Raw genomic sequence first — 72,089 nt, 5'->3', positions numbered from 1 at the left:
CTTATAGATGGCGCTGACTGTCACTCCTACTTCTAAATTCACATATAAACTCAAAAAAGTGGATGGAGGGAAGGCCGCTGTGGTAGCTCAGTGAATAGACCATCGAACGCGTTATTTGAAGGTCGTAGGTTCGATTTCTGCCCACGGCTTGTTATTTTTTCATCCACTTTTCTTTCTTCCTATTTACATTCCATTGGTTCTAATAACTTCCCCTGTACGTTCCTTGGCATGACTGTCTGTTAGATCTCATTAATATTGTGTTAAAACACGAAAAAACGAGCCCTTAGGTTTACACTTCTTTCCCCTATTTCATTGAGCTAGGGTCTCGTACTGGCAGACTTGGTGTGTTTAGGTTGTATGAGAGGGACAATTAATCAGCTGCCCGATCATAATAAGTTCACGTGCTACGTGACGCCAAACATGTGCATAAATGTGTTTTCAAATTCGTCGTTTGGCTTATAGATGGCGCTGACTGTCACTCCTACTTCTAAATTCACATATAAACTCATAAAAGTGGATGGAGGGAAGGCAGCTGTGGTAGATCAGTGGTTAGAGCATCGAACGCGTTATTTGAAGGTCGTAGGTTCGATTCCGCCCACGGCTGGTTATTTTTTCATCCACTTTTCTTTCTTCTTATTTACATTCCATTGGTTCAAATAACTTCCCCTGTACATTCCTTGGCATTACTGTCTGTTAGATCTCATTATTATTGTGTTAAAACACGCAAAAACGAGCCCTTATGTATACACTTCTTTCCCTTATTTCATTGAACGACGGTCTCGTACTGGCAGACTTGGTATCTTTGGGTTGTATAAGAGGGACAATAAATCAGCTGCCCGCTCATAATAAGTTCACGTGCTACGTGACGCCAAACATGCGCCTAAGAGTGTTTTCACCATTGTCGTTTTGCTTATAGATGGTGCTGACTGTCACTCCTTCTTCTGAATTCACATATAAACTCAGATAATTGGATTGAGGGAAGGCCGCTGTGGTAGCTCAGTGGTTAGAGCATGGAACGTGTTATTTGAAGGTCGTAGGTTCGACTCCTGCCCACGGCTGGTTATTTTTTCATCCACTTTTCTTTCTTCTTATTTACATTCCATTGGTTCTAATAACTTCCCCTGTACATTTCTTGGCATTACTGTCTGTTAGATCTCAATAATATTGTGTTAAATACGAAAAAACAAAGCCCTAGGTATACACTTCTTTCCCTTATTTCATTGAATGAGGGTCTCGTACTCGCAGAATTCGTGTGTTTAGGTTGTATAAGAGGGACAATAAATCAGCTGCCCGCTCACAATGAGTTCTCGTGCTACGTGACGCCAAACATGCGCATAAGAGTGTTTTCACATTCGTCGTTTGGCTTATAGATGGCGCTGACTGTCACTCCTACTTCCAAATTCACATATAAACTCAAAAAAGTGGATGGAGGGAAGGCCGCTGTGGTAGCTCAGTGGTTAGACCATCGAACGCGTTATTTGATGGTCGTAGGTTCGATTTCTGCCCACGGCTGGTTATTTTTTCATCCTCTTTTCTTTCTTCTTATTTACATTCTATTGGTTCTAGTAACTTCCCCTGTACATTCCTTGACATGACTGTCTTTTAGATCTCATTAATATTGTGTTAAACGTGGAAAAACCAGCCCTTAGGTATACACTTCTTTCCTCTATTTCATTGAGCTAGGGTCTCGTACTGGCAGACTTGGTGTGTTTAGGTTGTATAAGAGGAACAATTAATCAGCTGCCCGCTCATAATAAGTTCACGTGCTATGTGATGCCAAACATATGCATAAGTGTGTTTTCACATTCGTCGTTTGGCTTATAGATGGAACTGACTGTCACTCCTTTTTCGAAATTCACATATAAACTCATAAAAGTGGGTGGAGGGAAGGCAGCTCTGGTAGATCAGTGGTTAGAGCATCGAACGCGTTATTCGAAGGTCGTAGGTTCGATTCCTGCCCACGGCCGGTTATTTTTTCATCCACTTTTCTTTCTTCTTATTTACATTCCATTGGTTCTAATAACTTCCCCTGTACATTCCTTGGCATTACTGTCTGTTAGATCTCATTAATATTGTGTTAAAACACGGAAAAACGAGCCCTTAGGTATACACTTCTTTCCCTTATTTCATTGAACGAGTGTCACGTACCGGCAGAATTGGTGTGTTTAGGTTGTATAAAAGGGACAATTAGTCAGCGGCCCGCTCATAATAAGTTCACGTGCTACGTGACGCCAAACATGCGCATAAGAGTGTTTTCACATTCGTCGTTTGGCTTATAGATGGCGCTGACTGTCACTTCTTCTTCTAAGTTCACATATAAACTCAAAAAAGTGGATGGAAGGAAGGCCGCTGTGGTAGCTCAGTGGTTAAAGCATCGAACGCGTTATTTGAAGGTCGTATGTTCGATTCCTGCCCACGGCTCGTTACTCCTTCATCCACTTTTCTTTCTTCTTATTTACATCCCATTGGTTCTAATAACTTCCCCTGTACATTCCTTGGCATTACTGTCTGTTAGATCTCATTATTATTGTGTTAAAACACGCAAAAACGAGCCCTTAGGTATACACTTCTTTCCCTTATTTCATTGAACGACGGTCTCGTACTGGCAGACTTGGTGTGTTTAGGTTGTATAAGAGGGACAATTATTCAGCTGCTCGCTCATAATAAGTTCACGTGCTACGTGACGCCAAACATGCGCATAACAGTGTTTTCACATTCGTCGTTTGGCTTATAGATGGCGCTGACTGTCACTCCTTCTTCTAAGTTCACATATAAAGTCAAAAAAGTGGATGGAGGGAAGGCCGCTGTGGTAGATCAGTGGTTAGAGCATCGAACGCGTTATTAGAAGGTCGTAGGTTCGATTCCTGCCCACGGCTGGTTATTTTTTCATCCACTTTTCTTTCTTCTTACTTACATTCCATTGGTTCAAATAACTTCCCCTGTAAATTCCTTGGCATTACTGTCTGTTAGATCTCATTATTATTGTGTTAAAACACGGAAAAACAAAGCCCCTAGGTATACACTTCTTTCCCTTATTTCATTGAATGAGGGTCTCATACTCGCAGAATTGGTGTGTTTAGGTTGTATAAGAGGGACAATTATTCAGCTGCCCGCTCACAATAAGTTCACGTGCTACGTGACGCCAAACATGCGCATAAGAGTGTTTTCACATGTGTCGTTTGGCTTATAGATGGCGCTGACTGTCACTCCTTCTTCTAAGTTCACATATAAACTCAAAAAAGTGGATGGAGGGAAGGCCGCTGTGGTAGCTCAGTGGTTAGAGCATCGAACGTGTTATTTGAAGGTCGTAGGTTCGATTCCTGCCCACGGCTGGTTATTTTTTCATCCACTTTTCTTTCTTCTTATTTACATTCCATTGGTTCTAATAACTTCCCCTGTACATTCCTTGGCATTACTGTCTGTTAGATCTCATTATTATTGTGTTAAAGTACGGAAAAACGAGCGCTTAGGTATACACTTTTTTCCCTTATTTCATTGAGCTAGGGTCTCGTACTGGCAGACTTGGTGTGTTTAGGTTGTATGAGAGGGACAATTATTCAGCTGCCCGCTCATAATAAGTTCACGTGCTACGTGATGCCAAACATGTGCATAAGTGTGTTTTCACAATCGTTGTTTTGCTTATAGATGGTGCTGACTGTCACTCCTTCTTCTTAATTCACATATAAACTAAAAAAAGTGGATGGAGGGAAGGCCACTGTGGTAGCTCAGTGGTTAGAGCATCGAACGTGTTATTTGAAGGTCGTAGGTTTGATTCCTGCCCACGGCTGGTTATTTTTTCATCCACTTTTCATTCTTCTTATTTACATTCCATTGGTTCTAATAACTTCCCCTGTACATTCCTTGGCATTACTGTCTGTTAGATCTCATTAATATTGTGTTAAAACACGCAAAAACGAGCCCTTAGGTATACACTTCTTTCCCTTATTTCATTGAACGAGGGTCTCGTACTGGCAGACTTGGTGTCTTTGGGTTGTATAAGAGGGACAATAAATCAGCTGCCCGCTCATAATAAGTTCACGTGCTACGTGACGCCAAACATGCGCATAAGAGTGTTTTCACCATCGTCGTTTTGCTTATAGATGGTGCTGACTGTCACTCCTACTTCTAAATTCACATATAAACTCAAAAAAGTGGATGGAGGGAAGGCCGCTGTGGTAGATCAGTGGTTAGAGCATCGAACGCGTTATTCGAAGGTCGTAGGTTCGATTCCTGCCCACGGCTGGTTATTTTTTCATCCACTTTTCTTTCTTCTTATTTACATTCCATTGATTCTAATAACTTCCCCTGTACATTCCTTGGCATTACTGTCTGTTAGATCTCAATATAATTGTGGTAAAACATGGAAAAACAAAGCCCCTAGGTATACACTTCTTTCCCTTATTTCATTGAATGATGGTCTCGTACTCGCAGAATTGGTGTGTTTAGGTTGTATAAAAGGGACAATTAATCAGCTGCCCGCTCACAATAAGTTCACGTGCTACGTGACGCCAAACATGCGCATAAGAGTGTTTTCACATTCGTCGTTTGGCTTATAGATGGCGCTGACTGTCACTCCTACTTCTAAATTCACATATAAACTCAAAAAAGTGGATGGAGGGAAGGCCGCTGTGGTAGCTCAGTGAATAGACCATCGAACGCGTTATTTGAAGGTCGTAGGTTCGATTTCTGCCCACGGCTTGTTATTTTTTCATCCACTTTTCTTTCTTCCTATTTACATTCCATTGGTTCTAATAACTTCCCCTGTACGTTCCTTGGCATGACTGTCTGTTAGATCTCATTAATATTGTGTTAAAACACGAAAAAACGAGCCCTTAGGTTTACACTTCTTTCCCCTATTTCATTGAGCTAGGGTCTCGTACTGGCAGACTTGGTGTGTTTAGGTTGTATGAGAGGGACAATTAATCAGCTGCCCGATCATAATAAGTTCACGTGCTACGTGACGCCAAACATGTGCATAAATGTGTTTTCACATTCGTCGTTTGGCTTATAGATGGCGCTGACTGTCACTCCTACTTCTAAATTCACATATAAACTCATAAAAGTGGATGGAGGGAAGGCAGCTGTGGTAGATCAGTGGTTAGAGCATCGAACGCGTTATTTGAAGGTCGTAGGTTCGATTCCGCCCACGGCTGGTTATTTTTTCATCCACTTTTCTTTCTTCTTATTTACATTCCATTGGTTCAAATAACTTCCCCTGTACATTCCTTGGCATTACTGTCTGTTAGATCTCATTATTATTGTGTTAAAACACGCAAAAACGAGCCCTTATGTATACACTTCTTTCCCTTATTTCATTGAACGACGGTCTCGTACTGGCAGACTTGGTATCTTTGGGTTGTATAAGAGGGACAATAAATCAGCTGCCCGCTCATAATAAGTTCACGTGCTACGTGACGCCAAACATGCGCCTAAGAGTGTTTTCACCATTGTCGTTTTGCTTATAGATGGTGCTGACTGTCACTCCTTCTTCTGAATTCACATATAAACTCAGATAATTGGATTGAGGGAAGGCCGCTGTGGTAGCTCAGTGGTTAGAGCATGGAACGTGTTATTTGAAGGTCGTAGGTTCGACTCCTGCCCACGGCTGGTTATTTTTTCATCCACTTTTCTTTCTTCTTATTTACATTCCATTGGTTCTAATAACTTCCCCTGTACATTTCTTGGCATTACTGTCTGTTAGATCTCAATAATATTGTGTTAAATACGAAAAAACAAAGCCCTAGGTATACACTTCTTTCCCTTATTTCATTGAATGAGGGTCTCGTACTCGCAGAATTCGTGTGTTTAGGTTGTATAAGAGGGACAATAAATCAGCTGCCCGCTCACAATGAGTTCACGTGCTACGTGACGCCAAACATGCGCATAAGAGTGTTTTCACATTCGTCGTTTGGCTTATAGATGGCGCTGACTGTCACTCCTACTTCCAAATTCACATATAAACTCAAAAAAGTGGATGGAGGGAAGGCCGCTGTGGTAGCTCAGTGGTTAGACCATCGAACGCGTTATTTGATGGTCGTAGGTTCGATTTCTGCCCACGGCTGGTTATTTTTTCATCCTCTTTTCTTTCTTCTTATTTACATTCTATTGGTTCTAGTAACTTCCCCTGTACATTCCTTGACATGACTGTCTTTTAGATCTCATTAATATTGTGTTAAACGTGGAAAAACCAGCCCTTAGGTATACACTTCTTTCCTCTATTTCATTGAGCTAGGGTCTCGTACTGGCAGACTTGGTGTGTTTAGGTTGTATAAGAGGAACAATTAATCAGCTGCCCGCTCATAATAAGTTCACGTGCTATGTGATGCCAAACATATGCATAAGTGTGTTTTCACATTCGTCGTTTGGCTTATAGATGGAACTGACTGTCACTCCTTTTTCGAAATTCACATATAAACTCATAAAAGTGGGTGGAGGGAAGGCAGCTCTGGTAGATCAGTGGTTAGAGCATCGAACGCGTTATTCGAAGGTCGTAGGTTCGATTCCTGCCCACGGCCGGTTATTTTTTCATCCACTTTTCTTTCTTCTTATTTACATTCCATTGGTTCTAATAACTTCCCCTGTACATTCCTTGGCATTACTGTCTGTTAGATCTCATTAATATTGTGTTAAAACACGGAAAAACGAGCCCTTAGGTATACACTTCTTTCCCTTATTTCATTGAACGAGTGTCACGTACCGGCAGAATTGGTGTGTTTAGGTTGTATAAAAGGGACAATTAGTCAGCGGCCCGCTCATAATAAGTTCACGTGCTACGTGACGCCAAACATGCGCATAAGAGTGTTTTCACATTCGTCGTTTGGCTTATAGATGGCGCTGACTGTCACTTCTTCTTCTAAGTTCACATATAAACTCAAAAAAGTGGATGGAAGGAAGGCCGCTGTGGTAGCTCAGTGGTTAAAGCATCGAACGCGTTATTTGAAGGTCGTATGTTCGATTCCTGCCCACGGCTCGTTACTCCTTCATCCACTTTTCTTTCTTCTTATTTACATCCCATTGGTTCTAATAACTTCCCCTGTACATTCCTTGGCATTACTGTCTGTTAGATCTCATTATTATTGTGTTAAAACACGCAAAAACGAGCCCTTAGGTATACACTTCTTTCCCTTATTTCATTGAACGACGGTCTCGTACTGGCAGACTTGGTGTGTTTAGGTTGTATAAGAGGGACAATTATTCAGCTGCTCGCTCATAATAAGTTCACGTGCTACGTGACGCCAAACATGCGCATAACAGTGTTTTCACATTCGTCGTTTGGCTTATAGATGGCGCTGACTGTCACTCCTTCTTCTAAGTTCACATATAAAGTCAAAAAAGTGGATGGAGGGAAGGCCGCTGTGGTAGATCAGTGGTTAGAGCATCGAACGCGTTATTAGAAGGTCGTAGGTTCGATTCCTGCCCACGGCTGGTTATTTTTTCATCCACTTTTCTTTCTTCTTACTTACATTCCATTGGTTCAAATAACTTCCCCTGTAAATTCCTTGGCATTACTGTCTGTTAGATCTCATTATTATTGTGTTAAAACACGGAAAAACAAAGCCCCTAGGTATACACTTCTTTCCCTTATTTCATTGAATGAGGGTCTCATACTCGCAGAATTGGTGTGTTTAGGTTGTATAAGAGGGACAATTATTCAGCTGCCCGCTCACAATAAGTTCACGTGCTACGTGACGCCAAACATGCGCATAAGAGTGTTTTCACATGTGTCGTTTGGCTTATAGATGGCGCTGACTGTCACTCCTTCTTCTAAGTTCACATATAAACTCAAAAAAGTGGACTGAGGGAAGGCCGCTGTGGTAGCTCAGTGGTTAGAGCATCGAACGTGTTATTTGAAGGTCGTAGGTTCGATTCCTGCCCACGGCTGGTTATTTTTTCATCCACTTTTCTTTCTTCTTATTTACATTCCATTGGTTCTAATAACTTCCCCTGTACATTCCTTGGCATTACTGTCTGTTAGATCTCATTATTATTGTGTTAAAGTACGGAAAAACGAGCGCTTAGGTATACACTTTTTTCCCTTATTTCATTGAGCTAGGGTCTCGTACTGGCAGACTTGGTGTGTTTAGGTTGTATGAGAGGGACAATTATTCAGCTGCCCGCTCATAATAAGTTCACGTGCTACGTGATGCCAAACATGTGCATAAGTGTGTTTTCACAATCGTTGTTTTGCTTATAGATGGTGCTGACTGTCACTCCTTCTTCTTAATTCACATATAAACTAAAAAAAGTGGATGGAGGGAAGGCCACTGTGGTAGCTCAGTGGTTAGAGCATCGAACGTGTTATTTGAAGGTCGTAGGTTTGATTCCTGCCCACGGCTGGTTATTTTTTCATCCACTTTTCATTCTTCTTATTTACATTCCATTGGTTCTAATAACTTCCCCTGTACATTCCTTGGCATTACTGTCTGTTAGATCTCATTAATATTGTGTTAAAACACGCAAAAACGAGCCCTTAGGTATACACTTCTTTCCCTTATTTCATTGAACGAGGGTCTCGTACTGGCAGACTTGGTGTCTTTGGGTTGTATAAGAGGGACAATAAATCAGCTGCCCGCTCATAATAAGTTCACGTGCTACGTGACGCCAAACATGCGCATAAGAGTGTTTTCACCATCGTCGTTTTGCTTATAGATGGTGCTGACTGTCACTCCTACTTCTAAATTCACATATAAACTCAAAAAAGTGGATGGAGGGAAGGCCGCTGTGGTAGATCAGTGGTTAGAGCATCGAACGCGTTATTCGAAGGTCGTAGGTTCGATTCCTGCCCACGGCTGGTTATTTTTTCATCCACTTTTCTTTCTTCTTATTTACATTCCATTGATTCTAATAACTTCCCCTGTACATTCCTTGGCATTACTGTCTGTTAGATCTCAATATAATTGTGGTAAAACATGGAAAAACAAAGCCCCTAGGTATACACTTCTTTCCCTTATTTCATTGAATGATGGTCTCGTACTCGCAGAATTGGTGTGTTTAGGTTGTATAAAAGGGACAATTAATCAGCTGCCCGCTCACAATAAGTTCACGTGCTACGTGACGCCAAACATGCGCATAAGAGTGTTTTCACATTCGTCGTTTGGCTTATAGATGGCGCTGACTGTCACTCCTACTTCTAAATTCACATATAAACTCAAAAAAGTGGATGGAGGGAAGGCCGCTGTGGTAGCTCAGTGAATAGACCATCGAACGCGTTATTTGAAGGTCGTAGGTTCGATTTCTGCCCACGGCTTGTTATTTTTTCATCCACTTTTCTTTCTTCCTATTTACATTCCATTGGTTCTAATAACTTCCCCTGTACGTTCCTTGGCATGACTGTCTGTTAGATCTCATTAATATTGTGTTAAAACACGAAAAAACGAGCCCTTAGGTTTACACTTCTTTCCCCTATTTCATTGAGCTAGGGTCTCGTACTGGCAGACTTGGTGTGTTTAGGTTGTATGAGAGGGACAATTAATCAGCTGCCCGATCATAATAAGTTCACGTGCTACGTGACGCCAAACATGTGCATAAATGTGTTTTCACATTCGTCGTTTGGCTTATAGATGGCGCTGACTGTCACTCCTACTTCTAAATTCACATATAAACTCATAAAAGTGGATGGAGGGAAGGCAGCTGTGGTAGATCAGTGGTTAGAGCATCGAACGCGTTATTTGAAGGTCGTAGGTTCGATTCCGCCCACGGCTGGTTATTTTTTCATCCACTTTTCTTTCTTCTTATTTACATTCCATTGGTTCAAATAACTTCCCCTGTACATTCCTTGGCATTACTGTCTGTTAGATCTCATTATTATTGTGTTAAAACACGCAAAAACGAGCCCTTATGTATACACTTCTTTCCCTTATTTCATTGAACGACGGTCTCGTACTGGCAGACTTGGTATCTTTGGGTTGTATAAGAGGGACAATAAATCAGCTGCCCGCTCATAATAAGTTCACGTGCTACGTGACGCCAAACATGCGCCTAAGAGTGTTTTCACCATTGTCGTTTTGCTTATAGATGGTGCTGACTGTCACTCCTTCTTCTGAATTCACATATAAACTCAGATAATTGGATTGAGGGAAGGCCGCTGTGGTAGCTCAGTGGTTAGAGCATGGAACGTGTTATTTGAAGGTCGTAGGTTCGACTCCTGCCCACGGCTGGTTATTTTTTCATCCACTTTTCTTTCTTCTTATTTACATTCCATTGGTTCTAATAACTTCCCCTGTACATTTCTTGGCATTACTGTCTGTTAGATCTCAATAATATTGTGTTAAATACGAAAAAACAAAGCCCTAGGTATACACTTCTTTCCCTTATTTCATTGAATGAGGGTCTCGTACTCGCAGAATTCGTGTGTTTAGGTTGTATAAGAGGGACAATAAATCAGCTGCCCGCTCACAATGAGTTCACGTGCTACGTGACGCCAAACATGCGCATAAGAGTGTTTTCACATTCGTCGTTTGGCTTATAGATGGCGCTGACTGTCACTCCTACTTCCAAATTCACATATAAACTCAAAAAAGTGGATGGAGGGAAGGCCGCTGTGGTAGCTCAGTGGTTAGACCATCGAACGCGTTATTTGATGGTCGTAGGTTCGATTTCTGCCCACGGCTGGTTATTTTTTCATCCTCTTTTCTTTCTTCTTATTTACATTCTATTGGTTCTAGTAACTTCCCCTGTACATTCCTTGACATGACTGTCTTTTAGATCTCATTAATATTGTGTTAAACGTGGAAAAACCAGCCCTTAGGTATACACTTCTTTCCTCTATTTCATTGAGCTAGGGTCTCGTACTGGCAGACTTGGTGTGTTTAGGTTGTATAAGAGGAACAATTAATCAGCTGCCCGCTCATAATAAGTTCACGTGCTATGTGATGCCAAACATATGCATAAGTGTGTTTTCACATTCGTCGTTTGGCTTATAGATGGAACTGACTGTCACTCCTTTTTCGAAATTCACATATAAACTCATAAAAGTGGGTGGAGGGAAGGCAGCTCTGGTAGATCAGTGGTTAGAGCATCGAACGCGTTATTCGAAGGTCGTAGGTTCGATTCCTGCCCACGGCCGGTTATTTTTTCATCCACTTTTCTTTCTTCTTATTTACATTCCATTGGTTCTAATAACTTCCCCTGTACATTCCTTGGCATTACTGTCTGTTAGATCTCATTAATATTGTGTTAAAACACGGAAAAACGAGCCCTTAGGTATACACTTCTTTCCCTTATTTCATTGAACGAGTGTCACGTACCGGCAGAATTGGTGTGTTTAGGTTGTATAAAAGGGACAATTAGTCAGCGGCCCGCTCATAATAAGTTCACGTGCTACGTGACGCCAAACATGCGCATAAGAGTGTTTTCACATTCGTCGTTTGGCTTATAGATGGCGCTGACTGTCACTTCTTCTTCTAAGTTCACATATAAACTCAAAAAAGTGGATGGAAGGAAGGCCGCTGTGGTAGCTCAGTGGTTAAAGCATCGAACGCGTTATTTGAAGGTCGTATGTTCGATTCCTGCCCACGGCTCGTTACTCCTTCATCCACTTTTCTTTCTTCTTATTTACATCCCATTGGTTCTAATAACTTCCCCTGTACATTCCTTGGCATTACTGTCTGTTAGATCTCATTATTATTGTGTTAAAACACGCAAAAACGAGCCCTTAGGTATACACTTCTTTCCCTTATTTCATTGAACGACGGTCTCGTACTGGCAGACTTGGTGTGTTTAGGTTGTATAAGAGGGACAATTATTCAGCTGCTCGCTCATAATAAGTTCACGTGCTACGTGACGCCAAACATGCGCATAACAGTGTTTTCACATTCGTCGTTTGGCTTATAGATGGCGCTGACTGTCACTCCTTCTTCTAAGTTCACATATAAAGTCAAAAAAGTGGATGGAGCGAAGGCCGCTGTGGTAGATCAGTGGTTAGAGCATCGAACGCGTTATTAGAAGGTCGTAGGTTCGATTCCTGCCCACGGCTGGTTATTTTTTCATCCACTTTTCTTTCTTCTTACTTACATTCCATTGGTTCAAATAACTTCCCCTGTAAATTCCTTGGCATTACTGTCTGTTAGATCTCATTATTATTGTGTTAAAACACGGAAAAACAAAGCCCCTAGGTATACACTTCTTTCCCTTATTTCATTGAATGAGGGTCTCATACTCGCAGAATTGGTGTGTTTAGGTTGTATAAGAGGGACAATTATTCAGCTGCCCGCTCACAATAAGTTCACGTGCTACGTGACGCCAAACATGCGCATAAGAGTGTTTTCACATGTGTCGTTTGGCTTATAGATGGCGCTGACTGTCACTCCTTCTTCTAAGTTCACATATAAACTCAAAAAAGTGGATGGAGGGAAGGCCGCTGTGGTAGCTCAGTGGTTAGAGCATCGAACGTGTTATTTGAAGGTCGTAGGTTCGATTCCTGCCCACGGCTGGTTATTTTTTCATCCACTTTTCTTTCTTCTTATTTACATTCCATTGGTTCTAATAACTTCCCCTGTACATTCCTTGGCATTACTGTCTGTTAGATCTCATTATTATTGTGTTAAAGTACGGAAAAACGAGCGCTTAGGTATACACTTTTTTCCCTTATTTCATTGAGCTAGGGTCTCGTACTGGCAGACTTGGTGTGTTTAGGTTGTATGAGAGGGACAATTATTCAGCTACCCGCTCATAATAAGTTCACGTGCTACGTGATGCCAAACATGTGCATAAGTGTGTTTTCACAATCGTTGTTTTGCTTATAGATGGTGCTGACTGTCACTCCTTCTTCTTAATTCACATATAAACTAAAAAAAGTGGATGGAGGGAAGGCCACTGTGGTAGCTCAGTGGTTAGAGCATCGAACGTGTTATTTGAAGGTCGTAGGTTTGATTCCTGCCCACGGCTGGTTATTTTTTCATCCACTTTTCATTCTTCTTATTTACATTCCATTGGTTCTAATAACTTCCCCTGTACATTCCTTGGCATTACTGTCTGTTAGATCTCATTAATATTGTGTTAAAACACGCAAAAACGAGCCCTTAGGTATACACTTCTTTCCCTTATTTCATTGAACGAGGGTCTCGTACTGGCAGACTTGGTGTCTTTGGGTTGTATAAGAGGGACAATAAATCAGCTGCCCGCTCATAATAAGTTCACGTGCTACGTGACGCCAAACATGGGCATAAGAGTGTTTTCACCATCGTCGTTTTGCTTATAGATGGTGCTGACTGTCACTCCTTCTTCTGAATTCACATATAAACTCAGAAAAGTGGATGGAGGGAAGGCCGCTGTGGTAGCTCAGTGGTTAGAGCATCGAACGTGTTATTTGAAGGTCGTAGGTTCGATTCCTGCCCACGGCTGGTTATTTTTTGATCCACTTTTCTTTCTTCTTATTTACATTCCATTGGTTCTAATAACTTCCCCTGTACATTCCTTGGCATTACTGTCTGTTAGATCTCATTATTATTGTGTTAAAACACGGAAAAACGAGCGCTTAGGTATACACTTTTTTCCCTTATTTCATTGAACGAGGGTCTCGTACTGGCAGACTTGGTGTCTTTAGGTTGTATAAGAGGGACAATTAATCAGCTGCCCGCTCATAATAAGTTCACGTGCTACGTGACGCCAAACATGCGCATAAGAGTGTTTTCACAATCGTTGTTTTGCTCTTAGATGGTGCTGATTGTCACTCCTTCTTCTGAATTCACATATAAACTCAAAAAAGTGGATGGAAGGAAGGCCGTTGTGGTAGCTCAGTGGTTAAAGCATCGAACGCGTTATTCGAAGGTCGTAGGTTCGATTCCTGCCCACGTCTGGTTATTTTTTCATCCACTTTTCTTTCTTCTTATTTACATTCCATTGGTTCTAACAACTTCTCCTGCACATTCCTTGGCATTACTGTCTGTTAGATCTCAATAATATTGTGTTAAAACAAGGAAAACGAGCCCTTAGGTATACACTTTTTTCCCTTATTTCATTGAACGAGGGTCTCGTACTGGCAGACGTGTTGTGTTTAGGTTGTATAAGAGGGACAATTAATCAGCTGCCCGCACACAATATGTTCACGTGCTACGTGACGCCAAACATGCGCATAGGAGTGTTTTCACATTTGTCATTTGGCTTATAGATGGCGCTGACTGTCACTCCTTCTTCTAAGTTCACATATAAACTCAAAAAAGTGGATGGATGGAAGGCCGCTGTGGTAGCTCAGTGGTTAGAGCATCGAACGCGTTATTTAAAGGTCGTATGTTCGATTCCTGCCCACGGCTCTTTACTCTTTCATCCACTTTTCTTTCTTCTTATTTACATTCCATTGGTTCTAATAACTTCCCCTGTACATTCCTTGGCATTACTGTCTGTTAGATCTCATTATATTGTGTTAAAACACGCAAAAACGAGCCCTTAGGTATACACTTCTTTCCCCTATTACAATGAACGAGGGTCTCGTACTGGCAGACTTGGTGTGCTTAGGTTGTAGAGGAGGGACAATTAATCAGCTGCTCGCTCATTATAAGTTCACGTGCTACGTGACGCCAAACATGCGCATAGGAGTGTTTTCACATTCGTCGTTTGGCTTATAGATGGCGCTGACTGCCACTCCTTCTTCTAAGTTCACATATAAACTCAAAAAAGTGGATGGAGGGAAGGCAGCTGTGGTAGATCAGTGGTTAGAGCATCGAACGCGTTATTCGAAGGTCGTAGGTTCGATTCCTGCCCACGGCTGGTTATTTTTTCATCCACTTTTCTTTCTTCTTATTTACATTCCATTGATTCTAATAACTTCCCCTGTACATTCCTTGGCATTACTGTCTGTTAGATCTCAATATAATTGTGGTAAAACATGGAAAAACAAAGCCCCTAGGTATACACTTCTTTCCCTTATTTCATTGAATGATGGTCTCGTACTCGCAGAATTGGTGTGTTTAGGTTGTATAAAAGGGACAATTAATCAGCTGCCCGCTCACAATAAGTTCACGTGCTACGTGACGCCAAACATGCGCATAAGAGTGTTTTCACATTCGTCGTTTGGCTTATAGATGGCGCTGACTGTCACTCCTACTTCTAAATTCACATATAAACTCAAAAAAGTGGATGGAGGGAAGGCCGCTGTGGTAGCTCAGTGATTAGACCATCGAACGCGTTATTTGAAGGTCGTAGGTTCGATTTCTGCCCACGGCTTGTTATTTTTTCATCCACTTTTCTTTCTTCCTATTTACATTCCATTGGTTCTAATAACTTCCCCTGTACGTTCCTTGGCATGACTGTCTGTTAGATCTCATTAATATTGTGTTAAAACACGAAAAAACGAGCCCTTAGGTTTACACTTCTTTCCCCTATTTCATTGAGCTAGGGTCTCGTACTGGCAGACTTGGTGTGTTTAGGTTGTATGAGAGGGACAATTAATCAGCTGCCCGATCATAATAAGTTCACGTGCTACGTGACGCCAAACATGTGCATAAATGTGTTTTCACATTCGTCGTTTGGCTTATAGATGGCGCTGACTGTCACTCCTACTTCTAAATTCACATATAAACTCATAAAAGTGGATGGAGGGAAGGCAGCTGTGGTAGATCAGTGGTTAGAGCATCGAACGCGTTATTTGAAGGTCGTAGGTTCGATTCCGCCCACGGCTGGTTATTTTTTCATCCACTTTTCTTTCTTCTTATTTACATTCCATTGGTTCAAATAACTTCCCCTGTACATTCCTTGGCATTACTGTCTGTTAGATCTCATTATTATTGTGTTAAAACACGCAAAAACGAGCCCTTATGTATACACTTCTTTCCCTTATTTCATTGAACGACGGTCTCGTACTGGCAGACTTGGTATCTTTGGGTTGTATAAGAGGGACAATAAATCAGCTGCCCGCTCATAATAAGTTCACGTGCTACGTGACGCCAAACATGCGCCTAAGAGTGTTTTCACCATTGTCGTTTTGCTTATAGATGGTGCTGACTGTCACTCCTTCTTCTGAATTCACATATAAACTCAGATAATTGGATTGAGGGAAGGCCGCTGTGGTAGCTCAGTGGTTAGAGCATGGAACGTGTTATTTGAAGGTCGTAGGTTCGACTCCTGCCCACGGCTGGTTATTTTTTCATCCACTTTTCTTTCTTCTTATTTACATTCCATTGGTTCTAATAACTTCCCCTGTACATTTCTTGGCATTACTGTCTGTTAGATCTCAATAATATTGTGTTAAATACGAAAAAACAAAGCCCTAGGTATACACTTCTTTCCCTTATTTCATTGAATGAGGGTCTCGTACTCGCAGAATTCGTGTGTTTAGGTTGTATAAGAGGGACAATAAATCAGCTGCCCGCTCACAATGAGTTCACGTGCTACGTGACGCCAAACATGCGCATAAGAGTGTTTTCACATTCGTCGTTTGGCTTATAGATGGCGCTGACTGTCACTCCTACTTCCAAATTCACATATAAACTCAAAAAAGTGGATGGAGGGAAGGCCGCTGTGGTAGCTCAGTGGTTAGACCATCGAACGCGTTATTTGAAGGTCGTAGGTTCGATTTCTGCCCACGGCTGGTTATTTTTTCATCCTCTTTTCTTTCTTCTTATTTACATTCTATTGGTTCTAGTAACTTCCCCTGTACATTCCTTGACATGACTGTCTTTTAGATCTCATTAATATTGTGTTAAACGTGGAAAAACCAGCCCTTAGGTATACACTTCTTTCCTCTATTTCATTGAGCTAGGGTCTCGTACTGGCAGACTTGGTGTGTTTAGGTTGTATAAGAGGAACAATTAATCAGCTGCCCGCTCATAATAAGTTCACGTGCTACGTGATGCCAAACATATGCATAAGTGTGTTTTCACATTCGTCGTTTGGCTTATAGATGGAACTGACTGTCACTCCTATTTCTAAATTCACATATAAACTCATAAAAGTGGGTGGAGGGAAGGCAGCTCTGGTAGATCAGTGGTTAGAGCATCGAACGCGTTATTCGAAGGTCGTAGGTTCGATTCCTGCCCACGGCCGGTTATTTTTTCATCCACTTTTCTTTCTTCTTATTTACATTCCATTGGTTCTAATAACTTCCCCTGTACATTCCTTGGCATTACTGTCTGTTAGATCTCATTAATATTGTGTTAAAACACGGAAAAACGAGCCCTTAGGTATACACTTCTTTCCCTTATTTCATTGAACGAGTGTCACGTACCGGCAGAATTGGTGTGTTTAGGTTGTATAAAAGGGACAATTAGTCAGCGGCCCGCTCATAATAAGTTCACGTGCTACGTGATGCCAAACATATGCATAAGTGTGTTTTCACATTCGTCGTTTGGCTTATAGATGGAACTGACTGTCACTCCTATTTCTAAATTCACATATAAACTCATAAAAGTGGGTGGAGGGAAGGCAGCTCTGGTAGATCAGTGGTTAGAGCATCGAACGCGTTATTCGAAGGTCGTAGGTTCGATTCCTGCCCACGGCTGGTTATTTTTTCATCCACTTTTCTTTCTTCTTATTTACATTCCATTGATTCTAATAACTTCCCCTGTACATTCCTTGGCATTACTGTCTGTTAGATCTCAATATAATTGTGGTAAAACATGGAAAAACAAAGCCCCTAGGTATACACTTCTTTCCCTTATTTCATTGAATGATGGTCTCGTACTCGCAGAATTGGTGTGTTTAGGTTGTATAAAAGGGACAATTAATCAGCTGCCCGCTCACAATAAGTTCACGTGCTACGTGACGCCAAACATGCGCATAAGAGTGTTTTCACATTCGTCGTTTGGCTTATAGATGGCGCTGACTGTCACTCCTACTTCTAAATTCACATATAAACTCAAAAAAGTGGATGGAGGGAAGGCCGCTGTGGTAGCTCAGTGATTAGACCATCGAACGCGTTATTTGAAGGTCGTAGGTTCGATTTCTGCCCACGGCTTGTTATTTTTTCATCCACTTTTCTTTCTTCCTATTTACATTCCATTGGTTCTAATAACTTCCCCTGTACGTTCCTTGGCATGACTGTCTGTTAGATCTCATTAATATTGTGTTAAAACACGAAAAAACGAGCCCTTAGGTTTACACTTCTTTCCCCTATTTCATTGAGCTAGGGTCTCGTACTGGCAGACTTGGTGTGTTTAGGTTGTATGAGAGGGACAATTAATCAGCTGCCCGATCATAATAAGTTCACGTGCTACGTGACGCCAAACATGTGCATAAATGTGTTTTCACATTCGTCGTTTGGCTTATAGATGGCGCTGACTGTCACTCCTACTTCTAAATTCACATATAAACTCATAAAAGTGGATGGAGGGAAGGCAGCTGTGGTAGATCAGTGGTTAGAGCATCGAACGCGTTATTTGAAGGTCGTAGGTTCGATTCCGCCCACGGCTGGTTATTTTTTCATCCACTTTTCTTTCTTCTTATTTACATTCCATTGGTTCAAATAACTTCCCCTGTACATTCCTTGGCATTACTGTCTGTTAGATCTCATTATTATTGTGTTAAAACACGCAAAAACGAGCCCTTATGTATACACTTCTTTCCCTTATTTCATTGAACGACGGTCTCGTACTGGCAGACTTGGTATCTTTGGGTTGTATAAGAGGGACAATAAATCAGCTGCCCGCTCATAATAAGTTCACGTGCTACGTGACGCCAAACATGCGCCTAAGAGTGTTTTCACCATTGTCGTTTTGCTTATAGATGGTGCTGACTGTCACTCCTTCTTCTGAATTCACATATAAACTCAGATAATTGGATTGAGGGAAGGCCGCTGTGGTAGCTCAGTGGTTAGAGCATGGAACGTGTTATTTGAAGGTCGTAGGTTCGACTCCTGCCCACGGCTGGTTATTTTTTCATCCACTTTTCTTTCTTCTTATTTACATTCCATTGGTTCTAATAACTTCCCCTGTACATTTCTTGGCATTACTGTCTGTTAGATCTCAATAATATTGTGTTAAATACGAAAAAACAAAGCCCTAGGTATACACTTCTTTCCCTTATTTCATTGAATGAGGGTCTCGTACTCGCAGAATTCGTGTGTTTAGGTTGTATAAGAGGGACACTAAATCAGCTGCCCGCTCACAATGAGTTCACGTGCTACGTGACGCCAAACATGCGCATAAGAGTGTTTTCACATTCGTCGTTTGGCTTATAGATGGCGCTGACTGTCACTCCTACTTCCAAATTCACATATAAACTCAAAAAAGTGGATGGAGGGAAGGCCGCTGTGGTAGCTCAGTGGTTAGACCATCGAACGCGTTATTTGAAGGTCGTAGGTTCGATTTCTGCCCACGGCTGGTTATTTTTTCATCCTCTTTTCTTTCTTCTTATTTACATTCTATTGGTTCTAGTAACTTCCCCTGTACATTCCTTGACATGACTGTCTTTTAGATCTCATTAATATTGTGTTAAACGTGGAAAAACCAGCCCTTAGGTATACACTTCTTTCCTCTATTTCATTGAGCTAGGGTCTCGTACTGGCAGACTTGGTGTGTTTAGGTTGTATAAGAGGAACAATTAATCAGCTGCCCGCTCATAATAAGTTCACGTGCTACGTGATGCCAAACATATGCATAAGTGTGTTTTCACATTCGTCGTTTGGCTTATAGATGGAACTGACTGTCACTCCTATTTCTAAATTCACATATAAACTCATAAAAGTGGGTGGAGGGAAGGCAGCTCTGGTAGATCAGTGGTTAGAGCATCGAACGCGTTATTCGAAGGTCGTAGGTTCGATTCCTGCCCACGGCCGGTTATTTTTTCATCCACTTTTCTTTCTTCTTATTTACATTCCATTGGTTCTAATAACTTCCCCTGTACATTCCTTGGCATTACTGTCTGTTAGATCTCATTAATATTGTGTTAAAACACGGAAAAACGAGCCCTTAGGTATACACTTCTTTCCCTTATTTCATTGAACGAGTGTCACGTACCGGCAGAATTGGTGTGTTTAGGTTGTATAAAAGGGACAATTAGTCAGCGGCCCGCTCATAATAAGTTCACGTGCTACGTGACGCCAAACATGCGCATAAGAGTGTTTTCACATTCGTCGTTTGGCTTATAGATGGCGCTGACTGTCACTTCTTCTTCTAAGTTCACATATAAACTCAAAAAAGTGGATGGAAGGAAGGCCGCTGTGGTAGCTCAGTGGTTAAAGCATCGAACGCGTTATTTGAAGGTCGTATGTTCGATTCCTGCCCACGGCTCGTTACTCCTTCATCCACTTTTCTTTCTTCTTATTTACATCCCATTGGTTCTAATAACTTCCCCTGTACATTCCTTGGCATTACTGTCTGTTAGATCTCATTATTATTGTGTTAAAACACGCAAAAACGAGCCCTTAGGTATACACTTCTTTCCCTTATTTCATTGAACGACGGTCTCGTACTGGCAGACTTGGTGTGTTTAGGTTGTATAAGAGGGACAATTATTCAGCTGCTCGCTCATAATAAGTTCACGTGCTACGTGACGCCAAACATGCGCATAACAGTGTTTTCACATTCGTCGTTTGGCTTATAGATGGCGCTGACTGTCACTCCTTCTTCTAAGTTCACATATAAAGTCAAAAAAGTGGATGGAGGGAAGGCCGCTGTGGTAGATCAGTGGTTAGAGCATCGAACGCGTTATTCGAAGGTCGTAGGTTCGATTCCTGCCCACGGCTGGTTATTTTTTCATCCACTTTTCTTTCTTCTTATTTACATTCCATTGGTTCAAATAACTTCCCCTGTAAATTCCTTGGCATTACTGTCTGTTAGATCTCATTATTATTGTGTTAAAACACGGAAAAACAAAGCCCCTAGGTATACACTTCTTTCCCTTATTTCATTGAATGAGGGTCTCATACTCGCAGAATTGGTGTGTTTAGGTTGTATAAGAGGGACAATTATTCAGCTGCCCGCTCACAATAAGTTCACGTGCTACGTGACGCCAAACATGCGCATAAGAGTGTTTTCACATGTGTCGTTTGGCTTATAGATGGCGCTGACTGTCACTCCTTCTTCTAAGTTCACATATAAACTCAAAAAAGTGGATGGAGGGAAGGCCGCTGTGGTAGCTCAGTGGTTAGAGCATCGAACGTGTTATTTGAAGGTCGTAGGTTCGATTCCTGCCCACGGCTGGTTATTTTTTCATCCACTTTTCTTTCTTCTTATTTACATTCCATTGGTTCTAATAACTTCCCCTGTACATTCCTTGGCATTACTGTCTGTTAGATCTCATTATTATTGTGTTAAAGTACGGAAAAACGAGCGCTTAGGTATACACTTTTTTCCCTTATTTCATTGAGCTAGGGTCTCGTACTGGCAGACTTGGTGTGTTTAGGTTGTATGAGAGGGACAATTATTCAGCTGCCCGCTCATAATAAGTTCACGTGCTACGTGATGCCAAACATGTGCATAAGTGTGTTTTCACAATCGTTGTTTTGCTTATAGATGGTGCTGACTGTCACTCCTTCTTCTTAATTCACATATAAACTAAAAAAAGTGGATGGAGGGAAGGCCACTGTGGTAGCTCAGTGGTTAGAGCATCGAACGTGTTATTTGAAGGTCGTAGGTTTGATTCCTGCCCACGGCTGGTTATTTTTTCATCCACTTTTCATTCTTCTTATTTACATTCCATTGGTTCTAATAACTTCCCCTGTACGTTCCTTCGCATTACTGTCTGTTAGATCTCATTAATATTGTGTTAAAACACGCAAAAACGAGCCCTTAGGTATACACTTCTTTCCCTTATTTCATTGAACGAGGGTCTCGTACTGGCAGACTTGGTGTCTTTGGGTTGTATAAGAGGGACAATAAATCAGCTGCCCGCTCATAATAAGTTCACGTGCTACGTGACGCCAAACATGCGCATAAGAGTGTTTTCACCATCGTCGTTTTGCTTATAGATGGTGCTGACTGTCACTCCTTCTTCTGAATTCACATATAAACTCAGAAAAGTGGATGGAGGGAAGGCCGCTGTGGTAGCTCAGTGGTTAGAGCATCGAACGTGTTATTTGAAGGTCGTAGGTTCGATTCCTGCCCACGGCTGGTTATTTTTTCATCCACTTTTCTTTCTTCTTATTTACATTCCATTGGTTCTAATAACTTCCCCTGTACATTTCTTGGCATTACTGTCTGTTAGATCTCAATAATATTGTGTTAAATACGAAAAAACAAAGCCCTAGGTATACACTTCTTTCCCTTATTTCATTGAATGAGGGTCTCGTACTCGCAGAATTCGTGTGTTTAGGTTGTATAAGAGGGACAATAAATCAGCTGCCCGCTCACAATGAGTTCACGTGCTACGTGACGCCAAACATGCGCATAAGAGTGTTTTCACATTCGTCGTTTGGCTTATAGATGGCGCTGACTGTCACTCCTACTTCCAAATTCACATATAAACTCAAAAAAGTGGATGGAGGGAAGGCCGCTGTGGTAGCTCAGTGGTTAGACCATCGAACGCGTTATTTGAAGGTCGTAGGTTCGATTTCTGCCCACGGCTGGTTATTTTTTCATCCTCTTTTCTTTCTTCTTATTTACATTCTATTGGTTCTAGTAACTTCCCCTGTACATTCCTTGACATGACTGTCTTTTAGATCTCATTAATATTGTGTTAAACGTGGAAAAACCAGCCCTTAGGTATACACTTCTTTCCTCTATTTCATTGAGCTAGGGTCTCGTACTGGCAGACTTGGTGTGTTTAGGTTGTATAAGAGGAACAATTAATCAGCTGCCCGCTCATAATAAGTTCACGTGCTACGTGATGCCAAACATATGCATAAGTGTGTTTTCACATTCGTCGTTTGGCTTATAGATGGAACTGACTGTCACTCCTATTTCTAAATTCACATATAAACTCATAAAAGTGGGTGGAGGGAAGGCAGCTCTGGTAGATCAGTGGTTAGAGCATCGAACGCGTTATTCGAAGGTCGTAGGTTCGATTCCTGCCCACGGCCGGTTATTTTTTCATCCACTTTTCTTTCTTCTTATTTACATTCCATTGGTTCTAATAACTTCCCCTGTACATTCCTTGGCATTACTGTCTGTTAGATCTCATTAATATTGTGTTAAAACACGGAAAAACGAGCCCTTAGGTATACACTTCTTTCCCTTATTTCATTGAACGAGTGTCACGTACCGGCAGAATTGGTGTGTTTAGGTTGTATAAAAGGGACAATTAGTCAGCGGCCCGCTCATAATAAGTTCACGTGCTACGTGATGCCAAACATATGCATAAGTGTGTTTTCACATTCGTCGTTTGGCTTATAGATGGAACTGACTGTCACTCCTATTTCTAAATTCACATATAAACTCATAAAAGTGGGTGGAGGGAAGGCAGCTCTGGTAGATCAGTGGTTAGAGCATCGAACGCGTTATTCGAAGGTCGTAGGTTCGATTCCTGCCCACGGCTGGTTATTTTTTCATCCACTTTTCTTTCTTCTTATTTACATTCCATTGATTCTAATAACTTCCCCTGTACATTCCTTGGCATTACTGTCTGTTAGATCTCAATATAATTGTGGTAAAACATGGAAAAACAAAGCCCCTAGGTATACACTTCTTTCCCTTATTTCATTGAATGATGGTCTCGTACTCGCAGAATTGGTGTGTTTAGGTTGTATAAAAGGGACAATTAATCAGCTGCCCGCTCACAATAAGTTCACGTGCTACGTGACGCCAAACATGCGCATAAGAGTGTTTTCACATTCGTCGTTTGGCTTATAGATGGCGCTGACTGTCACTCCTACTTCTAAATTCACATATAAACTCAAAAAAGTGGATGGAGGGAAGGCCGCTGTGGTAGCTCAGTGATTAGACCATCGAACGCGTTATTTGAAGGTCGTAGGTTCGATTTCTGCCCACGGCTTGTTATTTTTTCATCCACTTTTCTTTCTTCCTATTTACATTCCATTGGTTCTAATAACTTCCCCTGTACGTTCCTTGGCATGACTGTCTGTTAGATCTCATTAATATTGTGTTAAAACACGAAAAAACGAGCCCTTAGGTTTACACTTCTTTCCCCTATTTCATTGAGCTAGGGTCTCGTACTGGCAGACTTGGTGTGTTTAGGTTGTATGAGAGGGACAATTAATCAGCTGCCCGATCATAATAAGTTCACGTGCTACGTGACGCCAAACATGTGCATAAATGTGTTTTCACATTCGTCGTTTGGCTTATAGATGGCGCTGACTGTCACTCCTACTTCTAAATTCACATATAAACTCATAAAAGTGGATGGAGGGAAGGCAGCTGTGGTAGATCAGTGGTTAGAGCATCGAACGCGTTATTTGAAGGTCGTAGGTTCGATTCCGCCCACGGCTGGTTATTTTTTCATCCACTTTTCTTTCTTCTTATTTACATTCCATTGGTTCAAATAACTTCCCCTGTACATTCCTTGGCATTACTGTCTGTTAGATCTCATTATTATTGTGTTAAAACACGCAAAAACGAGCCCTTATGTATACACTTCTTTCCCTTATTTCATTGAACGACGGTCTCGTACTGGCAGACTTGGTATCTTTGGGTTGTATAAGAGGGACAATAAATCAGCTGCCCGCTCATAATAAGTTCACGTGCTACGTGACGCCAAACATGCGCCTAAGAGTGTTTTCACCATTGTCGTTTTGCTTATAGATGGTGCTGACTGTCACTCCTTCTTCTGAATTCACATATAAACTCAGATAATTGGATTGAGGGAAGGCCGCTGTGGTAGCTCAGTGGTTAGAGCATGGAACGTGTTATTTGAAGGTCGTAGGTTCGACTCCTGCCCACGGCTGGTTATTTTTTCATCCACTTTTCTTTCTTCTTATTTACATTCCATTGGTTCTAATAACTTCCCCTGTACATTTCTTGGCATTACTGTCTGTTAGATCTCAATAATATTGTGTTAAATACGAAAAAACAAAGCCCTAGGTATACACTTCTTTCCCTTATTTCATTGAATGAGGGTCTCGTACTCGCAGAATTCGTGTGTTTAGGTTGTATAAGAGGGACACTAAATCAGCTGCCCGCTCACAATGAGTTCACGTGCTACGTGACGCCAAACATGCGCATAAGAGTGTTTTCACATTCGTCGTTTGGCTTATAGATGGCGCTGACTGTCACTCCTACTTCCAAATTCACATATAAACTCAAAAAAGTGGATGGAGGGAAGGCCGCTGTGGTAGCTCAGTGGTTAGACCATCGAACGCGTTATTTGAAGGTCGTAGGTTCGATTTCTGCCCACGGCTGGTTATTTTTTCATCCTCTTTTCTTTCTTCTTATTTACATTCTATTGGTTCTAGTAACTTCCCCTGTACATTCCTTGACATGACTGTCTTTTAGATCTCATTAATATTGTGTTAAACGTGGAAAAACCAGCCCTTAGGTATACACTTCTTTCCTCTATTTCATTGAGCTAGGGTCTCGTACTGGCAGACTTGGTGTGTTTAGGTTGTATAAGAGGAACAATTAATCAGCTGCCCGCTCATAATAAGTTCACGTGCTACGTGATGCCAAACATATGCATAAGTGTGTTTTCACATTCGTCGTTTGGCTTATAGATGGAACTGACTGTCACTCCTATTTCTAAATTCACATATAAACTCATAAAAGTGGGTGGAGGGAAGGCAGCTCTGGTAGATCAGTGGTTAGAGCATCGAACGCGTTATTCGAAGGTCGTAGGTTCGATTCCTGCCCACGGCCGGTTATTTTTTCATCCACTTTTCTTTCTTCTTATTTACATTCCATTGGTTCTAATAACTTCCCCTGTACATTCCTTGGCATTACTGTCTGTTAGATCTCATTAATATTGTGTTAAAACACGGAAAAACGAGCCCTTAGGTATACACTTCTTTCCCTTATTTCATTGAACGAGTGTCACGTACCGGCAGAATTGGTGTGTTTAGGTTGTATAAAAGGGACAATTAGTCAGCGGCCCGCTCATAATAAGTTCACGTGCTACGTGACGCCAAACATGCGCATAAGAGTGTTTTCACATTCGTCGTTTGGCTTATAGATGGCGCTGACTGTCACTTCTTCTTCTAAGTTCACATATAAACTCAAAAAAGTGGATGGAAGGAAGGCCGCTGTGGTAGCTCAGTGGTTAAAGCATCGAACGCGTTATTTGAAGGTCGTATGTTCGATTCCTGCCCACGGCTCGTTACTCCTTCATCCACTTTTCTTTCTTCTTATTTACATCCCATTGGTTCTAATAACTTCCCCTGTACATTCCTTGGCATTACTGTCTGTTAGATCTCATTATTATTGTGTTAAAACACGCAAAAACGAGCCCTTAGGTATACACTTCTTTCCCTTATTTCATTGAACGACGGTCTCGTACTGGCAGACTTGGTGTGTTTAGGTTGTATAAGAGGGACAATTATTCAGCTGCTCGCTCATAATAAGTTCACGTGCTACGTGACGCCAAACATGCGCATAACAGTGTTTTCACATTCGTCGTTTGGCTTATAGATGGCGCTGACTGTCACTCCTTCTTCTAAGTTCACATATAAAGTCAAAAAAGTGGATGGAGGGAAGGCCGCTGTGGTAGATCAGTGGTTAGAGCATCGAACGCGTTATTCGAAGGTCGTAGGTTCGATTCCTGCCCACGGCTGGTTATTTTTTCATCCACTTTTCTTTCTTCTTATTTACATTCCATTGGTTCAAATAACTTCCCCTGTAAATTCCTTGGCATTACTGTCTGTTAGATCTCATTATTATTGTGTTAAAACACGGAAAAACAAAGCCCCTAGGTATACACTTCTTTCCCTTATTTCATTGAATGAGGGTCTCATACTCGCAGAATTGGTGTGTTTAGGTTGTATAAGAGGGACAATTATTCAGCTGCCCGCTCACAATAAGTTCACGTGCTACGTGACGCCAAACATGCGCATAAGAGTGTTTTCACATGTGTCGTTTGGCTTATAGATGGCGCTGACTGTCACTCCTTCTTCTAAGTTCACATATAAACTCAAAAAAGTGGATGGAGGGAAGGCCGCTGTGGTAGCTCAGTGGTTAGAGCATCGAACGTGTTATTTGAAGGTCGTAGGTTCGATTCCTGCCCACGGCTGGTTATTTTTTCATCCACTTTTCTTTCTTCTTATTTACATTCCATTGGTTCTAATAACTTCCCCTGTACATTCCTTGGCATTACTGTCTGTTAGATCTCATTATTATTGTGTTAAAGTACGGAAAAACGAGCGCTTAGGTATACACTTTTTTCCCTTATTTCATTGAGCTAGGGTCTCGTACTGGCAGACTTGGTGTGTTTAGGTTGTATGAGAGGGACAATTATTCAGCTGCCCGCTCATAATAAGTTCACGTGCTACGTGATGCCAAACATGTGCATAAGTGTGTTTTCACAATCGTTGTTTTGCTTATAGATGGTGCTGACTGTCACTCCTTCTTCTTAATTCACATATAAACTAAAAAAAGTGGATGGAGGGAAGGCCACTGTGGTAGCTCAGTGGTTAGAGCATCGAACGTGTTATTTGAAGGTCGTAGGTTTGATTCCTGCCCACGGCTGGTTATTTTTTCATCCACTTTTCATTCTTCTTATTTACATTCCATTGGTTCTAATAACTTCCCCTGTACGTTCCTTCGCATTACTGTCTGTTAGATCTCATTAATATTGTGTTAAAACACGCAAAAACGAGCCCTTAGGTATACACTTCTTTCCCTTATTTCATTGAACGAGGGTCTCGTACTGGCAGACTTGGTGTCTTTGGGTTGTATAAGAGGGACAATAAATCAGCTGCCCGCTCATAATAAGTTCACGTGCTACGTGACGCCAAACATGCGCATAAGAGTGTTTTCACCATCGTCGTTTTGCTTATAGATGGTGCTGACTGTCACTCCTTCTTCTGAATTCACATATAAACTCAGAAAAGTGGATGGAGGGAAGGCCGCTGTGGTAGCTCAGTGGTTAGAGCATCGAACGTGTTATTTGAAGGTCGTAGGTTCGATTCCTGCCCACGGCTGGTTATTTTTTGATCCACTTTTCTTTCTTCTTATTTACATTCCATTGGTTCTAATAACTTCCCCTGTATATTCCTTGGCATTACTGTCTGTTAGATCTCATTATATTGTGTTAAAACACGCAAAAACGAGCCCTTAGGTATACACTTCTTTCCCCTATTACAATGAACGAGGGTCTCGTACTGGCAGACTTGGTGTGCTTAGGTTGTAGAGGAGGGACAATTAATCAGCTGCTCGCTCATTATAAGTTCACGTGCTACGTGACGCCAAACATGCGCATAGGAGTGTTTTCACATTCGTCGTTTGGCTTATAGATGGCGCTGACTGCCACTCCTTCTTCTAAGTTCACATATAAACTCAAAAAAGTGGATGGAGGGAAGGCAGCTGTGGTAGATCAGTGGTTAGAGCATCGAACGCGTTATTCGAAGGTCGTAGGTTCGATTCCTGCCCACGGCTGGTTATTTTTTCATCCACTTTTCTTTCTTCTTATTTACATTCCATTGATTCTAATAACTTCCCCTGTACATTCCTTGGCATTACTGTCTGTTAGATCTCAATATAATTGTGGTAAAACATGGAAAAACAAAGCCCCTAGGTATACACTTCTTTCCCTTATTTCATTGAATGATGGTCTCGTACTCGCAGAATTGGTGTGTTTAGGTTGTATAAAAGGGACAATTAATCAGCTGCCCGCTCACAATAAGTTCACGTGCTACGTGACGCCAAACATGCGCATAAGAGTGTTTTCACATTCGTCGTTTGGCTTATAGATGGCGCTGACTGTCACTCCTACTTCTAAATTCACATATAAACTCAAAAAAGTGGATGGAGGGAAGGCCGCTGTGGTAGCTCAGTGATTAGACCATCGAACGCGTTATTTGAAGGTCGTAGGTTCGATTTCTGCCCACGGCTTGTTATTTTTTCATCCACTTTTCTTTCTTCCTATTTACATTCCATTGGTTCTAATAACTTCCCCTGTACGTTCCTTGGCATGACTGTCTGTTAGATCTCATTAATATTGTGTTAAAACACGAAAAAACGAGCCCTTAGGTTTACACTTCTTTCCCCTATTTCATTGAGCTAGGGTCTCGTACTGGCAGACTTGGTGTGTTTAGGTTGTATGAGAGGGACAATTAATCAGCTGCCCGATCATAATAAGTTCACGTGCTACGTGACGCCAAACATGTGCATAAATGTGTTTTCACATTCGTCGTTTGGCTTATAGATGGCGCTGACTGTCACTCCTACTTCTAAATTCACATATAAACTCATAAAAGTGGATGGAGGGAAGGCAGCTGTGGTAGATCAGTGGTTAGAGCATCGAACGCGTTATTTGAAGGTCGTAGGTTCGATTCCGCCCACGGCTGGTTATTTTTTCATCCACTTTTCTTTCTTCTTATTTACATTCCATTGGTTCAAATAACTTCCCCTGTACATTCCTTGGCATTACTGTCTGTTAGATCTCATTATTATTGTGTTAAAACACGCAAAAACGAGCCCTTATGTATACACTTCTTTCCCTTATTTCATTGAACGACGGTCTCGTACTGGCAGACTTGGTATCTTTGGGTTGTATAAGAGGGACAATAAATCAGCTGCCCGCTCATAATAAGTTCACGTGCTACGTGACGCCAAACATGCGCCTAAGAGTGTTTTCACCATTGTCGTTTTGCTTATAGATGGTGCTGACTGTCACTCATTCTTCTGAATTCACATATAAACTCAGATAATTGGATTGAGGGAAGGCCGCTGTGGTAGCTCAGTGGTTAGAGCATGGAACGTGTTATTTGAAGGTCGTAGGTTCGACTCCTGCCCACGGCTGGTTATTTTTTCATCCACTTTTCTTTCTTCTTATTTACATTCCATTGGTTCTAATAACTTCCCCTGTACATTTCTTGGCATTACTGTCTGTTAGATCTCAATAATATTGTGTTAAATACGAAAAAACAAAGCCCTAGGTATACACTTCTTTCCCTTATTTCATTGAATGAGGGTCTCGTACTCGCAGAATTCGTGTGTTTAGGTTGTATAAGAGGGACAATAAATCAGCTGCCCGCTCACAATGAGTTCACGTGCTACGTGACGCCAAACATGCGCATAAGAGTGTTTTCACATTCGTCGTTTGGCTTATAGATGGCGCTGACTGTCACTCCTACTTCCAAATTCACATATAAACTCAAAAAAGTGGATGGAGGGAAGGCCGCTGTGGTAGCTCAGTGGTTAGACCATCGAACGCGTTATTTGAAGGTCGTAGGTTCGATTTCTGCCCACGGCTGGTTATTTTTTCATCCTCTTTTCTTTCTTCTTATTTACATTCTATTGGTTCTAGTAACTTCCCCTGTACATTCCTTGACATGACTGTCTTTTAGATCTCATTAATATTGTGTTAAACGTGGAAAAACCAGCCCTTAGGTATACACTTCTTTCCTCTATTTCATTGAGCTAGGGTCTCGTACTGGCAGACTTGGTGTGTTTAGGTTGTATAAGAGGAACAATTAATCAGCTGCCCGCTCATAATAAGTTCACGTGCTACGTGATGCCAAACATATGCATAAGTGTGTTTTCACATTCGTCGTTTGGCTTATAGATGGAACTGACTGTCACTCCTATTTCTAAATTCACATATAAACTCATAAAAGTGGGTGGAGGGAAGGCAGCTCTGGTAGATCAGTGGTTAGAGCATCGAACGCGTTATTCGAAGGTCGTAGGTTCGATTCCTGCCCACGGCCGGTTATTTTTTCATCCACTTTTCTTTCTTCTTATTTACATTCCATTGGTTCTAATAACTTCCCCTGTACATTCCTTGGCATTACTGTCTGTTAGATCTCATTAATATTGTGTTAAAACACGGAAAAACGAGCCCTTAGGTATACACTTCTTTCCCTTATTTCATTGAACGAGTGTCACGTACCGGCAGAATTGGTGTGTTTAGGTTGTATAAAAGGGACAATTAGTCAGCGGCCCGCTCATAATAAGTTCACGTGCTACGTGACGCCAAACATGCGCATAAGAGTGTTTTCACATTCGTCGTTTGGCTTATAGATGGCGCTGACTGTCACTTCTTCTTCTAAGTTCACATATAAACTCAAAAAAGTGGATGGAAGGAAGGCCGCTGTGGTAGCTCAGTGGTTAAAGCATCGAACGCGTTATTTGAAGGTCGTATGTTCGATTCCTGCCCACGGCTCGTTACTCCTTCATCCACTTTTCTTTCTTCTTATTTACATCCCATTGGTTCTAATAACTTCCCCTGTACATTCCTTGGCATTACTGTCTGTTAGATCTCATTATTATTGTGTTAAAACACGCAAAAACGAGCCCTTAGGTATACACTTCTTTCCCTTATTTCATTGAACGACGGTCTCGTACTGGCAGACTTGGTGTGTTTAGGTTGTATAAGAGGGACAATTATTCAGCTGCTCGCTCATAATAAGTTCACGTGCTACGTGACGCCAAACATGCGCATAACAGTGTTTTCACATTCGTCGTTTGGCTTATAGATGGCGCTGACTGTCACTCCTTCTTCTAAGTTCACATATAAAGTCAAAAAAGTGGATGGAGGGAAGGCCGCTGTGGTAGATCAGTGGTTAGAGCATCGAACGCGTTATTCGAAGGTCGTAGGTTCGATTCCTGCCCACGGCTGGTTATTTTTTCATCCACTTTTCTTTCTTCTTATTTACATTCCATTGGTTCAAATAACTTCCCCTGTAAATTCCTTGGCATTACTGTCTGTTAGATCTCATTATTATTGTGTTAAAACACGGAAAAACAAAGCCCCTAGGTATACACTTCTTTCCCTTATTTCATTGAATGAGGGTCTCATACTCGCAGAATTGGTGTGTTTAGGTTGTATAAGAGGGACAATTATTCAGCTGCCCGCTCACAATAAGTTCACGTGCTACGTGACGCCAAACATGCGCATAAGAGTGTTTTCACATGTGTCGTTTGGCTTATAGATGGCGCTGACTGTCACTCCTTCTTTTAAGTTCACATATAAACTCAAAAAAGTGGATGGAGGGAAGGCCGCTGTGGTAGCTCAGTGGTTAGAGCATCGAACGTGTTATTTGAAGGTCGTAGGTTCGATTCCTGCCCACGGCTGGTTATTTTTTCATCCACTTTTCTTTCTTCTTATTTACATTCCATTGGTTCTAATAACTTCCCCTGTACATTCCTTGGCATTACTGTCTGTTAGATCTCATTATTATTGTGTTAAAGTACGGAAAAACGAGCGCTTAGGTATACACTTTTTTCCCTTATTTCATTGAGCTAGGGTCTCGTACTGGCAGACTTGGCGTGTTTAGGTTGTATGAGAGGGACAATTATTCAGCTGCCCGCTCATAATAAGTTCACGTGCTACGTGATGCCAAACATGTGCATAAGTGTGTTTTCACAATCGTTGTTTTGCTTATAGATGGTGCTGACTGTCACTCCTTCTTCTTAATTCACATATAAACTAAAAAAAGTGGATGGAGGGAAGGCCACTGTGGTAGCTCAGTGGTTAGAGCATCGAACGTGTTATTTGAAGGTCGTAGGTTTGATTCCTGCCCACGGCTGGTTATTTTTTCATCCACTTTTCATTCTTCTTATTTACATTCCATTGGTTCTAATAACTTCCCCTGTACATTCCTTGGCATTACTGTCTGTTAGATCTCATTATTATTGTGTTAAAACACGGAAAAACGAGCCCTTAGGTATACACTTCTTTCCCTTATTTCATTGAACGAGTGTCTCGTACCGGCAGAATTGGTGTGTTTATGTTGTATAAGAGGGACAATTAGTCAGCTGCCCGCTCCTAATAAGTTCACGTGCTACGTAACGCCAAACATGCGCATAAGAGTGTTTTCACATTCGTCGTTTGGCTTATAGATGGCGCTGACTGTCACTCCTTCGTCTAAGTTCACATATAAACTCAAAAAAGTGGATGGATGGAAGGCCGCTTTGGTAGCTCAGTGGTTAGAGCATCGAACGTGTTATTTGAAGGTCGTAGGTTCGATTCCTGCCCACGGCTGGTTATTTTTTCATCCACAATTCTTTCATCTTATTTACATTCCATTGGTTCTAATAACTTCCCCTGTACATTCCTTGGCATTACTGTCTGTTAGATCTCATTATTATTGTGTTAAAACACGGAAAAACGAGCGCTTAGGTATACACTTTTTTCCCTTATTTCATTGAACGAGGGTCTCGTACTGGCAGACTTGGTGTCTTTAGGTTGTATAAGAGGGACAATTAATCAGCTGCCCGCTCATAATAAGTTCACGTGCTACGTGACGCCAAACATGCGCATAAGAGTGTTTTCACAATCGTTGTTTTGCTTATAGATGGTGCTGACTGTCACTCCTTCTTCTGAATTCACATATAAACTCAAAAAAGTGGATGGAAGGAAGGCCGCTGTGGTAGCTCAGTGGTTAAAGCATCGAACGCGTTATTCGAAGGTCGTAGGTTCGATTCCTGCCCACGGCTGGTTATTTTTTCATCCTCTTTTCTTTCTTCTTATTTACATTTCATTGGTTCTAACAACTTCCCCTGTACATTCCTTGGCATTACTGTCTGTTACATCTCATTATTATTGTGTTAAAACACGCAAAAACGAGCCCTTAGGTATACACTTCTTTCCCTTATTTCATTGAACGACGGTCTCGTACTGGCAGACTTGGTGTCTTTGGGTTGTATAAGAGGGACAATAAATCAGCTGCCCGCTCATCATAAGTTCACGTGCTACGTGACGCCAAACATGCGCATAAGAGTGTTTTCACCATTGTCGTTTTGCTTATAGATGGTGCTGACTGTCACTCCTTCTGAATTCACATATAAACTCAGAAAAGTGGATGGAGGGAAGGCCGCTGTGGTAGCTCAGTGGTTGGAGCATGGAACGTGTTATTTGAAGGTCGTAGGTTCGATTCCTGCCCACGGCTGGTTATTTTTTTCATCCACTTTTCCTTCTTTTTATTTACATTCCATTGGTTCTAATAACTTCCCCTGTACATTCCTTGGCATTACTGTCTGTTAGATCTCAATAATATTGTGTTAAAACACGGAAAAACAAAGCCCCTAGGTATACACTTCTTTCCCTTTTTTCATTGAATGAGGGTCTCATACTCGCAGAAATGGTGTGTTTAGGTTGTATAAGAGGGACAATTAATCAGCTGCCCGCTCACAATAAGTTCACGTGCTACGTGACGCCAAACATGCGCATAAGAGTGTTTTCACATTCGTCGTTTGGCTTATAGATGGCGCTGACTGTCACTCCTTCTTCTAAGTTCACATATGAACTCAAAAAAGTGGATGGAGGGAAGGCCGCTGTGGTAGCTCAGTGGTTAGACCTTCGAACGCGTTATTTGAAGGTCGTAGGTTCGATTTCTGCCCACGGCTGGTTATTTTTTCATCCACTTTTCTTTCTTCTTATTTACATTCCATTGGTTCTAGTAACTTCCCCTGTACATTCCTTGACATGACTGTCTGTTAGATCTCATTAATATTGTGTTAAACGCGGAAAAACGAGCCCTTAGGTATACACTTCTTTCCTCTATTTCATTGAGCTAGGGTCTCGTACTGGCAGACTTGGTGTGTTTAGGTTGTATAAGAGGAACAATTAATCAACTGCCCGCTCATAATAAGTTCACGTGCTATGTGATGCCAAACATATGCATAAGTGTGTTTTCACATTTGTCGTTTGGCTTATAGATGGAACTGACTGTCACTCCTACTTCTAAATTCACATATAAACTCATAAAAGTGGGTGGAGGGAAGGCAGCTGTGGTAGATCAGTGGTTAGAGCATCGAACGCGTTATTCGAAGGTTGTAGGTTCGATTCCTGCCCACGGCTGGTTATTTTTTCATCCACTTTTCTTTCTTCTTATTTACATTCCATTGGTTCTAATAACTTCCCCTGTACATTCGTTGGCATTACTGTCTGTTAGATCTCATTAATATTGTGTTAAAACACGGAAAAACGAGCACTTAGGTATACACTTCTTTCCCTTATTTCATTGAACGACGGTCTCGTACTGGCAGACTTGGTGTGTTTAGGTTGTATAAGAGGGACAATTAATCAGCTGCTCGCTCATAATAAGTTCACGTGCTACGTGACGCCAAACATGCGCATAGGAGTGTTTTCACAATCGTCGTTTGGTTTATAGATGGCGCTGACTGTGACTCCTTCTTTTAAGTTCACATATAAACTCAAAAAAGTGGATGGCGGGAAGGCAGCTGTGGTAGATCAGTGGTTAGAGCATCGAACGCGTTATTCGAAGGTCGTAGGTTCGATTCCTGCCCACGGCTGATTATTTTTTCATCCACTTTTCTTTCTTCTTATTTACATTCCATTGGTTCTGATAACTTCCCCTGTACATTCCTTGGCATTACTGTCTGTTAGTTCTCAATATAATTGTGGTAAAACACGGAAAAACAAAGTTCTAGGTATACACTTCTTTACCTTATTTCATTGAATGAGGGTCTCGTACTCGCAGAATTGGTGTGTTTAGGTTGTATAAAAGGGACAATTAATCAGCTGCCCGCTCACAATACGTTCACGTGCTACGTGACGCCAAACATGCGCATAAGAGTGTTTTTACATTCGTCGTTTGGCTTATAGATGGCGCTGACTGTCACTCCTACTTCCAAATGCACATATAAACTCAAAAAAGTGGATGGAGGGAAGGCCGCTGTGGTAGCTCAGTGATTAGACCATCGAACGCGTTATTTGAAGGTCGTAGGTTCGATTTCTGCCCACGGCTTGTTATTTTTTCATCGACTTTTCTTTCTTCCTATTTACATTCCATTGGTTCTAATAACTTCCCCTGTACGTTCCTTGGCATGACTGTCTGTTAGATCTCATTAATATTGTGTTAAAACACGAAAAAACGAGCCCTTAGGTTTACACTTCTTTCCCCTATTTCATTGAGCTAGGGTCTCGTACTGGCAGACTTGGTGTGTTTAGGTTGTATGAGAGGGACAATTAATCAGCTGCCCGCTCATAATAAGTTCACGTGCTACGGGACGCCAAACATGTGCATAAGTGTGTTTTCACATTCGTCGTTTGGCTTATAGATGGCGCTGACTGTCACTCCTACTTCTAAATTCACATATAAACTCATAAAAGTGGATGGAGGGAAGGCAGCTGTGGTAGATCAGTGGTTAGAGCATCGAACGCGTTATTTGAAGGTCGTAGGTTCGATTCTGCCCACGGCTGGTTATTTTTTCATCCACTTTTCTTTCTTCTTATTTACATTCCATTGGTTCAAATAACTTCCCCTGTACATTCCTTGGCATTACTGTCTGTTAGTTCTCAATATAATTGTGGTAAAACACGGAAAAACAAAGCCCCTAGGTATACACTTCTTTCCCTTATTTCATTGAATGAGGGTCTCGTACTCGCAGAATTGGTGTGTTTAGGTTGTATAAAAGGGACAATAAATCAGCTCCCGCTCATAATAAGTTCACGTGCTACGTGACGCCAAACATGCGCATAAGAGTGTTTTCACCATCATTGTTTTGCTTATAGATGGTGCTGACTGTCACTCCTTCTTCTGAATTCACATATGAACTCAAAAAAGTGGATGGAGGGAAGGCCGCTGTGGTAGCTCAGTAGTTAGAGCATCGAACGTGTTATTTGAAGTCGTAGGTTTGATTCCTGCCCACGGCTGGTTATTTTTTCATCCACTTTTTTTTCTTCTCATTTACATTTCATTGGTTCTAATAACTTCCCCTGTACATTTCTTGGCATTACTGTCTGTTAGATCTCAATAATATTGTGTTAAAATACGGAAAAACAAAGCCTCTAGGTATACACTTCTTTCCCTTATTTCATTGAATGAGGTATCTGGTACTCGCAGAATTCGTGTGTTTAGGTTGTATAAGAGGGACAATAAATCAGCTGCCCGCTCACAATGAGTTCACGTGCTACGTGACGCCAAACCTGCGCATAAGAGTGTTTTCGAATTCGTCGTTTGGCTTATAGATGGCGCTGACTGTCACTCCTACTTCCAAATTCACATATAAACTCAAAAAAGTGGATGGAGGGAAGGCCGCTGTGGTAGCTCAGTGGTTAGACCATCGAACGCGTTATTTGAAGGTCGTAGGTTCGATTTCTGCCCACGGCTGGTTATTTTTTCATCCACCTTTCTTTCTTCTTATTTACATTCCATTGGTTCTAGTAACTTCCCCTGTACATTCCTTGGCATGACTGTCTGTTAGATCTCATTAATATTGTGTTAAACACGGAAAAACGAGCCCTTAGGTATACACTTCTTTCCTCTATTTCATTGAGCTAGGGTGTCGTACTGGCAGACTTGGTGTGTTTAGGTTGTATAAGAGGAACAATTAATCAGCTGCCCGCTCATAATAAGTTCACGTGCTACGTGATGCCAAACATATGCATAAGTGTGTTTTCACATTCTTCGTTTGGCTCATAGATGGAACTCACTGTCACTCCTACTTCTAAATTCACATATAAACTCAAAAAAGTGGGTGGAGGGAAGGCAGCTGTGGTAGATCAGTGGTTAGAGCATCGAACGCGTTATTCGAAGGTCGTAGGTTCGATTCCTGACCACGGCTGGTTATTTTTTCATCCACTTTTCTTTCTTCTTATTTACATTCCATTGGTTCTAATAACTTCCCCTGTACATTCCTTGGCATTACTGTCTGTTAGATCTCATTAATATTGTGTTAAAACACGGAAAAACGAGCCCTTAGGTATACACTTCTTTCCCTTATTTCATTGAACGAGTGTCACGTACCGGCAGAATTGGTGTGTTTAGGTTGTATAAGAGGGACAATTAGTCAGCTGCCCGCTCATAATAAGTTCACGTGCTACGTGACACCAAACATGCGCATAAGAGTGTTTTCACATTCGTCGTTTGGCTTATAGATGGCGCTGACTGTCACTCCTACTTCCAAATTCACATATAAACTCAAAAAAGTGGATGGAGGGAAGGCCGCTGTGGTAGCTCAGTGATTAGACCATCGAACGCGTTATTTGAAGGTCGTAGGTTCGATTTCTGCCCACGGCTTGTTATTTTTTCATCGACTTTTCTTTCCTCCTATTTACATTCCATTGGTTCTAATAACTTCCCCTGTACGTTCCTTGGCATGACTGTCTGTTAGATCTCATTATTATTGTGTTAAAACACGAAAAAACGAGCCCTTAGGTTTACACTTCTTTCCCCTATTTCATTGAGCTAGGGTCTCGTACTGGCAGACTTGGTGTGTTTAGGTTGTATGAGAGGGACAATTAATCAGCTGCCCGCTCATAATAAGTTCACGTGCTACGGGACGCCAAACATGTGCATAAGTGTGTTTTCACATTCGTCGTTTGGCTTATAGATGGCGCTGACTGTCACTCCTACTTCTAAATTCACATATAAACTCATAAAGTGGATGGAGGGAAGGCAGCTGTGGTAGATCAGTGGTTAGACCATCTAACGCGTTATTCGAAGGTCGTAGGTTCGATTCCGCCCACGCCTGGTTATTTTTTCATCCACTTTTCTTTCTTCTTATTTACATTCCTTTGGTTCAAATAACTTCCCCTGTACATTCCTTGGCATTACTGTCTGTTAGATCTCATTAATATTGTGTTAAAACACGCAAAAACGAGCCCTTAGGTATACACTTTTTCCCTTATTTCATTGAACGAGGGTCTCGTACTGGCAGACTTGATGTCTTTGGGTTGTATAAGAGGGACAATAAATCAGCTGCCCGCTCATAATAAGTTCACGTGCTACGTGACGCCAAACATGCGCATAAGAGTGTTTCCACAATCGTTGTTTTGCTTATAGATGGTGCTGACTGTCACTCCTTCTTCTAAATTCACATATAAACTAAAAAAAGTGGATGCAGGGAAGGCCACTGTGGTAGCTCAGTGGTTAGAGTATCGAACGTGTTATTTGAAGGTCGTAGGTTTGATTCCTGCCCACGGCTGGTTATTTTTTCATCCACTTTTCATTCTTCTTATTTACATTCCATTGGTTCTAATAACTTCCCCTGTACATTCCTTGGCATTACTGTCTGTTAGATCTCATTAATATTGTGTTAAAACACGGAAAAACGAGCCCTTAGGTATACACTTCTTTCCCTTATTTCATTGAACGAGTGTCTCGTACCGGCAGAATTGGTGTGTTTAGGTTGTATAAGAGGGACAATTAGTCAGCGGCCCGCTCATAATAAGTTCACGTGCTACGTGACGCCAAACATGCGCATAAGAGTGTTCTCACGTTCGTCGTTTGGCTTATAGATGGCGCTGACTGTCACTCCTTCTTCTAAGTTCACATATAAACTCAAAAAAGTGGATGGATGGAAGGTCGCTGTGGTAGCTCAGTGGTTAGAGCATCGAACGCGTTATATAAAGGTCGTATGTTCCATTCCTGCCCACGGATCGTTACTCTTTCATCCACTTTTCTTTCTTCTTATTTACATTCCATTGGTTCAAATAACTTCCCCTGTACATTCCTTGGCATTACTGTCTGTTAGATCTCATTAATATGGTGTTAAAACACGCAAAAATGAGCCCTTAGGTATACACTTCTTTCCCTTCTTTCATTGAAAGAGGGTCTCGTACTGGCAGACTTGGTGTCTTTGGGTTGTATAAGAGGGACAATAAATCAGCTGCCCGCTCATAATAAGTTCACGTGCTACGTGACGCCAAACATGCGCATAAGAGTGTTTTCACAATCGTTGTTTTGCTTATAGATGGTGCTGACTGTCACTCCTTCTTCTGAATTCACATATAAACTCAAAAAAGTGGATGGAAGGAAGGCCGCTGTGGTAGCTCAGTGGTTAAAGCATCGAACGCGTTATTCGAAGGTCGTAGGTTCGATTCCTGCCCACGGCTGGTTATTTTTTCATCCACTTTTCTTTCTTCTTATTTACATTCCATTGATTCTAACAACTTCCCCTGTACATTCCTTGTCATTACTGTCTGTTAGATCTCAATAATATTGCGTTAAAACACGGAAAACGAGCCCTTAGGTATACACTTTTTTCCCTTATTTCATTGAACGAGGGTCTCGTACTGGCAGACGTGTTGTGTTTAGGTTGTATAAGAGGGACAATTAATCAGATGCCCGCTCACAATAAGTTCACGTGCTACGTGACGCCAAACATGCGCATAGGAGTGTTTTCACATTTGTCGTTTGGCTTATAGATGGCGCTGACTGTCACTCCTTCTTCTAAGTTCACATATAAACTCAAAAAAGTGGATGGATGGAAGGCCGCTGTGGTAGCTCAGTGGTTAGAGCATCGAACGCGTTATTTAAAGGTCGTATGTTCGATTCCTTCCCACGGCTCGTTACTCTTTCATCCACTTTTCTTTCTTCTCAATTACATTCCATTGGTTCTAATAACTTCCCCTGTACATTCCTTGGCATTACTGTCTGTTAGATCTCATTATATTGTGTTAAAACACTCAAAAACGAGCCCTTAGGTATACACTTCTTTCCCTTATTACAATGAACGAGGGTCTTGTACTGGCAGACTTGGTGTGTTTAGGTTGTATAAGAGGGACAATTAATCAGCTGCTTGCTCATAATAAGTTCACGTGCTACGTGACGCCAAACATGCACATAGGAGTGTTTTCACATTCATTGTTTGGTTTATAGATGGCGCTGACTGTCACTCCTTCTTCTAAGTTCACATATAAACTCAAAAAAGTGGATGGATGGAAGGCCGCTGTGGTAGCTCAGTGGTTAGAGCATCGAACGCGTTATTTAAAGGTCGTATGTTCGATTCCTTCCCACGGCTCGTTACTCTTTCATCCACTTTTCTTTCTTCTCAATTACATTCCATTGGTTCTAATAACTTCCCCTGTACATTCCTTGGCATTACTGTCTGTTAGATCTCATTATATTGTGTTAAAACACTCAAAAAACGAGCCCTTAGGTATACACTTCTTTCCCTTATTACAATGAACGAGGCTCTTGTACTGGCAGACTTGGTGTGCTTAGGTTGTAGAGGAGGGACAATTAATCAGCTGCTCGCTCATTATAAGTTCACGTGCCACGTGACGCCAAACATGCGCATAGGAGTGTTTTCACATTCGTCGTTTGGCTTATAGATGGCACTGACTGCCACTCCTTCTTCTAAGTTCACATATAAACTCAAAAAAGTGGATGGAGGGAAGGCAGCTGTGGTAGATCAGTGGTTAGAGCATCGAACGCGTTATTCGAAGGTCGTAGGTTTGATTCCTGCCCACGGCTGGTTATTTTTTCATCCACTTTTCTTTCTTCTTATTTACATTCCATTGGTTCTAATAACTTCCCCTGTACATTCCTTGGCATTACTGTCTGTTAGATCTCAATATAATTGTGGTAAAACACGGAAAAACAAAGCCCCTAGGTATACACTTCTTTCCCTTATTTCATTGATTGAGGGTCTCGTACTCGCAGACCTGGTGTGTTTAGGTTGTATAAAAGGGACAATTAATCAGCTGCCCGCTCACAATAAGTTCACGTGCTACGTGACGCCAAACATGCGCATAAGAGTGTTTTCACATTCGTCGTTTGGCTAATAGATGGCGCTGACTGTCACTCCTACTTCCAAATTCACATATAAACTCAAAAAAGTGGATGGAGGGAAGGCCGCTGTGGTAGCTCAGTGATTAGACCATCGAACGCGTTATTTGAAGGTCGTAGGTTCGATTTCTGCCCACGGCTTGTTATTTTTTCATCCACTTTTCTTTCTTCCTATTTACATTCCATTGGTTCTAATAACTTCCCTCTACGTTCCTTGGCATGACTGTCTGTTAGATCTCATTAATATTGTGTTAAAACACGAAAAAACGAGCCCTTTGGTTTACACTTCTTTCCCCTATTTCATTGAGCTAGGGTCTCGTACTGGCAGACTTGGTGTGTTTAGGTTGTATGAGAGGGACAATTAATCAGCTGCCTGCTCATAATAAGTTCACGTGCTACGTGACGCCAAACATGTGCATAAGTGTGTTTTCACATTCGTCGTTTGGCTTATAGATGGCGCTGACTGTCACTCCTACTTCTGAATTCACATATAATCTCATAAAAGTGGATGGAGGGAAGGCAGCTGTGGTAGATCAGTGGTTAGAGCATCGAACGCGTTATTCGAAGGTCGTAGGTTCGATTCCGCCCACGGCGGTTATTTTTTCATCCACTTTTCTTTCTTCTTATTTACATTCCATTGGTTCAAATAACTTCCCCTGTACATTCCTTGGCATTAATGTCTGTTAGATCTCATTAATATTGTGTTAAAACACGCAAAAACGAGCCCTTAGGTATACACTTCTTTCCCTTATTTCATTGAACGACGGTCTCGTACTGGCAGACTTGGTGTCTTTGGGTTGTATAAGAAGGGACAATAAATCAGCTGCCCGCTCATAATAAGTTCACGTGCTACGTGACGCCCAACATGCGCATAAGAGTGTTTTCACCATTGTCGTTTTGCCTATAGAAGGTGCTGACTGTCACTCCTTCTGAATTCACGTATAAACTCAGAAAAGTGGATGGAGGGAAGGCCGCTGTGGTAGCTCAGTGGTTAGAGCATCGAACGTGTTATTTGAAGGTAGTAGGTTCGATTCCTGCCCACGGCTGGTTATTTTTTTCATCCACTTTTCCTTCTTCTTATTTACATTCCATTGGTTCTAATAACTTCCCCTGTACATTCCTTGGCATTACCGTCTGTTAGATCTCATTAATATTGTGTTAAAACACGCAAAAACGAGCCCTTAGGTATACACTTCTTTCCCTTATTTCATTGAACGACGGTCTCGTACTGGCAGACTTGGTGTGTTTAGGTTGTATAAGAGGGACAATTAATCAGCTGCTTGCTCATAATAAGTTCACGTGCTACGTGACGCCAAACATGCACATAGGAGTGTTTTCACATTCATTGTTTGGTTTATAGATGGCGCTGACTGTCACTTCTTCTTTTAGGTTCACATATAAACTCAAAAAAGTGGATGGAAGGAAGGCCGCTGTGGTAGCTCAGTGGTTAGAGCATCGAACGCGTTATTTGAAGGTCGTATGTTCGATTCCTGCCCACGGCTCGTTACTCCTTCATCCACTTTTCTTTCTTCTTATTTACATTCCATTGGTTCTAATAACTTCCCCTGCACATTCCTTGGCATTACTGTCGGTTAGATCTAATTATTATTGTGTTAAAACACGCAAAAACGAGCCCTTAGGTATACACTTCTTTCCCTTATTTCAATGAACGAGGGTCTCGTACTGGCAGACTTGGTGTGTTTAGGTTGTATAAGAGGGACAATTATTCAGCTGCCCGCTCACAATTAGTTCACGTGCTACGTGACGCCAAACATGCGCATAGGAGTGTTTTCACATTCGTCGTTTGGCTTATAGATGGCGCTGACTGTCACTCCTACTTCCAAATTCACATATAAACTCAAAAAAGTGGATGGAGGGAAGGCCGCTGTGGTAGCTCAGTGGTTAGACCATCGAACGCGTTATTTGAAGGTCGTAGGTTCGATTTCTGCCCACGGCTGGTTATTTTTTCATCCACTTTTCTTTCTTATTATTTACATTCCATTGGTTCTAATAACTTCTCCTGTACATTCTTTGGCATGACTGTCTGTTAGATCTCATTAATATTGTGTTAAACACGGAAAAACGAGCCCTTAGGTATACACTTCTTTCCCCTATTTCATTGCGCTAGGGTCTCGTACTGGGAGACTTGGTGTGTTTAAGTTGTATAAGAGGGACAATTATTCAGCTGCCCGCTCATAATAAGTTCACGTGCTACGTGACGCCAAACATGTGCATAAGTGTGTTTTCACATTCGTCGTTTGGCTTATAGATGAAACTGACTGTCACTCCTACTTCTAAATTCACATATAAACTCATAAAATTGGATGAAGGGAAGGCAGCTGTGGTAGATCAGTGGTTAAAGCATCGAACGCGTTATTCGAAGGTCGTAGGTTCGATGCCTGCCCACGGCTGGTTATTTTTTCATCCACTTTTCTTTCTTCTTATTTACATTCCATTGGTTCTAATAACTTCCCCTGTACATTCCTTGGCATTACTGTCTGTTAGATCTCATTATTATTGTGTTAAAACACGCAAAAACGAGCCCTTAGGTATACACTTCTTTCCCTTATTTCAATGAACGAGGGTCTCGTACTGGCAGACTTGGTGTGTTTAGGTTGTAGAGGAGGGACAATTAATAAGCTGCTCGCTCATTATAAGTTCACGTGCTATGTGACGCAAACATGCGCATAGGAGTGTTTTCACATTCGTCGTTTGGCTTATAGATGGCGCTGACTGTCACTCCTTCTTCTAAGTTCACATATAAACTCAAAAAAGTGGATGGAAGGAAGGCCGTTGTTGTAGCCCAGCGGTTAGAGCATCGAACGCGTTATTTGAAGGTCGTATGTTCGATTCCTGCCCACGGCTGGTTATTTTTTCATCCACTTTTCTTCTTATTTACATTCCATTGGTTCTAATAACTTCCCCTATACATTCCTTGGCATGACTGTCTGTTAGATCTCATTAATATTGTGTTAAAACACGGAAAATCGAGCCCTTAGGTATACACATCTTTCCCCTATTTCATTGAGCTAGGGTCTCGTACTGGCAGACTTGGTGTGTTTAGGTTGTATAAGAGGAACAAATAATCAGCTGCCCGCTCATAATAAGTTCACGTGCTACGTGATGCCAAACATGTGCATAAGTGTGTTTTCACATTCGTCGTTTGGCTTATAGATGGCGCTGACTGTCACTCCTACTTCTAAATTCACATATAAACTCAGAAAAGTAGATGGAGGGACCGCCGCTGTGGTAGCTCAGTCGTTAGAGCATCGAACGCGTTATTCGAAGGTCATAGGTTCGATTTCTGCCCACGGCTGGTTTTTTTATCCACTTTTCTTTCTTCTTATTTACATTCCATTGGTTCTAATAACTTCCCCTGTACATTCCTTGGCATTACTATCTGTTAGGTCTCATTAATAATGTGTTAAAACAAGGAAAAACGAGCCCCTAGGTATAGCCTTCTTTCCCTTATTTCATTGAACGAGGGTCTCGTACTGGCAGACTTGGTGTGTTTAGCTGGTATAAGAGGGTCAATTATTCAGCTGCCCGCTCATAATAAGTTCCCGTGCTACGTGACGCCAAACATGCACATAAGAGTGTTTTTACATTCGTCGTTTGGCTTATAGATGGCGCTGACTGTCACTCCTACTGCTATATTCACATATTAACTCAAAAAAGTGAACGGAGGGAAGGCCGCTGTGGTAACTCAGTGGTTAGACCATTGAACGCTTTATTCGAAGGTCATAGGTTCGATTTCTGCCCACGGCTGGTAATTTTTTTATCCACTTTTCTTTCTTCTTATTTACATTCCATTGGTTTTAATAACTTCCCCTGCACATTCCTTGGCATTACTGCCTGTTAGATCTCATAATATTGTGTTAAAACGCGGAAAAACGAGCCCCTATGTATACACTTCTTTCCCTTACTTCATTGAACGAGGGTCTCGTACTAGCAGACTTGGTGTGTTTAGGTTGTATAAGAGGGACAATTAATCAGCTGCCCGCTCATAATAAGTTCACGTGCTACGTGACGCCAAACATGCGCATAAGTGTGTTTTCACATTCGTCGTTTGGCTTATAGATGGCGCTGACTGTCACTCCTAGTTCTAAATTATGATATAAACTCAAAAAAGTGGATGGAGGGAAGGCCGCTGTGGTAGCTCAGTGGTTAGCTAACGCGTTATTCGAAGGTCGCAGGTTCGATTCCAGCCCACGGCTGGTTATTTTTTTATGCACTATTATTTCTTCCTATTTACATTCTATTGGTTCTAATAACTTCCCCTGTACATTTTTTGGTATTATTGTCTGTTAGATCTCATTATTACTGTGTTAAAACAGTAAAACAGGAGTGGGCACGGCGGACCAGCTGCGGGCATGTGGCCTCACAAGCCATTTCTCTGCTTAATGCAGGTGCTCGTTTTTGGTTTGACTGGAGCGACGTATCATCCAAACTTCTGTTCTACCGGATCTACAAGCTGTCAAAACGTGCCTGTTCCTTCCACGTGGTTTCTTAACACGGGATCACCGACGGAGGCTTATCAAGGAACGTTTCTTCTCATGCCAGCCTTGGTCACACCCACGTCAACCCCAGCGCCACCTGCACGTCATGTGACATCGGTCAACAACTCTATAAAAGGACGACTGAAACTGCACACCTTCAGTGGGCACGGCGGACCAGCTGCGGGCATGTGGCCTCACAAGCCATTTCTCTGCTTAATGCAGGTGCTCGTTTTTGGTTTGACCGGAGCGACGTATCATCCAAACTTCTGTTCTACCGGATCTACAAGCTGTCAAAACGTGCCTGTTCCTTCCACGTGGTTTCTTAACACGGGATCACCGACGGAGGCTTATCAAGCAACCTTTCTTCTCATGCCAGCCTTGGTCACACCCACGTCAACCCCAGCGCCACCTGCACGTCATGTGACATCGGTCAACAACTCTATAAAAGGACGACTGAAACTGCACACCTTCAGTGGGCACGGCGGACCAGCTGTGGGCATGTGGCCTCACAAGCCATTTCTCTGCTTAATGCAGGTTAGTTATTACTCTGCTTCGTTCAAGAGCGATTACCGCTGCCTTTTGGTCTTGCCGTGCCCACGGCGTTGTGCTAGTATCGCTTACGAAATGTACTGTGCATGCTTGCTTCTATTGTGCGGTGATGTTGAGACAAATCCAGGTCCCGACATAGAAAAAATGCTGCAAGAACTACTGGTAGGACAAGCCAAATTGGTTAAAGATGTGGCGGCTCTTAGAACACAGCAAAATAACATGGAAAAGATTTTCGCTGATTGGGGCCGTCGGTTCACTGAATTAGAAAAACGTGCTGCTCGTGTAGATGATCTTGAACGGACCGTAAAATCTCTAGAATCCAAAATTGTGGACTTAGAAGACAGGAGTAGGCGTTCTAATCTGTTGATCTTCGGTCTTCAAGAGGAAGCCGGTGAAACGGAAACTGAGCTTAAGCAAAAAGTTGTTACCGATATATTTTCCGAGAAATTAAATGTAAATTGTAGCTCGATTGGAAGAATTTATCGTCTAGGGAAGCCGGGTAAACAAAGACCAGTTATCATTTTTTTTCAAAACTTTAATGAAAAACGTGATGTTCTAAAAAACGCCTACAAGCTAAAAGGGACAAGCTTTTCCGTACAAAACGATTACTCGCGTGAAACACTCAGAAAACGTAAATTGCTATGGGACAGTGCGAAAGCAGAAAAAAAAGATGGCAAGAAAGTCACTTTGATAGACGAGAAACTGCGAGTCGATAACGATTACTTTATATGGAGCGATCCCACCAACGGCAGGGTTAAAATTCATAACTATCGTAGCACTTCAAAAAAGGACTGACTTCCTCCACCTCGTGATTTCCGAATTTTGAACATTAATGCACGAAGTGTTCTTAATAAAACTGATAAGCTTGAAGCGGTTATTCTTGGGCATAACCCACACGTGGTCGTCATCACGGAGACCTGGTTGCATGACGAAATAGATGATACTGACGTTTTTCCCTCTGATTACCGTGCTTTCCGTCGCGATAGGCATACAAGGGGTGGTGGTGTTGCTGTCTTGGTGAGGCAAGATATCACCGCAGTTCTCCTCCGTCAGACAGCTAATCTTGAAACGCTTTCTTTAAAAATTTTATGCCGTAATACATCTTTTCTATTATTTGCTGTTTATCGAGCCCCTGATTCCCCTCCGCTATTTCTTCAAGATCTGCATAAACACATGACATCTTTTGTACACAATAAAATTTTTTTAATAGGTGATTTCAATCTACCGGGCATTGACTGGATTCGCGGTACATATAGCGCTGATGTGAGCGTAAACAATGAACATTTGCGTGACATTATTTTGATGCATAACTTACAGCAAGTGGTTACTGAGCCTACACGAATTAGCGCTGCTTCTGCTTCAATACTTGACCTCATATTTATTAGCCAGACTTTTCAAGAGTTTTCTGTTGAACAAGGCATTTCTGATCACGAACTTGTGGCTTTTTCCTGTACCATCGATCTTCCCAAGTCTACTAGTTGTAAAACTGTTTCTGTAAAGGATTATTCACGTGCTAATGATGAGAGCGTACTAGATTACCTTGATGATAGTCTGAGTGCTTTTGGGGGACATGACGCTGCTAAACTTTGGGACGAATTTAAGAATATTTGTATGCACTGTATCGACAACTTTATTCCAAGCAGAACTAAAAAAACATCCAAACCTACTCCCTGGATGACGCGTGAGATAGTGCATGCGAAGAGAAAAGTCAAACGTCTGAGACGACGGGGTATTTCTCGTGACGAAATCGTACCATGCCAAGCTAAATTAAACGAGGCTGTTAGAGCAGCTAAACTTCGTTACTTTCAATTTACCCTGCCTAACTTCATCCGAACTGCTCCCAGCAAGTTTTGGAGCTTTCTCAGCAAAAAAAGTAAACCAGTTGACCATATTATGCACGAGGGCAATCCTGTCGTCGCTAAACAAGAGATCGCTGTTCACTTCAATGCTTATTTTGATAGTATATTTTCAAACTCGCCTGTTCCCCGTTGCCTGAATCACACATTGGTGAAGGATGACTTTAGTTTTGTTTCTTTGCCTGGCGTCTTTTCTATGCTGTTGAATATAAAAACAAAATCATCACCCGGGCCTGACAACTTACCAAACGTGTTTCTTCACAGATACGCCGAAATGCTATCGCGTTTTTTTGTTATCATCTTTCGTGCATCACTATCTTCAGCAGTGCTTCCGAACGACTGGCTATCTGCTCGTGTCATTCCTATCCTAAAGAAAGGCGATCCATCATTAGTTCAAAACTACCGCCCCATATCACTAACCTCCTCTTGTTGTAAACTTTTAGAACACATTATTGCTAACGAAATCGCTAGGTTTCTTGATGATCGAGCTATTTTAACTCCTATGCAGCATGGATTTAGGAAGGGCCTCTCCACTGTAACCCAATGAACTACTGTAATTCACAGTCTCGCTAGCGTTGTCGACAAATCAGGACAAACTGACATCATATTTCTGGATTTTAGGAAGGCGTTTGATCTCGTGTCACACGCGAAACTAATCGAAAAACTTGTTCATCTGGACGTTCCCTCATACCTAGTAAATTGGATTTCTGCTTACCTCACTAACCGTAGGCAATTTGTTGCAATTGATAATTGCTGTTCGAGTGACCTTGCTGTTACTTATGGAGTTCCCCAAGGAAGTGTTCTTGGACCTTTATTGTTTAATATATACATTAATGACATAGTTGACTCTATTACTGAACCTTTACAGATAAAATTATTCGCTGATGACTGCTTACTCTTTAATGAAATTACCTGCCAGCAAGACCAAATCACCCTAAACTCTAACCTTCAAAAAATTTTAACATGGTGCGAACGCTGGGACATGCAGCTTAATATTGATAAAACAGTATTTATGAAAATCACCAAAAAAATTAATAAACTTTCGTTTACGTATAATCTTGCATCCATGCCTCTTACAGAGGTTGATGAATATAAGTACCTGGGTGTCATCATAACTAATAATCTCAGTTGGAACTCCCACATCTCTCACCTTTGCGACTCAGCCTTCAAAAAACTCTGCTACCTCAGACACTAATTAAAACATGCTCCTCCCGAGACCCGTCTAACCGCTTATACCTCTCTTGTCCGTCCTAAGCTTGAATATGCAGCTATCGTATGGGATCCTTACACTAAAACTAACATCGATGCGCTAGAGGGGATCCAACGTAAAGCAGTAAGATTCATCTTCTCCAAATATTGCACCAGTGACTCTCCAAGTGACCTAATGGCCCAACACAACATTCAGTCCTTGCAACTAAGAAGAAAAATTCACAGGCTTAAATTTCTATTCTTACTGTATAAAAACAAATTGTCTCTTTCTCCTGAACCTTACATAAAGCCTCTCACTGCTCGCCGAACAAGACATCGCCACTCTGCCACATTAACGCCTTACAATACCAGAACCAACATCTTTAAGTATTCCTTTTTTCCTCGAACAGTAGCCGACTGGAACAGCCTACCTCTTAGTACACTCAGCAACACCGACTCTATCGCATCCAGTTCATCCTAGATCTAGCCCTGCCTCTTTCAATACAGTGATCCAGTATTTTACTAACTCCTTTGTACATTGATTAGATAGTTCTGTATTGTTTATCTTCTCATATTATTTTTCTTTGTATCACATTTCTTTTAGTGCTCATTTACTTGTTAGTAGATTCACTTTGTTGTTGCTTTGTATAGATCCTACTTGTATATATTCTTGATATTTGCAGACTTTGTACTTTTGTTCGTACTTTTCCCCTCCTGCCTGGGCCTATTAAGGCCTGCAGTATTCCTAAATAAATAAAATAAAAATAAATAAATAAAACACGGAAAAGCGAGCCTCTTGGTGCACACTTCTTTCCCTTATTTCATTGAACGAGGGTCTCGTACTGGCAGACTTGGTGTATTTAGGTTGTATAAGAGGGACAATTAATCAGCTGCCAACTCATAATAGGTTCACGTGCTACGTGACGCCAAACATGCACATAAGAGTGTTTTCACATTCGTCGTTTGGCTCATAGATGGCGCTGATTGTCACTCCTACTTCTAAATTCCCATATAAACTCAGAAAAGTAGATGGAGGGACCGCCGCTGTGGTAGCTCAGTGGTTAGAGCATCGAACGCGTTATTCGAAGGTCGCAGGTTCGATTCCTGCCCACGGCTGGTTACTGTTTAATCCAGTTTTCTTTCTTCTTATTTACATTCCATTGTTTCTAATAACTTGCCCTGTACATTCCTTGGCATTACTGTCTGTTAGATCTGATTAATATTGTGTTAAAACACGGAAAAACTTGCCCTTAGTTATACACTTCTTTCCCTTATTTCATTGAACGAGTGTCTCGTACTGGCAGAATTGGTGTGTTTAGGTTGTATAAGAGGGACAATTATTCAGCTGCCCGCTCACAATAAGTTCACGTGCTACGTGACGGCAAACATGCGCATAAGTGTGTTTTCACATTCGCCGTTTTGCTCATAGATGGCGCTGACTGTCACTCCTACTTCTAACTTCACATATAAACTCAAAAAAGTGGATGGAGGGAAGGCCGCGGTGATAGCTCAGTGGTTAGAGCATCGAACGCGTTATTCGAAGGTCGTAGGTTCGATTCCTGCCCATGGCTGGTTATTTTTGTATCCACTTTTCTGTCTTCCTATTTACATTTCATTGGTTCTAATAACTTCCCCTGTACATTCCTTCGCATTATTGTCTGTTAGATCTCATTATTATTGTGTTAAAACACGGAAAAACGAGCCCCTTGGTATACACTTCTTTCCCTTATTTCATTGAACGAGGGTCTCGTACTGGCAGACTTGCTGTGTTTAGGTTGTATAAGAGGGACAATTAATCAGCTGCCCGCTCATGATAAGTTCACGTGATACGTGACGCCAAACATGCACATAAGAGTGTTTTCACATTCGTCGTTTGGCTTATAGATGGCGCTGACTGTCACTCCTATTCTATATTCACATATAAACTCAAAAAAGTGGATGGAAGGAATTCCGCTGTGGTATCTCAGTGGTTAGAGCATCGAACGCGTTATTCGAAGGTCGCAGGTTCGATTCCTGCCCACGGCTGGCTTCTTTTTATTCCACTTTTCTTTCTTCCTATTTACATTCCATTGTTTCTAATAACTTCCCCTGTACATTCCTTGGCATTACTGTCTGTTAGATCTCATTAATATTGTGTTAAAACACGCAAAAACGAGCCCTAAGGAATACACTTCTTTCCCTTATTTCAATGAACGAGGGTCTCGTACTCGCAGAATTGGTGCGTTTAGGTTGTATAAGAGGGACAATAATAAGTTCACGTGCTACGGGACGCCAAACATGCGCATAAGAGTGTTTTCACATTCGTCGTTTGGCTTATAGATGGCGCTGACTGTCACTCCTACTTCTAAATTCACATATTAACTCAAAAAAGCGGACGGAGGGAAGGCCGCTGTGGTAACTCAGTGGTTAGACCATTGAACGCTTTATTCGAAGGTCATAGGTTCGATTTCTGCCCACGGCTGGTAAATTTTTTATCCACTTTTCTTTCTTCTTATTTACAATTCATTGGTTCTAATAACTTCCCCTGCACATTCCTTGGCATTACTGCCTGTTAGATCTCATAATATTGTGTTAAAACACGGAAAAACGAGCCCCTAGGTATACACTTCTTTCCCTTACTTCATTGAACGAGGGTCTCGTACTGGCAGACTTGGTGTGTTTAGGTTGTATAAGAGGAACAATTAATCAGCTGCCCGCTCATAATAAGTTCACGTGCTACGTGACGCCAAACATGCGCATAAGTGTGTTTTCAGATTCGTCGTTTGGCTCATAGATGGCGCTGACTGTCACTCCTACTTCTATGTTCACATATAAACTCAAAAAAGTGGATGGAGGGAAGGCCGTTGTTGTAGCCCAGCGGTTAGAGCATCGAACGCGTTATTTGAAGGTGGTATGTTCGATTCCTGCCCACGGCTGGTTATTTTTTCATCCACTTTTCTTCTTATTTACATTCCATTGGTTCTAATAACTTCCCCTATACATTCCTTGGCATGACTGTCTGTTAGATCTCATTAATATTGTGTTAAAACACGGAAAATCGAGCCCTTAGGTATACACATCTTTCCCCTATTTCATTGAGCTAGGGTCTCGTACTGGCAGACTTGGTGTGTTTAGGTTGTATAAGAGGAACAAATAATCAGCTGCCCGCTCATAATAAGTTCACGTGCTACGTGATGCCAAACATGTGCATAAGTGTGTTTTCACATTCGTCGTTTGGCTTATAGATGGCGCTGACTGTCACTCCTACTTCTAAATTCACATATAAACTCAGAAAAGTAGATGGAGGGACCGCCACTGTGGTAGCTCAGTCGTTAGAGCATCGAACGCGTTATTCGAAGGTCATAGGTTCGATTTCTGCCCACGGCTGGTTTTTTTATCCACTTTTCTTTCTTCTTATTTACATTCCATTGGTTCTAATAACTTTCCCTGTACATTCCTTGGCATTACTATCTGTTAGGTCTCATTAATAATGTGTTAAAACAAGGAAAAACGAGCCCCTAGGTATAGCCTTCTTTCCCTTATTTCATTGAACGAGGGTCTCGTACTGGCAGACTTGGTGTGTTTAGCTGGTATAAGAGGGTCAATTATTCAGCTGCCCGCTCATAATAAGTTCCCGTGCTACGTGACGCCAAACATGCACATAAGAGTGTTTTTACATTCGTCGTTTGGCTTATAGATGGCGCTGACTGTCACTCCTACTGCTATATTCACATATTAACTCAAAAAAGTGAACGGAGGGAAGGCCGCTGTGGTAACTCAGTGGTTAGACCATTGAACGCTTTATTCGAAGGTCATAGGTTCGATTTCTGCCCACGGCTGGTAATTTTTTATCCACTTTTCTTTCTTCTTATTTACATTCCATTGGTTTTAATAACTTCCCCTGCACATTCCTTGGCATTACTGCCTGTTAGATCTCATAATATTGTGTTAAAACGCGGAAAAACGAGCCCCTATGTATACACTTCTTTCCCTTACTTCAATGAACGAGGGTCTCGTACTAGCAGACTTGGTGTGTTTAGGTTGTATAAGAGGGACAATTAATCAGCTGCCCGCTCATAATAAGTTCACGTGCTACGTGACGCCAAACATGCGCATAAGTGTGTTTTCACATTCGTCGTTTGGCTTATAGATGGCGCTGACTGTCACTCCTAGTTCTAAATTATGATATAAACTCAAAAAGTGGATGGAGGGAAGGCCGCTGTGGTAGCTCAGTGGTTAGCTAACGCGTTATTCGAAGGTCGCAGGTTCGATTCCAGCCCACGGCTGGTTATTTTTTTATGCACTATTATTTCTTCCTATTTACATTCTATTGGTTCTAATAACTTCCCCTGTACATTTTTTGGTATTATTGTCTGTTAGATCTCATTATTACTGTGTTAAAACAGTAAAACAGGAGTGGGCACGGCGGACCAGCTGCGGGCATGTGGCCTCACAAGCCATTTCTCTGCTTAATGCAGGTGCTCGTTTTTGGTTTGACTGGAGCGACGTATCATCCAAACTTCTGTTCTACCGGATCTACAAGCTGTCAAAACGTGCCTGTTCCTTCCACGTGGTTTCTTAACACGGGATCACCGACGGAGGCTTATCAAGGAACGTTTCTTCTCATGCCAGCCTTGGTCACACCCACGTCAACCCCAGCGCCACCTGCACGTCATGTGACATCGGTCAACAACTCTATAAAAGGACGACTGAAACTGCACACCTTCAGTGGGCACGGCGGACCAGCTGCGGGCATGTGGCCTCACAAGCCATTTCTCTGCTTAATGCAGGTGCTCGTTTTTGGTTTGACCGGAGCGACGTATCATCCAAACTTCTGTTCTACCGGATCTACAAGCTGTCAAAACGTGCCTGTTCCTTCCACGTGGTTTCTTAACACGGGATCACCGACGGAGGCTTATCAAGCAACCTTTCTTCTCATGCCAGCCTTGGTCACACCCACGTCAACCCCAGCGCCACCTGCACGTCATGTGACATCGGTCAACAACTCTATAAAAGGACGACTGAAACTGCACACCTTCAGTGGGCACGGCGGACCAGCTGTGGGCATGTGGCCTCACAAGCCATTTCTCTGCTTAATGCAGGTTAGTTATTACTCTGCTTCGTTCAAGAGCGATTACCGCTGCCTTTTGGTCTTGCCGTGCCCACGGCGTTGTGCTAGTATCGCTTACGAAATGTACTGTGCATGCTTGCTTCTATTGTGCGGTGATGTTGAGACAAATCCAGGTCCCGACATAGAAAAAATGCTGCAAGAACTACTGGTAGGACAAGCCAAATTGGTTAAAGATGTGGCGGCTCTTAGAACACAGCAAAATAACATGGAAAAGATTTTCGCTGATTGGGGCCGTCGGTTCACTGAATTAGAAAAACGTGCTGCTCGTGTAGATGATCTTGAACGGACCGTAAAATCTCTAGAATCCAAAATTGTGGACTTAGAAGACAGGAGTAGGCGTTCTAATCTGTTGATCTTCGGTCTTCAAGAGGAAGCCGGTGAAACGGAAACTGAGCTTAAGCAAAAAGTTGTTACCGATATATTTTCCGAGAAATTAAATGTAAATTGTAGCTCGATTGGAAGAATTTATCGTCTAGGGAAGCCGGGTAAACAAAGACCAGTTATCATTTTTTTTCAAAACTTTAATGAAAAACGTGATGTTCTAAAAAACGCCTACAAGCTAAAAGGGACAAGCTTTTCCGTACAAAACGATTACTCGCGTGAAACACTCAGAAAACGTAAATTGCTATGGGACAGTGCGAAAGCAGAAAAAAAAGATGGCAAGAAAGTCACTTTGATAGACGAGAAACTGCGAGTCGATAACGATTACTTTATATGGAGCGATCCCACCAACGGCAGGGTTAAAATTCATAACTATCGTAGCACTTCAAAAAAGGACTGACTTCCTCCACCTCGTGATTTCCGAATTTTGAACATTAATGCACGAAGTGTTCTTAATAAAACTGATAAGCTTGAAGCGGTTATTCTTGGGCATAACCCACACGTGGTCGTCATCACGGAGACCTGGTTGCATGACGAAATAGATGATACTGACGTTTTTCCCTCTGATTACCGTGCTTTCCGTCGCGATAGGCATACAAGGGGTGGTGGTGTTGCTGTCTTGGTGAGGCAAGATATCACCGCAGTTCTCCTCCGTCAGACAGCTAATCTTGAAACGCTTTCTTTAAAAATTTTATGCCGTAATACATCTTTTCTATTATTTGCTGTTTATCGAGCCCCTGATTCCCCTCCGCTATTTCTTCAAGATCTGCATAAACACATGACATCTTTTGTACACAATAAAATTTTTTTAATAGGTGATTTCAATCTACCGGGCATTGACTGGATTCGCGGTACATATAGCGCTGATGTGAGCGTAAACAATGAACATTTGCGTGACATTATTTTGATGCATAACTTACAGCAAGTGGTTACTGAGCCTACACGAATTAGCGCTGCTTCTGCTTCAATACTTGACCTCATATTTATTAGCCAGACTTTTCAAGAGTTTTCTGTTGAACAAGGCATTTCTGATCACGAACTTGTGGCTTTTTCCTGTACCATCGATCTTCCCAAGTCTACTAGTTGTAAAACTGTTTCTGTAAAGGATTATTCACGTGCTAATGATGAGAGCGTACTAGATTACCTTGATGATAGTCTGAGTGCTTTTGGGGGACATGACGCTGCTAAACTTTGGGACGAATTTAAGAATATTTGTATGCACTGTATCGACAACTTTATTCCAAGCAGAACTAAAAAAACATCCAAACCTACTCCCTGGATGACGCGTGAGATAGTGCATGCGAAGAGAAAAGTCAAACGTCTGAGACGACGGGGTATTTCTCGTGACGAAATCGTACCATGCCAAGCTAAATTAAACGAGGCTGTTAGAGCAGCTAAACTTCGTTACTTTCAATTTACCCTGCCTAACTTCATCCGAACTGCTCCCAGCAAGTTTTGGAGCTTTCTCAGCAAAAAAAGTAAACCAGTTGACCATATTATGCACGAGGGCAATCCTGTCGTCGCTAAACAAGAGATCGCTGTTCACTTCAATGCTTATTTTGATAGTATATTTTCAAACTCGCCTGTTCCCCGTTGCCTGAATCACACATTGGTGAAGGATGACTTTAGTTTTGTTTCTTTGCCTGGCGTCTTTTCTATGCTGTTGAATATAAAAACAAAATCATCACCCGGGCCTGACAACTTACCAAACGTGTTTCTTCACAGATACGCCGAAATGCTATCGCGTTTTTTTGTTATCATCTTTCGTGCATCACTATCTTCAGCAGTGCTTCCGAACGACTGGCTATCTGCTCGTGTCATTCCTATCCTAAAGAAAGGCGATCCATCATTAGTTCAAAACTACCGCCCCATATCACTAACCTCCTCTTGTTGTAAACTTTTAGAACACATTATTGCTAACGAAATCGCTAGGTTTCTTGATGATCGAGCTATTTTAACTCCTATGCAGCATGGATTTAGGAAGGGCCTCTCCACTGTAACCCAATGAACTACTGTAATTCACAGTCTCGCTAGCGTTGTCGACAAATCAGGACAAACTGACATCATATTTCTGGATTTTAGGAAGGCGTTTGATCTCGTGTCACACGCGAAACTAATCGAAAAACTTGTTCATCTGGACGTTCCCTCATACCTAGTAAATTGGATTTCTGCTTACCTCACTAACCGTAGGCAATTTGTTGCAATTGATAATTGCTGTTCGAGTGACCTTGCTGTTACTTATGGAGTTCCCCAAGGAAGTGTTCTTGGACCTTTATTGTTTAATATATACATTAATGACATAGTTGACTCTATTACTGAACCTTTACAGATAAAATTATTCGCTGATGACTGCTTACTCTTTAATGAAATTACCTGCCAGCAAGACCAAATCACCCTAAACTCTAACCTTCAAAAAATTTTAACATGGTGCGAACGCTGGGACATGCAGCTTAATATTGATAAAACAGTATTTATGAAAATCACCAAAAAAATTAATAAACTTTCGTTTACGTATAATCTTGCATCCATGCCTCTTACAGAGGTTGATGAATATAAGTACCTGGGTGTCATCATAACTAATAATCTCAGTTGGAACTCCCACATCTCTCACCTTTGCGACTCAGCCTTCAAAAAACTCTGCTACCTCAGACACTAATTAAAACATGCTCCTCCCGAGACCCGTCTAACCGCTTATACCTCTCTCGTCCGTCCTAAGCTTGAATATGCAGCTATCGTATGGGATCCTTACACTAAAACTAACATCGATGCGCTAGAGGGGATCCAACGTAAAGCAGTAAGATTCATCTTCTCCAAATATTGCACCAGTGACTCTCCAAGTGACCTAATGGCCCAACACAACATTCAGTCCTTGCAACTAAGAAGAAAAATTCACAGGCTTAAATTTCTATTCTTACTGTATAAAAACAAATTGTCTCTTTCTCCTGAACCTTACATAAAGCCTCTCACTGCTCGCCGAACAAGACATCGCCACTCTGCCACATTAACGCCTTACAATACCAGAACCAACATCTTTAAGTATTCCAATTTTCCTCGAACAGTAGCCGACTGGAACAGCCTACCTCTTAGTACACTCAGCAACACCGACTCTATCGCATCCAGTTCATCCTAGATCTAGCCCTGCCTCTTTCAATACAGTGATCCAGTATTTTACTAACTCCTTTGTACATTGATTAGATAGTTCTGTATTGTTTATCTTCTCATATTATTTTTCTTTGTATCACATTTCTTTTAGTGCTCATTTACTTGTTAGTAGATTCACTTTGTTGTTGCTTTGTATAGATCCTACTTGTATATATTCTTGATATTTGCAGACTTTGTACTTTTGTTCGTACTTTTCCCCTCCTGTCTGGGCCTATTAAGGCCTGCAGTATTCCTAAATAAATAAAATAAAAATAAATAAATAAAACACGGAAAAGCGAGCCTCTTGGTGCACACTTCTTTCCCTTATTTCATTGAACGAGGGTCTCGTACTGGCAGACTTGGTGTATTTAGGTTGTATAAGAGGGACAATTAATCAGCTGCCAACTCATAATAGGTTCACGTGCTACATGACGCCAAACATGCACATAAGAGTGTTTTCACATTCGTCGTTTGGCTCATAGATGGCGCTGATTGTCACTCCTACTTCTAAATTCCCATATAAACTCAGAAAAGTAGATGGAGGGACCGCCGCTGTGGTAGCTCAGTGGTTAGAGCATCGAACGCGTTATTCGAAGGTCGCAGGTTCGATTCCTGCCCACGGCTGGTTACTTTTTAATCCAGTTTTCTTTCTTCTTATTTACATTCCATTGTTTCTAATAACTTGCCCTGTACATTCCTTGGCATTACTGTCTGTTAGATCTGATTAATATTGTGTTAAAACACGGAAAAACTTGCCCTTAGTTATACACTTCTTTCCCTTATTTCATTGAACGAGTGTCTCGTACTGGCAGAATTGGTGTGTTTAGGTTGTATAAGAGGGACAATTATTCAGCTGCCCGCTCACAATAAGTTCACGTGCTACGTGACGGCAAACATGCGCATAAGTGTGTTTTCACATTCGCCGTTTTGCTCATAGATGGCGCTGACTGTCACTCCTACTTCTAAATTCACATATAAACTCAAAAAAGTGGATGGAGGGAAGGCCGCGGTGATAGCTCAGTGGTTAGAGCATCGAACGCGTTATTCGAAGGTCGTAGGTTCGATTCCTGCCCATGGCTGGTTATTTTTGTATCCACTTTTCTGTCTTCCTATTTACATTTCATTGGTTCTAATAACTTCCCCTGTACATTCCTTCGCATTATTGTCTGTTAGATCTCATTATTATTGTGTTAAAACACGGAAAAACGAGCCCCTTGGTATACACTTCTTTCCCTTATTTCATTGAACGAGGGTCTCGTACTGGCAGACTTGCTGTGTTTAGGTTGTATAAGAGGGACAATTAATCAGCTGCCCGCTCATGATAAGTTCACGTGATACGTGACGCCAAACATGCACATAAGAGTGTTTTCACATTCGTCGTTTGGCTTATAGATGGCGCTGACTGTCACTCCTATTCTATATTCACATATAAACTCAAAAAAGTGGATGGAGGGAATTCCGCTGTGGTATCTCAGTGGTTAGAGCATCGAACGCGTTATTCGAAGGTCGCAGGTTCGATTCCTGCCCACGGCTGGCTTCTTTTTATTCCACTTTTCTTTCTTCCTATTTACATTCCATTGTTTCTAATAACTTCCCCTGTACATTCCTTGGCATTACTGTCTGTTAGATCTCATTAATATTGTGTTAAAACACGCAAAAACGAGCCCTAAGGAATACACTTCTTTCCCTTATTTCAATGAACGAGGGTCTCGTACTCGCAGAATTGGTGCGTTTAGGTTGTATAAGAGGGACAATAATAAGTTCACGTGCTACGGGACGCCAAACATGCGCATAAGAGTGTTTTCACATTCGTCGTTTGGCTTATAGATGGCGCTGACTGTCACTCCTACTTCTAAATTCACATATTAACTCAAAAAAGCGGACGGAGGGAAGGCCGCTGTGGTAACTCAGTGGTTAGACCATTGAACGCTTTATTCGAAGGTCATAGGTTCGATTTCTGCCCACGGCTGGTAAATTTTTTATCCACTTTTCTTTCTTCTTATTTACAATTCATTGGTTCTAATAACTTCCCCTGCACATTCCTTGGCATTACTGCCTGTTAGATCTCATAATATTGTGTTAAAACACGGAAAAACGAGCCCCTAGGTATACACTTCTTTCCCTTACTTCATTGAACGAGGGTCTCGTACTGGCAGACTTGGTGTGTTTAGGTTGTATAAGAGGAACAATTAATCAGCTGCCCGCTCATAATAAGTTCACGTGCTACGTGACGCCAAACATGCGCATAAGTGTGTTTTCAGATTCGTCGTTTGGCTCATAGATGGCGCTGACTGTCACTCCTACTTCTATGTTCACATATAAACTCAAAAAAGTGGATGGAGGGAAGGCCGTTGTTGTAGCCCAGCGGTTAGAGCATCGAACGCGTTATTTGAAGGTCGTATGTTCGATTCCTGCCCACGGCTGGTTATTTTTTCATCCACTTTTCTTCTTATTTACATTCCATTGGTTCTAATAACTTCCCCTATACATTCCTTGGCATGACTGTCTGTTAGATCTCATTAATATTGTGTTAAAACACGGAAAATCGAGCCCTTAGGTATACACATCTTTCCCCTATTTCATTGAGCTAGGGTCTCGTACTGGCAGACTTGGTGTGTTTAGGTTGTATAAGAGGAACAAATAATCAGCTGCCCGCTCATAATAAGTTCACGTGCTACGTGATGCCAAACATGTGCATAAGTGTGTTTTCACATTCGTCGTTTGGCTTATAGATGGCGCTGACTGTCACTCCTACTTCTAAATTCACATATAAACTCAGAAAAGTAGATGGAGGGACCGCCACTGTGGTAGCTCAGTCGTTAGAGCATCGAACGCGTTATTCGAAGGTCATAGGTTCGATTTCTGCCCACGGCTGGTTTTTTTATCCACTTTTCTTTCTTCTTATTTACATTCCATTGGTTCTAATAACTTTCCCTGTACATTCCTTGGCATTACTATCTGTTAGGTCTCATTAATAATGTGTTAAAACAAGGAAAAACGAGCCCCTAGGTATAGCCTTCTTTCCCTTATTTCATTGAACGAGGGTCTCGTACTGGCAGACTTGGTGTGTTTAGCTGGTATAAGAGGGTCAATTATTCAGCTGCCCGCTCATAATAAGTTCCCGTGCTACGTGACGCCAAACATGCACATAAGAGTGTTTTTACATTCGTCGTTTGGCTTATAGATGGCGCTGACTGTCACTCCTACTGCTATATTCACATATTAACTCAAAAAAGTGAACGGAGGGAAGGCCGCTGTGGTAACTCAGTGGTTAGACCATTGAACGCTTTATTCGAAGGTCATAGGTTCGATTTCTGCCCACGGCTGGTAATTTTTTTATCCACTTTTCTTTCTTCTTATTTACATTCCATTGGTTTTAATAACTTCCCCTGCACATTCCTTGGCATTACTGCCTGTTAGATCTCATAATATTGTGTTAAAACGCGGAAAAACGAGCCCCTATGTATACACTTCTTTCCCTTACTTCAATGAACGAGGGTCTCGTACTAGCAGACTTGGTGTGTTTAGGTTGTATAAGAGGGACAATTAATCAGCTGCCCGCTCATAATAAGTTCACGTGCTACGTGACGCCAAACATGCGCATAAGTGTGTTTTCACATTCGTCGTTTGGCTTATAGATGGCGCTGACTGTCACTCCTAGTTCTAAATTATGATATAAACTCAAAAAGTGGATGGAGGGAAGGCCGCTGTGGTAGCTCAGTGGTTAGCTAACGCGTTATTCGAAGGTCGCAGGTTCGATTCCAGCCCACGGCTGGTTATTTTTTTATGCACTATTATTTCTTCCTATTTACATTCTATTGGTTCTAATAACTTCCCCTGTACATTTTTTGGTATTATTGTCTGTTAGATCTCATTATTACTGTGTTAAAACAGTAAAACAGGAGTGGGCACGGCGGACCAGCTGCGGGCATGTGGCCTCACAAGCCATTTCTCTGCTTAATGCAGGTGCTCGTTTTTGGTTTGACTGGAGCGACGTATCATCCAAACTTCTGTTCTACCGGATCTACAAGCTGTCAAAACGTGCCTGTTCCTTCCACGTGGTTTCTTAACACGGGATCACCGACGGAGGCTTATCAAGGAACGTTTCTTCTCATGCCAGCCTTGGTCACACCCACGTCAACCCCAGCGCCACCTGCACGTCATGTGACATCGGTCAACAACTCTATAAAAGGACGACTGAAACTGCACACCTTCAGTGGGCACGGCGGACCAGCTGCGGGCATGTGGCCTCACAAGCCATTTCTCTGCTTAATGCAGGTGCTCGTTTTTGGTTTGACCGGAGCGACGTATCATCCAAACTTCTGTTCTACCGGATCTACAAGCTGTCAAAACGTGCCTGTTCCTTCCACGTGGTTTCTTAACACGGGATCACCGACGGAGGCTTATCAAGCAACCTTTCTTCTCATGCCAGCCTTGGTCACACCCACGTCAACCCCAGCGCCACCTGCACGTCATGTGACATCGGTCAACAACTCTATAAAAGGACGACTGAAACTGCACACCTTCAGTGGGCACGGCGGACCAGCTGTGGGCATGTGGCCTCACAAGCCATTTCTCTGCTTAATGCAGGTTAGTTATTACTCTGCTTCGTTCAAGAGCGATTACCGCTGCCTTTTGGTCTTGCCGTGCCCACGGCGTTGTGCTAGTATCGCTTACGAAATGTACTGTGCATGCTTGCTTCTATTGTGCGGTGATGTTGAGACAAATCCAGGTCCCGACATAGAAAAAATGCTGCAAGAACTACTGGTAGGACAAGCCAAATTGGTTAAAGATGTGGCGGCTCTTAGAACACAGCAAAATAACATGGAAAAGATTTTCGCTGATTGGGGCCGTCGGTTCACTGAATTAGAAAAACGTGCTGCTCGTGTAGATGATCTTGAACGGACCGTAAAATCTCTAGAATCCAAAATTGTGGACTTAGAAGACAGGAGTAGGCGTTCTAATCTGTTGATCTTCGGTCTTCAAGAGGAAGCCGGTGAAACGGAAACTGAGCTTAAGCAAAAAGTTGTTACCGATATATTTTCCGAGAAATTAAATGTACATTGTAGCTCGATTGGAAGAATTTATCGTCTAGGGAAGCCGGGTAAACAAAGACCAGTTATCATTTTTTTTCAAAACTTTAATGAAAAACGTGATGTTCTAAAAAACGCCTACAAGCTAAAAGGGACAAGCTTTTCCGTACAAAACGATTACTCGCGTGAAACACTCAGAAAACGTAAATTGCTATGGGACAGTGCGAAAGCAGAAAAAAAAGATGGCAAGAAAGTCACTTTGATAGACGAGAAACTGCGAGTCGATAACGATTACTTTATATGGAGCGATCCCACCAACGGCAGGGTTAAAATTCATAACTATCGTAGCACTTCAAAAAAGGACTGACTTCCTCCACCTCGTGATTTCCGAATTTTGAACATTAATGCACGAAGTGTTCTTAATAAAACTGATAAGCTTGAAGCGGTTATTCTTGGGCATAACCCACACGTGGTCGTCATCACGGAGACCTGGTTGCATGACGAAATAGATGATACTGACGTTTTTCCCTCTGATTACCGTGCTTTCCGTCGCGATAGGCATACAAGGGGTGGTGGTGTTGCTGTCTTGGTGAGGCAAGATATCACCGCAGTTCTCCTCCGTCAGACAGCTAATCTTGAAACGCTTTCTTTAAAAATTTTATGCCGTAATACATCTTTTCTATTATTTGCTGTTTATCGAGCCCCTGATTCCCCTCCGCTATTTCTTCAAGATCTGCATAAACACATGACATCTTTTGTACACAATAAAATTTTTTAATAGGTTATTTCAATCTACCGGGCATTGACTGGATTCGCGGTACATATAGCGCTGATGTGAGCGTAAACAATGAACATTTGCGTGACATTATTTTGATGCATAACTTACAGCAAGTGGTTACTGAGCCTACACGAATTAGCGCTGCTTCTGCTTCAATACTTGACCTCATATTTATTAGCCAGACTTTTCAAGAGTTTTCTGTTGAACAAGGCATTTCTGATCACGAACTTGTGGCTTTTTCCTGTACCATCGATCTTCCCAAGTCTACTAGTTGTAAAACTGTTTCTGTAAAGGATTATTCACGTGCTAATGATGAGAGCGTACTAGATTACCTTGATGATAGTCTGAGTGCTTTTGGGGGACATGACGCTGCTAAACTTTGGGACGAATTTAAGAATATTTGTATGCACTGTATCGACAACTTTATTCCAAGCAGAACTAAAAAAACATCCAAACCTACTCCCTGGATGACGCGTGAGATAGTGCATGCGAAGAGAAAAGTCAAACGTCTGAGACGACGGGGTATTTCTCGTGACGAAATCGTACCATGCCAAGCTAAATTAAACGAGGCTGTTAGGGCAGCTAAACTTCGTTACTTTCAATTTACCCTGCCTAACTTCATCCGAACTGCTCCCAGCAAGTTTTGGAGCTTTCTCAGCAAAAAAAGTAAACCAGTTGACCATATTATGCACGCGGGCAATCCTGTCGTCGCTAAACAAGAGATCGCTGTTCACTTCAATGCTTATTTTGATAGTATATTTTCAAACTCGCCTGTTCCCCGTTGCCTGAATCACACATTGGTGAAGGATGACTTTAGTTTTGTTTCTTTGCCTGGCGTCTTTTCTATGCTGTTGAATATAAAAACAAAATCATCACCCGGGCCTGACAACTTACCAAACGTGTTTCTTCACAGATACGCCGAAATGCTATCGCGTTTTTTTGTTATCATCTTTCGTGCATCACTATCTTCAGCAGTGCTTCCGAACGACTGGCTATCTGCTCGTGTCATTCCTATCCTAAAGAAAGGCGATCCATCATTAGTTCAAAACTACCGCCCCATATCACTAACCTCCTCTTGTTGTAAACTTTTAGAACACATTATTGCTAACGAAATCGCTAGGTTTCTTGATGATCGAGCTATTTTAACTCCTATGCAGCATGGATTTAGGAAGGGCCTCTCCACTGTAACCCAATGAACTACTGTAATTCACAGTCTCGCTAGCGTTGTCGACAAATCAGGACAAACTGACATCATATTTCTGGATTTTAGGAAGGCGTTTGATCTCGTGTCACACGCGAAACTAATCGAAAAACTTGTTCATCTGGACGTTCCCTCATACCTAGTAAATTGGATTTCTGCTTACCTCACTAACCGTAGGCAATTTGTTGCAATTGATAATTGCTGTTCGAGTGACCTTGCTGTTACTTCTGGAGTTCCCCAAGGAAGTGTTCTTGGACCTTTATTGTTTAATATATACATTAATGACATAGTTGACTCTATTACTGAACCTTTACAGATAAAATTATTCGCTGATGACTGCTTACTCTTTAATGAAATTACCTGCCAGCAAGACCAAATCACCCTAAACTCTAACCTTCAAAAAATTTTAACATGGTGCGAACGCTGGGACATGCAGCTTAATATTAATAAAACAGTATTTATGAAAATCACCAAAAAAATTAATAAACTTTCGTTTACGTATAATCTTGCATCCATGCCTCTTACAGAGGTTGATGAATATAAGTACCTGGGTGTCATCATAACTAATAATCTCAGTTGGAACTCCCACATCTCTCACCTTTGCGACTCAGCCTTCAAAAAACTCTGCTACCTCAGACACAAATTAAAACATGCTCCTCCCGAGACCCGTCTAACCGCTTATACCTCTCTTGTCCGTCCTAAGCTTGAATATGCAGCTATCGTATGGGATCCTTACAGTAAAACTAACATCGATGCGCTAGAGGGGATCCAACGTAAAGCAGTAAGATTCATCTTCTCCAAATATTGCACCAGTGACTCTCCAAGTGACCTAATCGCCCCACACAACATTCAGTCCTTGCAACTAAGAAGAAAAATTCACAGGCTTAAATTTCTATTCTTACTGTATAAAAACAAATTGTCTCTTTCTCCTGAACCTTACATAAAGCCTCTCACTGCTCGCCGAACAAGACATCGCCACTCTGCCACATTAACGCCTTACAATACCAGAACCAACATCTTTAAGTATTCCTTTTTTCCTCGAACAGTAGCCGACTGGAACAGCCTACCTCTTAGTACACTCAGCAACACCGACTCTATCGCATCCATTTCATCCTAGATCTAGCCCTGCCTCTTTCAATACAGTGATCCAGTATTTTACTAACTCCTTTGTACATTGATTAGATAGTTCTGTATTGTTTATCTTCTCATATTATTTTTCTTTGTATCACATTTCTTTTAGTGCTCATTTACTTGTTAGTAGATTCACTTTGTTGTTGCTTTGTATAGATCCTACTTGTATATATTCTTGATATTTGCAGACTTTGTACTTTTGTTCGTACTTTTCCCCTCCTGCCTGGGCCTATTAAGGCCTGCAGTATTCCTAAATAAATAAAATAAAAATAAATAAATAAAACACGGAAAAGCGAGCCTCTTGGTGCACACTTCTTTCCCTTATTTCATTGAACGAGGGTCTCGTAATGGCAGACTTGGTGTATTTAGGTTGTATAAGAGGGACAATTAATCAGCTGCCAACTCATAATAGGTTCACGTGCTACGTGACGCCAAACATGCACATAAGAGTGTTTTCACATTCGTCGTTTGGCTCATAGATGGCGCTGATTGTCACTCCTACTTCTAAATTCCCATATAAACTCAGAAAAGTAGATGGAGGGACCGCCGCTGTGGTAGCTCAGTGGTTAGAGCATCGCACGCGTTATTCGATGGTCGCAGGTTCGATTCCTGCCCACGGCTGGTTACTTTTTAATCCAGTTTTCTTTCTTCTTATTTACATTCCATTGTTTCTAATAACTTGCCCTGTACATTCCTTGGCATTACTGTCTGTTAGATCTGATTAATATTGTGTTAAAACACGGAAAAACTTGCCCTTAGTTATACACTTCTTTCCCTTATTTCATTGAACGAGTGTCTCGTACTGGCAGAATTGGTGTGTTTAGGTTGTATAAGAGGGACAATTATTCAGCTGCCCGCTCACAATAAGTTCACGTGCTACGTGACGGCAAACATGCGCATAAGTGTGTTTTCACATTCGCCGTTTTGCTCATAGATGGCGCTGACTGTCACTCCTACTTCTAAATTCACATATAAACTCAAAAAAGTGGATGGAGGGAAGGCCGCGGTGATAGCTCAGTGGTTAGAGCATCGAACGCGTTATTCGAAGGTCGTAGGTTCGATTCCTGCCCATGGCTGGTTATTTTTGTATCCACTTTTCTGTCTTCCTATTTACATTTCATTGGTTCTAATAACTTCCCCTGTACATTCCTTCGCATTATTGTCTGTTAGATCTCATTATTGTTGTGTTAAAACACGGAAAAACGAGCCCCTTGGTATACACTTCTTTCCCTTATTTCATTGAACGAGGGTCTCGTACTGGCAGACTTGCTGTGTTTAGGTTGTATAAGAGGGACAATTAATCAGCTGCCCGCTCATGATAAGTTCACGTGATACGTGACGCCAAACATGCACATAAGAGTGTTTTCACATTCGTCGTTTGGCTTATAGATGGCGCTGACTGTCACTCCTATTCTATATTCACATATAAACTCAAAAAAGTGGATGGAGGGAATTCCGCTGTGGTATCTCAGTGGTTAGAGCATCGAACGCGTTATTCGAAGGTCGCAGGTTCGATTCCTGCCCACGGCTGGCTTCTTTTTATTCCACTTTTCTTTCTTCCTATTTACATTCCATTGTTTCTAATAACTTCCCCTGTACATTCCTTGGCATTACTGTCTGTTAGATCTCATTAATATTGTGTTAAAACACGCAAAAACGAGCCCTAAGGAATACACTTCTTTCCCTTATTTCAATGAACGAGGGTCTCGTACTCGCAGAATTGGTGCGTTTAGGTTGTATAAGAGGGACAATAATTCAGCTGCCCGCTCATAATAAGTTCACGTGCTACGGGACGCCAAACATGCGCATAAGAGTGTTTTCACATTCGTCGTTTGGCTTATAGATGGCGCTGACTGTCACTCCTACTTCTAAATTCACATATTAACTCAAAAAAGCGGACGGAGGGAAGGCCGCTGTGGTAACTCAGTGGTTAGACCATTGAACGCTTTATTCGAAGGTCATAGGTTCGATTTCTGCCCACGGCTGGTAAATTTTTTATCCACTTTTCTTTCTTCTTATTTACAATTCATTGGTTCTAATAACTTCCCCTGCACATTCCTTGGCATTACTGCCTGTTAGATCTCATAATATTGTGTTAAAACACGGAAAAACGAGCCCCTAGGTATACACTTCTTTCCCTTACTTCATTGAACGAGGGTCTCGTACTGGCAGACTTGGTGTGTTTAGGTTGTATAAGAGGAACAATTAATCAGCTGCCCGCTCATAATAAGTTCACGTCCTACGTGACGCCAAACATGCGCATAAGTGTGTTTTCAGATTCGTCGTTTGGCTCATAGATGGCGCTGACTGTCACTCCTACTTCTATGTTCACATATAAACTCAAAAAAGTGGATGGAGGGAAGGCCGCTGTGGTATCTCAGTGGTTAGAGCATCGAACACGTTATTCAAAGGTCGCAGGTTCGATTCCTGCCCACGGCTGGTTACTTTTTAATCCAGATTTCTTTCTTCTTATTTACATTCCATTGTTTCTAATAACTTCCCCTGTACATTCCTTGGCATTACTGTCTGTTAGATCTCATTATATTGTGTTAAAACACGCAAAAACGAGCCCTAAGGTATACACTTCTTTCCCTTATTTCATTGAACGAGGGTCTCGTACTAGCAAACTTGGTGAGTTTAGGCTGTATAAGAGGGACAATTATTCAGCTGCCCGCTCATAATAAGTTCACGTGCCACGTGACGCCAAACATGCGCATAAGTGTGTTTTCACATTTGTCGTTTGGCTCATAGATGGCGCTGACTGTCACTCCTACTTCTAAATTCCCATATAAACTCAGAAAAGTAGATGGAGGGACCGCCGCTGTGGTAGCTCAGTGGTTAGAGCATCGAACGCGTTATTCGAAGGTCGCAGGTTCGATTCCTGCCCACGGCTGGTTACTTTTTAATCCAGTTTTCTTTCTTCTTATTTACATTCCAATGTTTCTAATAACTTCCCCTGTACATTCCTTGGCATTACTGTCTGTTAGATCTCATTAATAGTGTGTTAAAACACGGAAAAACTAGCCCTTAGTTATACACTTTTTTCCCTTATTTCATTGAACGAGTGTCTCGTACTGGCAGAATTGGTGTGTTTAGGTTGTATAGGAGGGACAATTATTCAGCTGCCCGCTCACAATAAGTTCACGTGCTACGTGACGCCAAACATGCGCATAAGTGTGCTTTCACATTCGTCGTTTTGCTCATAGATTGCGCTGACTGTCACTCCTACTTCTATATTCACATATAAACTCAAAAAAGTGGATGGAGGAAAGGCCGCTGTGGTAGCTCAGTGGTTAGAGCATCTAACGCGTTATTCGATGGTCGCAGGTTCGATTCCTTCTCACGGCTGGTTATTTTTTCATCCACTTATCTTTCTTCCTATTTACATTCCATTGGTTCTAATAACTTACCCTGTACTTTCCTTGGCATTGCTGTCTGTTAGATCTCATTACTATTGTGTTAAAACACGGAAAAACGAGCCCTTAGGTATACACTTCTTTCCCTTATTTCATTGAACGAGGGTCTCGTATTGGCAGACTTGGTGTGTTTATGATTGATTGATTTGTGGGGTTTAACGTCCCAAAACCACCATTTGATTATGAGAGACGCCGTAGTGGAGGGCTCCGGAAATTTTGACCACCTGGGGTTCTTTAACGTGCACCCAAATCTGAGTACACGGGCCTACAACATTTCCGGACTTGGTGTGTTTAGGTTGTATAAGAAGGACAATTATTCAGCTGCCAACTCATAATAAGTTCACGTGCTACGTGACGCCAAACATGCACATAAGAGTGTTTTCACATTCGTCGTTTGGCTTATAGATGGCGCTGACTGTCACTCCTACTTCTAAATTCACATATAAACTCAGAAAAGTAGATGGAGGGACCGCCGCTGTGGTAGCTCAGTCGTTAGAGCATCGAACGCGTTATTCGAAGGTCATAGGTTCGATTTCTGCCCACGGCTGGTTTTTTATCCACTTTTCTTTCTTCTTATTTACATTCCATTGGTTCTAATAACTTCCCCTGTACATTCCTTGGCATTACTATCTGTTAGGTCTCATTATTAATGTGTTAAAACAAGGAAAAACGAGCCCCTAGGTATAGCCTTCTTTCCCTTATTTCATTGAACGAGGGTCTCGTACTGGCAGACTTGGTGTGTTTAGCTGGTATAAGAGGGTCAATTATTCAGCTGCCCGCTCATAATAAGTTCCCGTGCTACGTGACGCCAAACATGCACATAAGAGTGTTTTTACATTCGTCGTTTGGCTTATAGATGGCGTTGACTGTCACTTCTACTGCTAAATTCACATATTAACTCAAAAAAGTGAATGGAGGGAAGGCCGCTGTGGTAACTCAGTGGTTAGAGCATTGAACGCTTTATTCGAAGGTCATAGGTTCTATTTCTGCCCACGGCTGGTAATTTTTTTATCCACATTTCTTTCTTCTTATTTTCATTCCATTGGTTTTAATAACTCCCCTGCACATTCCTTGGCATTACTGCCTGTTAGATCTCATTATATTGTGTTAAAACACGGAAAAACGAGCCCCTTGGTATACACTTCTTTCCCTTATTTCATTGAACGAGGGTCTCGTACTGGCAGACTTGGTGTGTTTAGGTTGTATAAGAGGGACAAATAATCAGCTGCCCGCTCATGATAAGTTCACGTGCTACGGGACGCCAAACATGCGCATATGAGTGTTTTCACATTCGTCGTTTGGCTTATAGATGGCGCTGACTGTCACTCCTACTTCTAAATTCACATATTAACTCAAAAAAGTGGACGGAGGGAAGGCCGCTGTGGTAACTCAGTGGTTAGCTAACGCGTTATTCGAAGGTCGCAGGTTCGATTCCAGCCCACGGCTGGTTATTTTTTTATGCACTATTATTTCTTCCTATTTACATTCTATTGGTTCTAATAACTTCCCCTGTACATTCTTTGGCATTATTGTCTGTTAGATCTCATTATTACTGTGTTAAAACACGGAAAAGCGAGCCCTTAGTTATACACTTCTTTCCCTTATTTCATTGAACGAGTGTCTCGTACTGGCAGAATTGGTGTGTTTAGGTTGTATAAGAGGGACAATTATTCAGCTGCCCGCTCACAATAAGTTCACGTGCTACGTGACGGCAAACATGCGCATAAGTGTGTTTTCACATTCGCCGTTTTGCTCATAGATGGCGCTGACTGTCACTCCTACTTCTAAATTCACATATAAACTCAAAAAAGTGGATGGAGGGAAGGCCGCGGTGGTAGCTCAGTGGTTAGAGCATCGAACGCGTTATTCGAAGGTCGTAGGTTCGATTCCTGCCCACGGCTGGTTATTTTTTTATCCACTTTTCTGTCTTCCTATTTACATTTCATTGGTTCTAATAACTTCCCCTGTACATTCCTTCGCATTATTGTCTGTTAGATCTCATTATTATTGTGTTAAAACACGGAAAAACGAGCCCCTTCGTATACACTTCTTTCCCTTATTTCATTGAACGAGGGTCTCGTACTGGCAGACTTGCTGTGTTTAGGTTGTATAAGAGGGACAATTATTCAGCTGCCCGCTCATGATAAGTTCACGTGATACGTGACGCCAAACATGCACATAAGAGTGTTTTCACATTCGTCGTTTGGCTTATAGATGGCGCTGACTGTCACTCCTACTTCTATATTCACATATAAACTCAAAAAAGTGGATGGAGGGAATTCCGCTGTGGTATCTCAGTGGTTAGAGCATCGAACGCGTTATTCGAAGGTCGCAGCTTCGATTCCTGCCCACGGCTGGCTTCTTCTTATTCCACTTTTCTTTCTTCCTATTTACATTCCATTGTTTCTAATAAC

At 41.8% G+C, this 72,089-nt stretch overlaps 9 non-coding genes across 9 annotated transcripts; all 9 read left to right on the top strand.

The window, feature by feature from the left end:
- The first annotated feature begins 3,259 nt into the window (after nucleotides 1-3,259).
- TRNAT-UGU (transfer RNA threonine (anticodon UGU)) lies at nucleotides 3,260-3,332 on the top strand. Its single transcript has one exon. It is a non-coding gene; the product is annotated as a tRNA-Thr (tRNA).
- Nucleotides 3,333-7,808: 4,476 nt separating this feature from the next.
- On the top strand, nucleotides 7,809-7,881 carry TRNAT-UGU (transfer RNA threonine (anticodon UGU)). The gene has a single exon. It is a non-coding gene; the product is annotated as a tRNA-Thr (tRNA).
- Nucleotides 7,882-12,357: 4,476 nt separating this feature from the next.
- TRNAT-UGU (transfer RNA threonine (anticodon UGU)) lies at nucleotides 12,358-12,430 on the top strand. Its single transcript has one exon. It is a non-coding gene; the product is annotated as a tRNA-Thr (tRNA).
- Nucleotides 12,431-13,267: 837 nt separating this feature from the next.
- On the top strand, nucleotides 13,268-13,340 carry TRNAT-UGU (transfer RNA threonine (anticodon UGU)). The gene has a single exon. It is a non-coding gene; the product is annotated as a tRNA-Thr (tRNA).
- A 7,657-nt stretch (nucleotides 13,341-20,997) lies between these two features.
- Nucleotides 20,998-21,070, top strand: TRNAT-UGU (transfer RNA threonine (anticodon UGU)). The gene has a single exon. It is a non-coding gene; the product is annotated as a tRNA-Thr (tRNA).
- An 837-nt stretch (nucleotides 21,071-21,907) lies between these two features.
- On the top strand, nucleotides 21,908-21,980 carry TRNAT-UGU (transfer RNA threonine (anticodon UGU)). The gene has a single exon. It is a non-coding gene; the product is annotated as a tRNA-Thr (tRNA).
- Nucleotides 21,981-26,909: 4,929 nt separating this feature from the next.
- Nucleotides 26,910-26,982, top strand: TRNAT-UGU (transfer RNA threonine (anticodon UGU)). Its single transcript has one exon. It is a non-coding gene; the product is annotated as a tRNA-Thr (tRNA).
- An 837-nt stretch (nucleotides 26,983-27,819) lies between these two features.
- Nucleotides 27,820-27,892, top strand: TRNAT-UGU (transfer RNA threonine (anticodon UGU)). The gene has a single exon. It is a non-coding gene; the product is annotated as a tRNA-Thr (tRNA).
- Nucleotides 27,893-31,912: 4,020 nt separating this feature from the next.
- On the top strand, nucleotides 31,913-31,985 carry TRNAT-UGU (transfer RNA threonine (anticodon UGU)). Its single transcript has one exon. It is a non-coding gene; the product is annotated as a tRNA-Thr (tRNA).
- Nucleotides 31,986-72,089: the final 40,104 nt, after the last annotated feature.

Source organism: Rhipicephalus microplus, chromosome 1, assembly GCF_043290135.1.
Source record: "Rhipicephalus microplus isolate Deutch F79 chromosome 1, USDA_Rmic, whole genome shotgun sequence".
In the NCBI taxonomy this organism is placed as follows: domain Eukaryota; kingdom Metazoa; phylum Arthropoda; class Arachnida; order Ixodida; family Ixodidae; genus Rhipicephalus; species Rhipicephalus microplus.
Note: the sequence above shows the minus strand (reverse complement) of the source record. Positions and strands in the feature narration are given on the sequence as shown.